Source organism: Pyrus communis, chromosome 15, assembly GCF_963583255.1.
Source record: "Pyrus communis chromosome 15, drPyrComm1.1, whole genome shotgun sequence".
Taxonomy (NCBI): domain Eukaryota; kingdom Viridiplantae; phylum Streptophyta; class Magnoliopsida; order Rosales; family Rosaceae; genus Pyrus; species Pyrus communis.
In genome coordinates this window covers 2,218,746-2,270,143 of record NC_084817.1, presented here as the reverse complement: position 1 = coordinate 2,270,143, position 51,398 = coordinate 2,218,746, and the positions used below count along the sequence as shown (strand labels likewise).

The following is a 51,398-nucleotide window of genomic DNA, read 5'->3' as shown; positions in this document are numbered from 1 at the left end:
TCAAGGATTTCACTTATTATTCCAAAATATTATTAATTAAATAATATATTCAGAATAATTTCTCACGTATCTTTAAGATATCTCAGCATTTTAAAGATATTTTCTTACTGTATCTGACCGATGCACACTTTGGCCAACTGAACACCGACACATGACATGATAATCCCTACACATGTAGTAGTCCTATGAATAGCCCATTCTCCACCAAATACTGTTAAGCTTTTGTTGCGCAGTTAAACCTTAACCTCTCTCTATTTTCAGAGAAATTGACTTAAGCATAAGATATCTATTGGTCAAAACCTCCCATCCCCTGGGCGTGTGGGTTTGATTCTTTTATCAATGGTATTTAATTGTTTTGTAAGTACTAGTTCATCAAGATGAAGACAACAAAATTTTTCCACCACAGCTATCATAATACCGCCATCATTATAAATTTATCTCCGTATCATGACCCTAGCATGTCAATGATAATGTTACTATGCATGAGTTAATTACGCACTACCACAAGGAATTAAGCTGATTCACTTAAAATATGTCACAACAATATTTATGTCGTAAATGAACTTCTCGCCACCTCATGATTCTAACGTAATCACGTTAACCGAAACGTTAGTAGTTAAACATATGACATAACTACTGATCCGAGATATTGTCACAAGAACATCGTCGTGGTTGTAATTAAATTTCTAAACTGAATCTTAATTACAGCACTAATCTGGATTCTTTTGCTCGGAGAGTTGAAGCCGGGTTTATGCCGTTTTGGAAGTTTGCTCGTGAAATGGAGCAGTCGTTCTCAGGCGTGAAGACAAAAGAGGGGATTGAGATGTCATTCGGGAATCCGAAGGGGCTCCAGATACAAAGATACCTTGTACGTGTCACCAAAACAGAGTGCTCTGTTTAATATTTTTCCATCTATTTCCCTATGTACCTGGACAATACAGGTGACCATGACTGCTCTCCTGTTTCGGCCCATTATTTTATATAGAATATTTTTTATTTATTTTCCAGTGATATTTTTATTTATTGTCGAGTCATATTTTAATTTGAAGATTTTTTTTTAAAATCTAAAGAACGAGGAGAATTAATGATATTAAAAAAAATGTACACGTAGTCAGGAAAGATAAATCAAACTACAAGAAAAAAAAATAAAAATACATGAAAGAAAGAATGACATAAACTTTACCTTTTTAAAAACTAAAATAAAATAAAACAAAGATAATGGAGATCATAATATAAAATAAAAAAAATAAGGACAATAATACAGAGACTGTAAAATGTTAATCAATTAAATAAGAGTGATTGGAATCCCTCTAAACTAATGTTCAATTGTAATCTCATAAACTAATGTTTTGTTTATTTTGAAAAGCTAAATTAATGGTTGAGAGAGGTTTGAAGTTCACCTTTCTTATTCCTAACTATCTTATTGATGGTGTGTGACGAATTTTACCAAGTTGGCCATACAATTACAATGTTCTTCTACCAAATATTCTGTAGTTGAAAAGAAAACTGATTTGTTGACGAATATGGTTTATATAAGTGAAATGATTTTCGCACAGTTTTTTATTATTATTTTGAACAAACGAGAGTATCTAAACTAGGGGGACGGGACGTCTGTTAAGACTTACAATAGGTTAGTCATAATAAGTGATTCGAATTCGCCTTTGACGAGAATTAAACATAAAACCTCTCATTTACAAATGAAGAAAAATATATTAAATCATAGTACTTAGTGACATCTATTTCTTTTTTCTTTGTGACATTGAAGGGGTTCAAACTTTGAACCTAGCCTACTCATACCAATCCTCACCTTTTGTTTTAACAAATACCAATCCTCACCTTTAGACTTTGCACATTTAACTTTTCTTTATGCAATGTTTACTTTTGTATTATAATTTATGTTTAATCTATTCAATCTCAAAATGTGTAAAAAAAAAAAAAATTATGTGCGAGATTACTTCTAAAAGATTAATTGAACCAAATAAAAGAAAAAAATCTCAAATAGCACTACGGTCTTGGGGTATGCCTTCACTTTTAAGTTTGATTTTTGTCAAAGATGAATTCTAATTAAATTGTTATGACTAACCCATTATGTACCTTAACACTCTTTGTCTATCTCTTATTGTAGGTAAACCGTATGTATTTAAGAAGAAAAAGGTACTCTAATTATCAACAATTTAAGGCCGGCCCAATCCAAAGCTTATGGAAAAGCGTTAGCTGGATTGGATCCATTTCAAAATAAGGCTTAGATTTATTTTTAAGAAAGTCTTGTCCCAGCTCCAGCCCAATATTTGATAAGTGAAAATTTGAAAAGAAAAATCTCCAACCCAATTTGCCATATAAATTCATTTTCCGCCAGCATGAGCATGCCATACAAATCCCAATCCCATTCTTCCCGACCCAAAAACAACCAGAAAAAATGGGCCCAGAAATTTTGACCCCGAACCGTTCGGTATCGAGTTCGGTTTTACATAGCGGTGGTGTTCAGTGATCTCGAACCAAACCATTTTTTTTTATTAATACAATTTAAAATTTAAAATTTGGGCCTTCAAAGAATTAATTTTGGTTGAAAGACATCACCAACTAGAGATATTTACCATTTCAAGTGCTTCTGTACTGTGCTGCAGCACACTCGTAAGAAGCGCGATTCGAGAAGACCTGAATGCATGAGTTCGTACGTCTTTGCGAGAGTAGTGCCTCGTAGGAGGGAGAAATTTTTAATTGTGATGGAAATAGAAATGGTATACTACGTGTTTTTATGTAAGTGGTGGAAAATTTTAATTTTTAAGTTATTAACATTTTAGCACATGTAACCCACAATTTATATAGGGACACGTGATGCACCACCTCCTATGACGGTTGCACTAAAAAATCTCTCCGTAGAACGGACATTTACACTCGAGAATTTCTCTTTGCATGGAATAGAAAGTCCACCCACAAACACTTCACTTCGCACTTGGCAATTGGCATGGTCGTCTCAAATCTCATGTGGACACTGGACTCGAAGGCCAAATGTCACCAAACAGAGAGAGAGAGAGAGAGAGAGAGAGAGAGAGAGAGAGAGAGAGAGAGAGAGAGAGAGAGATGTTATAAACTTGTAGTGCACGGTAGTCCCCATTAATATTCTCAATTGCCTTACTTTATATAAACTAATGATGAACTTTTAGGTAGGTGATGCTAGTTCACACTCATTTTTATCTTAAGCACATATTTGGTTATTGAATTGTATTAATTGAAGATGATCAAGTGACAGAAATTAACAAAAAAAATATGTCCAAATAAAAATAAGTATATAAATACCACCACCTTTTTTAAGTAAAGCAAAATTTGAATGGAAGTGATATCATCATCATATCCAACAAGAGAAGAAAAGAATATAAAAAATAAAAATAATTTAATGGATACCAAACTTAAAAGGAAAAGGGAAGGGGGGTTACTTAGTAATTGAGGAATTAACCAAAAATTAATACGAAACTTCCAAATTTGGAAGTTTAGTAATTGATAGAAACCAAAAATTAATAGCAAACTTCCCTACTTTATCTACCAAACTTCCAAATTTGTCCTTGAATAAATAAAAATGAAAAATTAATTTTATAACCCTAACACAAACAACAATAATCTCTCTACACCCTTTTTATTTAATATGGTGAACCCAACCCTAAGGATGGCAACTCTTCTCCGACATCGTCAACGACCACGATCCCTCTCTACTATTCTTTTATATGTCTTCTCTTCTCTCTTGAATTCTTGGCTTACATCTTTACTTTTTCTTAATTTTGGTAAGTTATACACATTGGATTTTAGTGAATAAAAAAAGCTATCAAACCCCACAGCTGCAAGGCTTCTGTGCATTTTCACTTTCACTTCAACACCCATTCGTTGAACATTAAACCAAATTGAAAAAGATAGAAATTTTTAACTGTTAGAGAAAAAACGGAGATCTAGCAAGAAAAAAAAAGAATTGTACTTGTTTAATTTCCGCTCAAAAACAATAAAACACCACCCAACATGTGCTTGTAAAAATAACCCAATCAAATGAAAAAAAGAAGGTACTTTCTTCATCATGTAATAACAAAAAAAAAAAAAGAGGGTAAGGGGATGGTGGGTGTCGACGAGTTTGGAGAAGGGTTGCTGGCATTAGGGTTAGGTTCATTGGATTCAATAAAATGGGTGTAGAGATAGAAATTTTTGTTGTTTGTGTTTGGATTTATAAAATTGTTTCTTCTTTTTTATTTAAGGGTGAATTTGGCAGTTTGGTAGACAAAATTTTCTAATTGGGTCTAAAGATAAAAAAGCTAAGTTCAAATAAAATTTCCCTATAAAGTATTGAACCCAGCAGCACAGCACCTACGTACGTCTTTGTCACTTTACGCTCGATAACCATCCATTCCATGCCTGTATATTAAGCTACAAACACAGTACGTATTGTTAACTGAAGCAGCCATTGTTGACTAAAGAATTAGGAAATCAGACATGAAATCCATTGTAATTAATAGAGTAGTTGTAAGTAGTAAATTTAGATATAGGCAGTAGTTTCATAGCAGTTTTTTTTATGACTTCTTGTACTGGTTTCATACCTGATCATCATTGCTTGTATTCCTATATAAATCCTTCGATTGGGAGATGAAAATATCAAGAAATTAACTCTATTTTGGTATGGTATCAGAGCCATTCTGATCCAAAAAAGGAGTTTCTATTCTGATTAACCTACTGGCACTATTGCCATCTACCCCATAAGACCTGCAGAATAGCAGGCCTTCTACTTTCATACGAATCCAATCTCTCTTTGGCCATATCTGCCAACATCACTACCCATATTGAGCTTGTTAACCATATACATTCCGCTGCATCTCTACCCATCTTCTGTCCATTTGCAATATCTCCACGAACCCATAAAACTTTCCAAAAAAAACAAAAAAAATTTTAAATACTACCCCATACCCTATAAACCATACCCGTTGGAATCACCCAACAAACCCGTGCCATTGCCTCTTCCTCCTTGCATTTTGTTCCTGCATCTCTCTCAGTAAGACTGACTCTCTATTGTTTCAATAAAGAGAATTCGTTGCAGTAATAATGGGTGACTCCAAGACCACTGTTTCAGCTGCTGTTACACAAAATGATATGTCTCTGCATATCACCCCAGACAAGTTGGATGGGTCCAACTATTCCTCGTGGTCCCAAAGTGTCCGCATCTGCATCACTGGCAGAGGCAAATGGTCTTATGTCAGTGGAAAAAAAAGGCACCAGCAGAAGCCGATGCATCGTATGCTATATGGGAGGAAGAGAATGCCATGGTTCAATCTTGGCTTCTCAACTCCATGACTAGAGATTTGCGGGCCATTTTTCTCCGACTCTCTACTGCAAAAGATGTTTGGGATGCTGTTACCCAAACTTACTCAATTGAAAAAGATGCATCAAAATTATATGAACTTCGCCGTCAAGCACTGGCGACTCGCCAGAATGGTGAGCCTTTATCTGCATATTATGGTAAACTTCAGCAAACATGGCAAGAAATAGATTTCTTACGTCCTGGAAAATTGAAATGTGCTGATGATGTTGCTGCTCGAGAGACAGAAATTTCAGAAGAAAGATTGTATGATTTTCTGGCTGGCCTTGATCCTCATTTAGATCATGTTCGCAGTCAAGTTTTGACTCAAACACCTTTGCCATCTGTTCGTGCTACTTATGCTCTTGTGAATGCTGAAGCAAGTAGGCAAACCATTATGTTGGTTGGCCCACAAGTGGAAGGGTCAGCCATGGTAGCTGCTCCGTCTCGATTTCTCCGTGGAGTCTCGAATTCTCGATCAGGTGGATCTAAAGTTACTGATACAAGGAAGTGTACTTATTGTGACAAGGATAAGCATACTAGAGCCACTTGTTTTAAGTTGCATGGATATCCTGATTGGTGGGTTCAAAAGAAGGAAAATCAAAAGAAAAGCATTGTTGGATCGCAAGCACACCTGTCTACACCAACGCCTTCCGTGCCTTGAGTAGATCAATCTGCTCACTCAGTTTCTCCTATTACTGCTTCCACTTCCTTAGTCGACGCAGGTAACTTTGGTTTTGCCTTGAACACCACATTTGGTGCTCCAAATAAACCTTGGATCATTGATTCGGGGGCTTCTGACCACATGACCAATAACTCTTCATGGTTTGCTTCTCACACTACTCCACCTTTAAATACCGTTAAAGTTGTTAATGGTATTTCCACTCCAGTGCTTGGAGCAGGCTCCATCTCATTAACACCATGCCTATCTCTCTCATCTGTTTTACATGTTCCTAATCTTTCTCACAATTTGCTTTCCATTGGTAAACTTACAAATCAACTAAACTGTCTTGCCATCTTTTCTCCTACTCATTGTTGGTTTCAGGATATTCGAACGAAAGCGTTGATTGGTCATGGTAGAGAGAGGGGAGGTCTATACTACTTGGACTTACCACCAGATTGTGAGAAGACAAGTTACAGTTGTCAAGTGGAAGCTAAACAATTTGAAGCTTCTGAAAAAATTTGGTTATGGCACAAAAGATTGGGACATCCTTCCTTTCAGTACCTGCAATATCTATTCCCTTCTTTATTTTCTAAAGTCAAGGTTTCTAATTTCCATTGTGAAACTTGCATCTTTTCTAAAAATCATCGTGTCTCATTTCCTTTAAGCTCCAATAAAAGTGATGTTCCTTTCTCTCTTATTCATTCTGATGTTTGAGGACCATTTCATATTCCTACTTATACTGGTGCTAAATACTTTGTCTCTTTCATTGATTACTGCACTCGAGTTTCTTGGGTATACTTACTAAAAAGTAAGAGTGAGGTTATGTCTGTTTTTCCAATCTTTCATCAAATGATTCAAACCCAATTTAATGCTAAAATTCAAGTTGTTCGATCTGACAATGGGAAAGAGTATTTGAATTATGGACTTGAAACATTTTTTCAACAAGAAGGTATCATTCATCAAACATCTTGTCCACATACTCCTTAACAGAACGGTGTAGTAGAACGTAAAAATCGTCACCTCTTGGATGTGGCTCGATCTTTATGTTTTGCTATGCATGTTCCTAAACGTTTTTGGGGTGATGCCATTCACACAGCTGTTTTTCTTATCAATCGCATGCCATCACGTGTTCTCCAATTTCAAACACCTATCCAAACCCTTCCCCAGTATCATTCTCTTCCTTCACTCCTTCATATTCCTCCAAAAGTGTTTGGTTGTGTCTGCTATGTTCATGTCCACATGCAAAATCGTGATAAGTTGGATCCTCGAGCCATCAAATGTATGTTTATTGGTTATTCTGCTACTCAGAAAGGGTATCGATGTTACTATCCTCCCAATGGGAAATTTTTTGTCTCTATGGATGTTACCTTTCAGGAACAAGAGGCTTATTTTTCAGAGGGAGATTCGGCCACTTCTCTTCAGGGGGAGATGGGGAGTAAGGAGGAAGAGCAGTTGCCACTTGACATTGGTGGTATGCATTTTTCGGATGAACACTTGTCTGATGCCGGTGATGGTCCAAATTTGCCTAATGATGAGGCAAAGAGTGGAAAAATATTGAAGGTATATGAGAGGATAAGAAAAAGGGGAGATAAAGGAAAAGAAAAAGAAAAAGTGGCTGATGAGATAGACCACCCACATATAGATCCCCTCATTGACCAACTCTCTGACCAATCAGCTGCTACTCATACGAATTATCCTGAGGTAACCACTCATTCTCCTTCTCTTCAGCCTACTATATTTGATGAGTCCAATCATGAGATTTCATTAAGTGCTGATCCAAATGAACCACATCATGAGTTTGGTTCTCGTTATCCTATTCGAGAAAATCGAGGGATACCCCCTGTTCGTTATGGTCATTCTTCTACAAAAGGGTATTCAATATCCTATATCTAATTTTGTTTCATTTCATCGCTTGTCAGACTCTTATATAGCTTTTGCAAACCAATTGTCATCAGTCTCAATTCCTAATAAGTTACAGGATGCTCTTAAAAATCCAAAATGGAAAAAAGCTATGATTGAAGAGATGGAAGCTCTTCGAAAAAACTCCACTTGGGAACTGGTTAAACTTCCTGAAGGCAAGAAACCTGTTGGGTGTAGATGGGTGTTCACAGTAAAGCATAAAGCCGATGGTTCAGTGGAGAGGTACAAGGCCAGATTGGTAGCCAAAGGTTATACTCAAACCTATGGCATTGATTATCAAGAGACATTTGCGCCGGTAGCAAAGATCAACACTATTAGGGTTCTTATGTCATTGGCAGCAAATCTGGGGTGGCCTCTACGATAGTTTGATGTGAAAAACGCATTTTTACATGGAGACTTGGATGAAGAGGTATACATGGATCTTCCTCCTGGATTCACTACCACTTGTGATATTGGCAAAGTATGTAGGCTGAGAAAGTCCTTGTATGGATTGAAGCAATCACCAAGGGCATGGTTTGACAGGTTTGCTCAATCGATGAGAAATTATGGGTTCAAGTAAACTCAGGCTGATCATACCTTATTGCTTAAGCATGATAAAGGTAAACTTACAGCCTTAATTGTTTATGTGGATGATATGGTGGTTACAGGTGATGACGTCGAGGAAATTCAAAAACTTCAAATGTATCTAGCCAAGGAATTTGAAATGAAGGACTTGGGTACTTTGAAATATTTCTTGGGTATTGAAGTTGCAAGATCAAAGCATGGCATTTTTCTTTCTCAAAAGAAATATGTTATAGACTTATTAACTGAGACTGGGATGTTAGCTTGTAAACCTGCAGACACACCAATTGAGCAAAACCATAGATTAGGAGACTATCCTGATCAAGTTTCGGCTAACAAGGAAAGATACCAAAGATTAGTTGGGAGGTTGATTTATTTGTCTCATACACGACCTAACATAGCCTATGCTGTAAGTGTGGTGAGTCAATTTATGCATAGGCCAAGTGAAGCCCACATGGATGCTGTACAATGCATTCTCAGGTATTTGAAGTCTGCTCCTGGAAAAGGCTTGATGTTTTCCAATCATGGACATCAAAAAGTTGAATGATACACTGATGCAGATTGGGCTGGGTCAGTAACTGATCGCAGATCGACTTCTGGATACTTTACATTTGTTGGAGGAAATCTAGTTACTTGGCGCAGTAAGAAGCAACATGTAGTGGCTAGATCTAGTGCTGAAGCTGAATTTAGAGGTATGGCACACGGCGTGCAAGAATTGTTATGGCTCAAGATTTTGTTGAGAGAATTGGGTTTCAATTCTACAAAGCCATCAAATCTTTATTGTGATAACAAAGCCGCCATTAGCATTGCTCATAATCCAGTTCAACATGATCGTACTAAACATGTTGAAGTGGATAGGCACTTTATTAAGGAAATGTTGGTTGATGGTACCATTAACTTGCCTTATGTGAAGAGTGATGACCAGCTAGCAGATATTTTAACAAAGGCAGTGTCAAGTAGGATTTTCCATCTTTCACTCAGCAAGTTAGGCATTCGAGATATTTATGCACCAACTTGAGGGGGAGTGTTAACTGAAGCAGCCATTGTTGACTAAAGAATTAGGAAATCAGACATGAAATCCATTGTAATTAATAGAGTAGTTGTAAGCAGTAAATTTAGATATAGGCAGTAGTTTCATAGCAGTTTTTTTATGACTTCTTGTACTGGTTTCATACCTGATCATCATTGCTTGTATTCCTATATAAATCCTCCGATTGGGAGATGAAAATATCAAGAAATTAACTTTATTTTGGCACGTATATTGCGCGGTGGACCACAAGCATCAAGGATTCAAGCATGAAGCAGAAGCATGCAAAACATGAAACGTCGTGTTTCGAGCTGTGCTGCAATGCCTTATGAGATACATGCCATGCACACACAACAAAAAATAGTACCTAATTTACCCTAGTTCATACCAAATCCATCCACATATATTAGCATTCCTATCAATCTAATTATCTATTCAAAGACAAAAAGCTTGTGTAAGTCTGTTTGATTAGAGTAACTATCATGCCGGGATAGGGATAATCACTATGTTGCCCGTAAAACCAAAGTATGTAGCCGGATCTTATATTTTTGTGAAAGATTTCCAGTAGACGATGTAGAATTGTCTTACCTAAACTTTTCTCTTATAACATTACAATGCAGTGAAAATGATAATTTACGTTTAGTATCGAAAGCACAAATATTATTATTTTACTGTCTAGATATCTTTTAAAGAATTGGGTTAATTAATTATGTACAAGATGCAGACGTTGTTCTTGCTTGGGGTTTTGGGTAACTCATGGCGTGGCATCTCAGCAACAAACACAACAAAAATATACACACAAACACACACACACACACACACACACATATGCGTGGTAGAAACTTTTCAGAAATACAGAAGGGTAGGATATATATTCGTGGTAGAAACTTTTCAGAAATACAGAAGGGTAGGTATTTACATCATCAGCTCTTATTGTCTTATGCTCTGGGGAAGAAGAAACCCTATCGTATATCGGGTAGCCAAATTGTTGAAAATAATATTTAAACGCAAATTTTGGTTGCTCACTTCCTGGTTCCTGCTATGTCCGCCACCCCTTCCCTAATTTCATCTGGCATAATGCCACCCTCTAATGCATATGTCTATTTTTTCTCGTTGCGTCATATTTTTATTTATTTTTAAAATATTGAAGAAATAATGTGTAAAAGGTACACAAAATTTGGAGAGGAAGAGTATATACTTCTCTCTTCTCCGCTACTCTAATTATGCCAGATAAGTGAACTTAACATTTTTTTTATTACGAAACTAACAGAATATGGAAAAAAGTGAAAAATTTGAATGTTATAAAGTGGCACAAAGTAAGTTCGATCATACAAAAGAATAAGCCAAAAATAAATAAGAAGGTGAACTCTATATTACTTTATTATTGATGTTTAAATTTTTGGTGGGTCATTACTTTATTATTTTTTAAATTTTTGGTGGGTTCAGTTTGTATTAAAGAGTATTCAATCATATACGATTAGTCTTCTGACCCCTCTAAACAGTCTTCATTCCTTGCGGCTATCAAATCAATGCCCATATCTGGCCATGGTTCTGCATTGATTTGAATTAACCATGTACTTCTCTTGTTCTTTAGGCCATTTCAATGTCCTTGTTTATATGTTCGCAAAGTATGACCGTCACTTAAACCACCGGGGTTATTTGTGACTTGTACAATTTTCAGGATCTTATTTCACACGGTATGTCCTGGCTCGATTTTTAGGTTGGTGAATCTCATGAGGTGGCTAAGGAGATTGAAATAATTATGTAAGTATTTCTAACTCCTGAAATAATGAACTATCATGACAAAGTTATCAAGTTACTAAGTTACTAACCGGTCCCTTAAAAAAAAAAAAAAAAAAAAACTCAGTGGGGTGATGGATATGGATGGAGCCAGATTATGATTCGGAATCCTGTAATGTAACAAAACAATTGAATAACATTTTCATTGAAATTCCTTGGAAACTCCGTAAACAGAAAACAAACAAAAAAACCTTGGAAGTTCGTCTCAACAGGAAGTAGGTAGGGAAATTTGGGAATCTACATTTCCAATATTAAGGACCACTATTTAAGGTTTTTGTTTTGTTTTGATTAAAACATTATCGATAAGAGATTTTTTAGTGTGTTGAAACTACGGTTTGGTACAATAAATATAAAAATACAATTGATTAGAAACTTGAAATATTAAATATCAACTATTTTAATAGTAATTATCTCATAAAAAATTAAAAAAAAATGAAAGGCAAAATATCATTTAAGTTGACCACCTTTCCAAATGATTAATTGATTTGCAATGGTGTTTTTTTATTTTAGTTTCTTGGTTAATTTATAAAATAATTTAGGGTTCTAAACTTTTTTTCACATTACGCATTGAGCTAACCTGGTAAAGTGGACTAAGGATTTGGATCCTCGCCGAATCCCCTTCGTGGGTATTCTAGGGATTAACGCACGTGAACCGTTGATAAAAAATTGTGTGGGTATTTTTTTCTTTTTTATATTTTCACGTAAAATGAGATTATTTTATTTTTAAAAATATAAAAAGCATTTAATTATAGCTGCACGATTTTTTATCAATGATCCACGTTTGTTGATCCCTAGGACCGATCCCCAGATAAGGGGATTCGGTGAGCATCCAAATCTGTGAACTAACAACCATCTGTAAGTTTATGCGAAATTGCTTAACTTTCCGGTACCTATCTTTAGGGGAGTAGGATTAATTCCCATCCTAATTTCTCTTATCCCACATCCCACATCCCACATCCCCAAGTTCTTTTCCTTTTTAATTTTTCATATTTAAATGGTTGGGTTTATGCCAGGTCTACATCATGTTGTGTTAAAGATACTTGAAAAATGATTATATCATAGAGTACGAAGTTTCACTTTGATGTCTCCTTTTACAAATATCTCATCGCACTGAGGAGCAAACTTATGATTATATTTATATGGGGTGCATAATGGGGTACGTACGCGAGGCCAAAGCAGCCCTCAAACTTTTCTCAAACATTCTCCTCCAAATTTAAATTGCAGAGAGAGAGAGAGAGAGAGAGAGAGAGAGAGAGAGAGAGAGAGAGCTCAAATCATACTGGAAAATGAAATGAGAGGAGGGGAGGTGGGAGTATTTAATGTGGAGAGGTAAGCAAAGCAGGAAGCATTAAATGCAGAAATGTACGTATTGAGTGCCGATATTAAATGAAAGCATTTGATGGGTTGCCAACCCATTTGCTTCTCTCGTATTTCTATCACTCCTACAACTACTGGTAGTTGAGAGGAGGGGGGTTGTTGAAGGAAGCTATTTCTTTCTCCTGCCTTTGGTTTTCTCCCTGCTTTAATCCCTCTCTCTTCTTCTTTTTTCTTTTGGGTCTTTTAATTTGATTCCTGGGCACCATTTTCTTTCCCTCTTTAGCCTTTCAATTCCCCTTCAAAGACTAAATCTTTATATGGTTTGGTTCAAAGAATCAAAGACTTGAACAGCAGATGTGTTGTGGGAATTCTGAGTTTTGAATCTTTTTTTCTGGGAAAATATTGGGTTTTGTTTACTTTATGGGTTTTCAAAAGTTGGAGATGTTCTCTGTGATCACATTTGATGATGATTATTAAATGTGAGTAGTTCCTTCCTTATCAGATACGTCCTTTATGTTTTTTGCCTTTTCCTTTTCTGACCAGTTGCCCTTGCGGATCTCACGATAAAGTTCTGAGTTTTAATGGAAGAATCTATCTTTGTTGTTTGAATGTTTTAGGTAGAAATTTAAAGTGAAGGCTCCAAAATTTGAATATTTTTCAAATTTCATAGACCCCTTTTGCTTTCAGACTGGTTAGCTGATTCTGGGCAGCAGTGATCAGACTGATTTTAGAGAGAGAGAGGAGAGAGAGATTGATATGCATCTTTCAGTATGGAAGCCAATATCCCACTGTGCAGCTCTACTAATGGAGAAGAAGACCAGAAGGAAGAGAGACAACGGTTCTGGTTTGGCTGTCGACGCCAAGCGGAAGCCGTCGGTTCTCCGGCAGCTGCAAGAAAATAGGCTCCGGGAGGCTCTTGAGGAGGCATCAGAAGATGGGTTGCTTTTCAAATCCCAAGACATTGATTATGACCAGACCCCAAATCAAGACGGCAGCTTTGGACGGTCGAGATCCCTCGCCAGGCTCCACACCCAGAAGGAGTTTCTGTGCGCGACGGCGCTCGCCGCGGACCGGACATTCTCCACGGAGGATTCAATCCCTCACCTCCGTGAAGCCTTCAACAAGTTCCTGACAATGTACCCAAAATTCCAGTTTACTGAAAAGATTGATCATTTGAGGGCAGAGGAGTACAGTCACCTCTCTGAATCGCTTGCAAAGGTATGTCTTGATTACTGTGGTTTCGGGTTGTTTTCGAATCTTCAAACTGAACTGTATTGGGAAACATGTTCGTTTACATTGTCGGAAATAATTGCGAATTTGAGTAACCATGCTCTCTATGGAGGCGCTGAGACAGGCTGTGTTGAACATGACATAAAAACTAGGATTATGGATTACTTGAACATCCCCGAAAACGAATATGGTCTTGTTTTTACTGTCAGTAGAGGGTCTGCATTTAAATTGCTAGCTGAATCATACCCTTTCGGCACGAATAAGAAGCTGTTGACAATGTTTGATCATGAGAGCCAGTCTGTGAACTGGATGGCGCAGAAGGCGAAAGAGAAAGGTGCCAAGGTTTATAGCTCATGGTTCAAGTGGCCAACATTGAAGCTTTGCTCTAGGGAGCTGAAGAAGCAGATTGCAAACAAGAAGAGGAGGAAGAAGGATTCTGCAACCGGGCTCTTTGTGTTTCCGGTTCAGTCAAGAGTGACTGGGGCGAAGTATTCGTATCAGTGGATGGCACTTGCTCAGCAGAACAATTGGCATGTTTTGCTTGATGCGGGGTCATTGGGTCCTAAAGACATGGATTCACTAGGGTTGTCGCTCTTTCGCCCGGATTTCATTATTACATCATTTTACAGGGTGTTTGGGTCCGACCCAACTGGATTTGGTTGTCTTTTGATTAAGAAATCTGTAATGGCGAGCCTGCAAAGTCAAGGTGGGCAGACTGGGACTGGAATTGTGAGGATTCTTCCGGTTTTTCCTCAGTGCCTGAGTGATTCCGTGGATGGTCTTGATGGATTGGGTGGAATTAAGAATGATGCAGTCAACTGTAATGAAGAATTAGTGCTTGAAACACATGGGGAGTCTCATATGCCTGCTTTTTCGGGTGTGTTCACTTCTAATCAGGTGAGGGACTGCTTTGAGACGGAGATGGATCAGGACTCGGACAGAGATGGTGCGGAGAGCATTTTGATTGGGGAGGTTATGAAGAGTCCAATCTTCAGTGAGGATGAGTCATCAGACAATTCATACTGGATTGATTTGGGTCAGAGTCCATTCGGTTCTGATCATTCTGACCAACACACAAGACTGAAAACAGGTTCGCCCTTGCCACCAACATGGTTTTCTGGGAGGAAAATCAACAAGATTTTCTCTCCGAAAGTAACACCAAAGCTGCCAAAGAGCCCAATATATGATGATGATAAAGGGGCAAACCTCAGAGTGCATGAAGATCCTGTTTTGTCTTTCGATGCTGCTGTGTTATCGGTGTCACACGAGCCGGACCGTGTTAAGGGAATTCCTGAAGAAGAGATGTTTGCTGAAACAGATGCCGCCTCAGGAAATGGTAGGGAGATTCAAGAAGAACCTGAAATCCGGGAAGATTCAATGGCCAACAATTCTAAGCTGCTTTCTACCGAAGATGGATTCAGGCTGAACAATCAGACTTCTGGTCTTAAACACAGTAACTTTGAGAATTCCTCAACCTCCGAAATTTTCCAAGAATCAAAAGATAGTGCCATCAGGAGAGAGACAGAGGGTGACTTCAGACTTCTGGGAAGAAGGGAAACAAAGAGATTTTCTGGTGGTAGATTTTTCGGTTTAGAAGAAGGTGATCGAGAGCCAAGCATGGGTCACAGGTTGTCTTTTACCATAGAAGACGACCACAGAGGAAAATCGAGCCTTATTTTGGAGCCTGGAGAAACATCCATGACTATCCTTGGGGACGATGAGTTCATGAGTGAAAGAGAATATGGCGATGAGCAGGAGTGGGAAAGGCGGGAGCCTGAGATAGTTTGCCGTTATCTTGATCATGTCAATATGTTAGGCCTGAACAAAACTACCCTCAGACTGCGATATCTCATCAATTGGCTAGTCACCTCACTGCTTCAACTTCGGTTACCTGGTTCAGATGAAGGTGCAGAAGTGCCTCTTGTGCAGATATATGGTCCTAAGATCAAATACGAAAGGGGTGCCGCTGTGGCTTTTAATGTCAGGCAAAGCAGCGGAAGAGGGCTAGTTCACCCCGAAGTCGTACAAAGATTGGCTGAAAAGAATGGCATATCTCTCGGTGTTGGTATCCTTAGCCATGTCCGAATTGTGGATGGCCCAAAGCAGCAACATTGCGGGGCACTTGATCAGGCAGACACATCTTTGTGCAAGCCAATGGTTAACGGGCGCCAAGGCGGTAAGAACATGTTCTTTAGAGTCGAAGTTGTGACAGCATCGCTCGGATTCTTGACCAACTTTGAAGATGTATATAAGATGTGGGCTTTTGTTGCCAAGTTACTCGATTCGTCGTTTGCTGAAGTCGTACTGGATGAATTACCGTCGGTAGAGGAGTCCGAAACGTAACACTTGTAAAGTAAATTACATGGATGATTTTCTCTGTTTTTGAAGGAAAGGAAGTGAAAGAAAGGATGCTAGCTTTTGTATGGTCTGTTCTTTTTTATCCTCAGGAGAGTTTTCTTGTGAGCAAATTAATTTGTTTATTTTGTTGTCAATCTTTAATTTTTATTGTAATTTTTGTGTTTCTGGTGTTATCACGTGTCTTGTAAAAGTTCAAATACATGACAATACAACAAATTTGAGACGTCACCACTCTGACGTAGAAGTAAGACGAATTGAATTAATTGGTCACGAATCATTAGCCTTTGTAGAGGCCGGATTTGATCTCGGGGGACTTATTTTAATAATGGAAGGATAACTTAATCATGTAACTTATAAGCTAAACAAATTCAAATTCATGGTTTAATGGTTCTTGATGCTTGTGATTTTCAAATTATACTATAACAATTTAAATAGGTATGTCTGATCACGTTATTTACAAGACACCTCTTACAAAAGCATGAGATTCTCTTAATTTTAATCTTGCTCAATAATTTACTGGTTCCATTCCTAGTAAAAATTGACCTAGTCAAACAGTACTATCAACGTATCTCTTAATACCAAAAGCACTCAAAAATTAAAAAACAAAACATTTCATCCCATCATCAAAAACTTGCTATGGTGAGGTATTAGGGTTTTTCTGTGAGGACTAAATAGCAAATTAACAATTGTTGCTTCCACATACTCTACAATCACATGGGCCTTTACTTATTATCAATCAAGCCCATTAAACTTAATAGGCCCAATTTCTCTGATTCTTCAAATGCCCGTTCGGCGTAGCAGAGAGTCAAAGATGATGACGCAAGAGTTTCAGGCTTTCCGCCGTCGTACCTGGTGGTGCCCCTGCACAGTACGAACTTGAAGTACAAGCTCCAGCCAAAGCATCCATGGATTTCAACCACTTTACCGCGACCCAGAGCTGCGCTGGAGAGCTACCATTGGCCCTTCAACGTTATATAAACATTGCATTCAGCTGGTAATCCAAAAACCAGAGCTTTTGATTTCTGAAATTTCAGTTTCAATCCACAGCAACCCGCCGTTCGTTCATCTGTTCAAATTTCACATCTTTTTGTTTACGATTATTGCTCTTTCTTATCAGGATTCATGGCTGCGGCAGTTTCTCCGGTCACCCAGTTTTTTAAGTATTTGGCGACTGGCTGCACAAAGAGACTTGTATGATTCTCTCTCTCTCTCTCTCTCTCTCTCTCTCTCTCTCTCTCTCTCTCTCTCTCTATATGTATGTATGTATGTATGTAGATATATACCTGTTTCACAGAGTAAACCATTTTTTGGATTAATTTCTTTGTATTTTTATTCAAAAGATTATTTTTTAGGAACTTTAACGAAATAGTTATAATACTGTCTACTTTAATAAAAAAATTATATTTTTACACTAAAAAGTCAATCATGATATTATTCAATTTATCCTTTATTTTGTCTTTAACTCAAAATTTTCAATTTTTTTTTAATAGTTTTCTTTTAATTTTTTTTCTTCCCAAAAACAGTAAATTTTAAGTGGGAAATGTGGTTATACAGTAAATTCAAAGAACAGTTAATTTCCCTATACCCCGTCAGACTATAGTAGATAATGTAACTAGAGTCCGACGGGGTTTTATTGTTTTTAGATGAACTTGTGTATTATCTTGATGATTTCGTATGGACAACTTGTACGCTTTTCGTTGCATCGTTGTATCTTTATAAAATATATAGCTTCTTATATGAAAACAGTCACTGGATTCCTTGCTAAATCAAAACATGCTTCCTTACTCTTTTCTTTGATGGGGTTTCATTTATCAAAAGATGGATGCTTTGTCATTGGCTTCTTGGTTTGCACATCCGGTAGAACTTCCACAGTAACGTAATTGTATTATTCAAGCTCTTCTGTCAAATTGAATGATTAGGAAATGTGGTTTGATATTTTTCCTGTACGTATGAACAGCGACTTCCACCAGCTTTCTGTAGAAATCTAAGTGAAAAGAAACCAAAAACAGCACTTATTAAAAGCTGTTTGGGATACTGGGATGTCAAAGTCGGTAGGAGCGGTGATGGAAAGCTTGCTTTTGAAGAAGGTTGGGAAGAGTTTGCGAAGCGTAATGGCTTAAACGAAGAGGACATTGTAGTTTTTGAACACAAAGGAGACATGGTCTTCAATGTGGTTGCCTACGACTCTGGCGGATGTGAAAAAGAGTATCCACCTAATTCCGGTGTAGCTGCCAACAGGATGGCAACTTCCTCTAAGGCGCGGAGCAATAAGCATCGTCGTGGTTCCAAAGGTTGGATGATTTTGCTTCTTTTATTACAGAATTGTGGTTCTCACAGCGGAAAATTCATCGTCACTCTCTTCCATTTCCCCCCCAAGATTTACATCCGTTTACAAACTTAAAATCTTAATAATGTTGCATTGCATCAAACCGTGGGTGCTTTTGACTTAAGTTTCAGGAAAAGGGCTTTTGAAAACAACAAAATGGTTAACATCGAGGAAACTGTTCAAGATAAAAATGGCAAAAACCCATGGGTGCATTAGCAAGGCCTATGTGGTAAGCACTCTACCTTTCTTTATCCTTTTGTTTCTTTCCACACTTTTTGAAGTTAATTTCATCTTATTCATGTCGAGCATGCTTTCATTAGAGCCCTAGGCGGAGTTGTAAAGTGTGCTGAAGTTTCCTTTTCTTTTCGGATTCTTTCTCAATCTGGCGAGCGCTTATGGCAGACCATTCCTGCACGGTTTGCAAGAGAAAACGGCCTTCATAGCATATCGAAATTGATTCTCAATGATCCGCGTGGAAGATTATGGCCGGTGAGCCTAGGTCGTTGGGGAAGCAGAGTGAAGGCTGTTGATCATCGTCTAGCCATAAAAACAAAGGGATGGTACAAGTTCTATGCATCCAACAGTCTCAAGGAAGGTGATGTCTGCTTATTCAAGCTCAAACGGATGTCCAGGTCGATTTCAACAGCTTTCATGGACGTCGAGATAACCCGCCGCAGATCGGAATCAGCAGTTGGTTTTGAAGTTTTTTGATTTCCAACAATGTTATCGAGTACGTAGGGTGCCTAAGTAATTATCGTCATATTTGATGTGTCTTCTGGATATTGTGAAGATTAAACTCATGCTGTGTGACTTGATAACTAAATTCTGTATTTAAGTACTCCTTAATTTGAGTTATATAAGATTATGAGTTTTTCTAACGAGGTTTAACAAAACACTTTTGGTATTGTTCACTTTTAATGAAAAACCACATTTATTACTTTCCATGGTGCTATTTACTATATCTTTAAAAAATGCTTTTCATTAAAAGGGAAGGTTTTATGGATTTTTCGTTAGTTTTTTATTTTTTATTTATTTTTATAATATTATTATGTTGATATTGTTATTTGTTCGACATATATACATACTGTTTCTTTGCCACCTAGGATAAAATCGTCTCCAACGAAAGTAGCAATTCAATTAGTAATGTGTTTTTTGAATATTGTAAATTGCAATATATCGTTATGGAACCTATGTCAATCGAACTTGATTTTCTTTACTCAACGAAAGATTGAGTACTTCTCCGTTCAAATAGAAATTGAGATATTGTTAAACCAACTGATTATACATTATTTGCTATCAATTCTTACTAATTATATCACAATTTTTTTTTAAATGCAAGTTATTTAATCTTGATTAACCTTTGTAATAATCTAAACTACATATTAATAAAATTCAGTTTGTCAATCAAAACTCTAGTAAACTACCACTCTAACCCTCTCACCAGAACTGAACAAAAATAAAAAACGTGAAGAATTTAGTAATTACGCCTAACATAGAATTTACTATTTTTATACTAACATCACAACCATTTAAAAGAAAGGGATCCGGATGATCCCTTCCATCTGAGCCACAAATTAAAACTTTTGAAATTTGATCAAACGGCTAAAAACATAAGATTTTATTAAAATAATAATAATTTTAAGTATTGAATTAAATTACAAAGACCTAGATTTTACGCTCACACAGCTGGTTGAAAGAATCTGGAGATCCATTTTCCCATGTAAACATGACCTATCCTATTCAAAAAATAAAAAAAATAAAAAAATAAATCCTGCTTTTATCCCCTCTTCCTCTCCCGACAGACATTCCCCACGTTCCTGACCCCTTCTCTTCCTTTGATGTATTTCTCTCTCTTTTTTTTTTTTTATAATTGTCATCCCTGCTCATTAACATAAATTGTAATAAAATAAAAAAACAAATTTAATTGCACATGTAAAACCTGTGTGCCAATTGCTAGTTTAAAAAAAATAAAAATTAAAATTAACTACCGGTTAATTGTTAATTGACGCTAGTAAAATGATCAAATTACCTCCCCATATGACGTGGCGCTTCCACATTCAATCAAAAATCTCGACTGCAACATAAATCATGAAACTCTGAAGCACCAGATTTTTCTGAGATCCAATGGTACGTGGCATTGTCTGTCAGAGACTTGGCGCAGTCACGCGCCACCAGGGCCGCATGTCCTCCAACGAGCACCTGGAGCAAGTGAGAGAAAGCTACTGGCTTTAATTGTCTCCAAATTTCCCCACGATCACAAATAACACCTTGAATTTTGTTCCTTCTTGCTTGATTAATTTTAATTCCGAGGGAGAATGTTAGGACCTGTTTGGTTGCTCGGAAAATTTCGCTGAGAGATTCTGGTTTCTGTCTAGAGTTTGAAACTTGCAGAGTTAATTTCAATGGCGAAGGAAGCTCGGAATGTGAGGAGCCCTCATTTTTTTGCGTTTTATTCTGCTGATTTGAGCTCCGAAAGACTGGTAATTTTCTTCCTCTTATGATTTTCCATTGTTTTCTGTTTTTGGGTAAATTTTATTTTGTTCTGGGTTGTAGGGAATTAGGGTTAGGGTGTAAAATTTGCTGAATAATTTGTAAAGTGAGAGTCTTTGGATTTGGGAATTATGGTTAGTGCATTAAAGTTGCAAGCAGGTAAATTGTTTATTGCATATTGGTATTAGTAATCCTGCAAAAATCTTACTCTGTTACTGATCAGAAGAGAGACTTCAACTGGGATTTCAGGGTAAAAAGTTATAATTTTTGTATCTTCAGAGTTGAGCCAAGTTAAATATTGGTGGGTTAATGTCAGTGTTTGTTGCATTTTTGGATGGTGATACGATTGCAATGTTGTGATACAGAAAATCCCAGATAGATTTATGAGGCACATGGAAGGCAGAACGTCCGGGTTAGTTTTGTTGTTTGGTCCTAGCGGCAGTGCGTGGAGTGTTGAATTGATTCAACAGAATGGTGGTTTGTTCTTGCATCATGGGTGGCCGGCATTTGTGAGAGACCATTATGTGGAATGTGGTGACTTCTTGGTTTTTAGCTACGACGCTGATTTGTGTTTCACCGTGCTAATTTTCGATCAAAGTGCGTGCGAAAAAGAGGCTGCATTTCGTTTTGGATACGGCCAAGACTCTAGCAACTTTGAAAAATGTAAGTATGTGGGACGAAAAAGGGGAAGGGAGGAAGCCGCATCATCTGGCTATAAGCTGGTTGATGGTGCGGTGAAGAAGATGAGAAACGGCTTGTCTCAACTCCAGTCAGAATGCATTGATGAGGGCCGAGAAGACGCAACTTGTTCGAAGGAAACGAATCCACATGAAAAGCCTGGTAAGAAAACCAACTGATCTATTGGCTCTTTCCACGCAAAGACAACGTTCCCGTTACCAGATAATTCTGCACAGTCTACCTGTTTTTCTTTCTCTCTTTTTCCCTCTTATAGTAATTTGTTTGTTTTACAGATAATTTTAACTGTTTTAGAGTGAAAGTATGCAAGGAGCCCAAGTTTTCTTTCAATTAAATTCTAGGCATAACATAAAAAAGTTCACGTGCACTAGAATGTCAACCCTGAAATAACGAGTTTTACTACGTCTGTGCAAACAAAACTGAAAACATAGAGATGCATTTTTTATATTTTTATTCTTGCTTGCAGGTTTGGATGTTGTTCCAAATACAGCAAAGGCATCGATCCAAAATATGTGTGGAATAGGAGATGGATTAAATGTTAGTGGTAGAGTTTGTATGCAGATGTCATCAGCACATGAAGCAGCTCCAGTGTTTAGCTCCTCTAACCCTTATTTCGTGAGAATCATAAAAAGTTTCAACATCAGTGGTTCATATACTCTGGTTGGTTCTTCCCTCTGGCTTTGTTGTTGTATATTTTTCTTCTTATAAGGGAATGTTTTGTTTATTATGTAAGGTATACGTGTTGCATCAATTCACTTTTTTGAGGTGCTGTCCCATTATAATTATCTGCACTTATGCATCCAAAAAAAGATCTACTGTTTCCAATTTGGTTGTCAATTCTTTTCCATAATTCCTCAAACCATGCAAAATCTTGCTTACTGGTTCCCGTGGAATTAACCACAATCACCCAGAGGTTGTCCCGATAGTTCCTCATTTCTTCGTTCAGGTTTGGCGTCTGGACTGTGTCCACGGTATTCTGTTTTTTCTCTTCACATGGAAGTCTATATGGTGTTCTCATGATAGATTTTTCAGTGTTAAAAGTTTTTCCTCCTTTTCTTTTATGAACTTATGTATGTGTTCGCGCATGTTGTTGTGGGTGTTTGCGTGTATGATTGTTTTTTCACTGACTGATTTATGTTTTGCAGAATATCCCGTATAAATTTTCAGTGGCACATTTACCAAACTGCAAAGTAAAGATTGTCCTTCAAAATTGGAAAGGAGAAAGTTGGACTGTCAATTCTGTGCCAAGTACTAGAGTGCACACAAGTCATACTCTCTGTGGAGGATGGATGGCGTTTGTTCGTTGTAATGACATACAACTGGGAGATATCTGCATTTTTGAACTTGTGCGTGAGTGTGAATTCCGTGTCCACATTCAAAAGGGAGAAACATCTAGTTGGTTAAGTCCGGGGCTAGCTGTTACTACACATAAAACTATCAAAGGCTTGTCAAAGAAAATTAAAGGGAACTCTCCCAAAGTCCATTCAAAGAGCATAAGAGAGATAGCTGATAAACTATCATCAAAGATGTATCAAGATCCTGCTTTCGTTAATGATACAAGGAAATATGGCAGCACATCAAGATCTCTTACTAAAGTTGCACTCTCTCAGTCAAAAGTTGCCAGTAAAAAGTTGGGTAAGTTACCAATTTCTTGCAAAGATGGGGCCATGAGTGCTATCCACGTTTGGATTGAAATGAGCGTGAAGTGCATCTAGATTTACTTGCTATACTTTTATCTATAAACTCAGGCTAACGTAATTAAATTTTCAACGTGTTTAAGAAACGCATGATAATAATATTGTTTAAAGTGGTTGTGGTTGATGTCAAGGGCACCTTCATTTTTCTAACTTAAATTGAATTCTGAACCATAAAATGGAGACAGTTAATCGCAGGAAAAAAGTTGTTGAAGATGAACTAGATTCACAAAAAAGGGGTTTGAGAATCAAGTTAACACTTGATGAAGAAAGAGTTGCTCGATCGTTCACTTCTTGTTTCCCGAATTTTGTGAAAATCATGAAGAAGTTCAACATCAGTGGATCGTATACATTGGTGAGCCTTGTCAATTCCTGCACAAATGTTTGTACTGTTATTTTGAAGATTGCTTTTGCATGGTTCGTACTTATAGATTGGTTATTATTTTGCAGAAAGTCCCTTACCAGTTTTCCACAGAATACCTCCCCAACTATAAAACAGAGATTCTGCTTCGAAACTCAAAGGGGGGATGTTGGACTGTGAACTCTATCCCAGACTCGAAGGGGCGCGTGGTGCATACCTTTTGTGGAGGGTGGATGGCGTTTGTACGCGGAAATGACATCAACTTTGGAGATGTTTGCATATTTGAGCTTGTTGGTAAGGATGAAATGCAAGTGCACATTTCCGGTGTTGGTAAAAAGGGGTTTGACCATCTAGGCGGACAAGCAACATCTGATGTAGTATAGCGGTCATGCAATCTACTGGAAATATACCTTCTCTCCGACACATGATCCAGCTCAACCATCCCCAAATACATGTTATATGGTGAGCTTTCCTATTTGCATTTTGTTTTTCTCTGATTGCGTTCATGTCGTGGCGACTGCTAACTAAACATTGGTGAGTGTTGTCATCTACAACCTAAATCATCCCTTCCTGTGATGAACATGAATGTCAATAGAACTTCACTGAACATTTTTTGTGAGCGCGACCGCTTTTTCCTTTTCCCTGCACATAATCATGTCGATTTGTCACCACTTTTAACGGTTTTTTTCCTCCGGTGAATTCAGTTTGGTAAATGCGTGCAGCATTAAAGAGAAAAGTTTCTGCATTTTTGTATCGAGTAGCAGACTCGCTGGTGTAATGGTGTATGCAATACATTTGACTAGGATCATTACATTCGCTCTTTAAAGTTTTCTTATGATCGGCATTCGACATGAAAGCGTAGCGAGGGATAACTTTGGTTGAAACGTGAGATCAATGGTCCTAATTGATGCTTATTTATTCTTAAGCAGAATTGAATTGGACTTGTTGAAAGGTTTAATACAATTTGTACGGTTGCAACAAATAAAATGCCAAAAGAGAAGAAACCCGCGGCAGGCCGAAGAAAACATACTGAACCAACAAAGTACCCCAAATCAAGACTATCGTAAAACTTGTAACTAAGCAGGATATTGAAAACTTTGACAAGGAACATTCTTTTAAAGTTAAATTATGTAAGCTAAAGTTAAATTATGTACGCTCAAAGTCCTTTTAGTAAGAAAAACCCCATTTCCAATAGGTGCGTAGCAAATCACATTGAAAGACAGTCAACCAAAAATGACAAAGGGTGGAAATTGAGTCTGTTGATATAAAGGATATTTTACGTAAAACTAATCTAAAGCATAATTAGAGATTTACACTCTGTGCATAACAAAAAATACTTTACTCTAAATAATGTAGTTACACTCAATACAAAGCAAAAATCATGTCAATAATTACAGTCAATGAACAGCGCAAAACAAATCTATTTTTAAATGTAATTACGCTCACGTCTGCAAATTGTGCCATGATTTACAAGGCGACCAAAGTGCAACATACGGCTCATCTTTCTGATGGATTCTTATGACTTGTCAAATCGGCTTATAGTCAATGGTCATTTCCACTCGGTATCTCATCACATCTCGAATTAAAACCCCTAGCTAGCTTAGTAGTCAATAGTCTATCTTCTGTCTCAACTTTCGAATTTAGATCCTCTTCTAAGCTAATGGAGAGGATTCTCCTAATCAATTATCATAGACAGTTAAATTTTTATCCAACAATTACAATTATTATAATTTTAAAGGAAATTTCTGTTTGTAGCCGTTATATAAAAATCTAACGGTCCACGATGATTGGTTACGAGAATCCTCTCCATTAGCTCAGAAGAGGATCCAAATCCTCAACTTTCAACCATGTGGTCCTGGTTGGCGTTTTAACTTTTCCGGTGAACTCTAGGGGCAAACATGGATGAGAAGCTAAAGGAAGCTCTAGAGACACCAGCATTTAGAGCGCTTCTTGTCGGTGACTTCTCCAAGCATCTGGTAACGTCGAAGTGCTTTGTATAAAACTTATTAGTTATGGGTGTGTTTTTTCTAATTTACTTTGTTTCTTAACCTCTGCAGCGTATACCGCCTGCGTTTATCAAGAACTTCGGAGGACGATCGCTTCGGAAATGTACTCTCAGAAACCCTAGTGGGGACTGCTGGGGTGTGAAACTTAAACAGAAAGAGGATGGCTTGTTCTTCCGAAAAGGTTGGAAGGTTTTTGTGAAGGATCATTTTCTAGAACATGGAGACTTTCTGGTCTTCGAATACGGTGGCGGATCAGAGTTTGACGTCACCATCTTTGATCGAACTTGTTGCGAAAAGAATGTCGAAGAAGCTGCCAGGAGGGCAAGTAGCAATCTTGCCGACAGTAGAACTGGTGAGTTATATACTCTTTCTTTAATATCGGCATTTCAAATCAATCACGCACTGCCATGCATTTTAAATTACAGTGACATTCCCGTTGCTTAGAAGTTATATGCTCTTATAGTTCTTTCTCATATCTTGTCTCGATTTTTTACCATGCAGTCGATGATGTCGTGCGCATAGAGAGACCTGCAAGTGTTCATTTAGCAGAAACATCAACTGGATCCGTCTTGTTTAAATCGGAGAATACGTGGTTTACGAAAACTTTGAAGAAATTTAATCGAAATATTTTGGTCAGTGCCTTACACGATCATGTTTCTAAAACATTTGTTCTAAAATGTATGTTATGTTTTTGTTCCTCCTTTGGTACCGATTATTTTCCGAAATGCAGACAATTCCGAAGCACGTAGCCATAGCTGAAGGACTAGTAAGCGACGCAGGGCTTCCGAGTAGAGAGACTGTAACGCTTCAAGATCCGACCGGGAGATCATGGCTTGCTCAACTTCATGTCAGGGCAGATCACCGCGTGCAGATGGCACGGGGATGGGCAGCTTGTGTTAGGGCAAACGAGATTTCGCCTGGGGACGACATCGTTTTGGAGTTTGTGGAGCGAGGTGTACTGCAACTTCATATTTTCAGGGGCAATGTGCTACTTACATCCCCAGATGTCTCTGATTAAAGCCAATGAACTGCAATTTTTCACGTTGCGTTACTTCTTAATGCAGTGGTGGCAAAATCTGCTTGCCTGTTTAGGGTTTAAGGTCGCAGTTGGATTTGTTATCCTTCTCCGAAAAGAAGCATTTTGTAGCCGAATCCGAATGTGATGAAATAACTTAACGATCAAGCTTGTTGAATCTTTGTTCGCCACCATCTACTCGTCCTAATTTTCGTTGTACTGCAATTTGTGTTTATAGTTCGTTATATCAAGTTCTTACTGTGTTCATGTTTGAATGGAACCGAAAAACAAACAGATTTCGTGCAACCTGCGCAAGACGGTGACATGCGTATGACAAATCGGTGTATAAAAAAGTGAACGAAAGATTTCATCAACGAGACCCGGGTCATATGGGGGAGAAAGCGGGGTGGAAAATACAGCAACCAACAATATGTGGATCAGACCCCAATTGGTAGTGCACCAGTGGAAACTGATATAATGTTACAACAAATACTCCCTCAGTTCGCGATATAACCCTACTTATCTCCAACATCAACCAAAAATTTTGGTGAGTACACCAGTGGAAACTGATATAAAGTTACAACAAATATGCTCTCAGTTCGCAAAGTCAGTAAAGGTCAATTTGAAATATTGAAACCGAATGGTAACCATTCGAAGAAACCGAGAACGGAGGATATTCTAATCCTGAAGACCTTTTCTGACTGGTTGTCCAATGTTGAGGGATTATGACCGGTTGTTTCAGGCAGAGGGTCTCTGACATTGAGCAACAAGCCACCAACTGATGAGAGCCATCACTAGAGAGGTACCAAGTTCAAACACTACCACGTCCAGGAAGTGCCAACCCCAGCCTCGCGACAGATAGCTGTACAAACAACACGCAAGTTAGACAAGGGAAGCTTAAAAAGAGTGCTATCTAGTTGTTTCATTGACAATTGATGAACGGAACCAACCCTATCGATCAGAATTTGAAATGAAAGAGGAAGATAGGATCAGAATTTGTGGGAGAGAGAATTATCGCTATTTTTAAGGGAAAGGGAAAGAGATATAACTACTGAGGGTATCAATGCGTCGTAGCAATGAGTAGATGTTAAAAGCAAAGAATTTTCAAGTAGTGGTAAAACTAAGGGAAGTTAAGAAGCTGACCTTGTGATAGATGGCATGGTTGCCACCAATCCTGCACATATGTATATCAAAGGAACCAACGTCCTAGGCTTGTTTTTCCGAAGCCATATCAAAGATCCAAATGCGGCAAGAGATATACTCAAGACCTAAACAAAGAGAGTTAACACGAGCTTATTAACAGAGAGGAAAATTTACTCCATTACTCAAATTAAAGAAGAAAAAGCCATGAAGTTGTATTAGTCAAGTTAGTAAAAAAAAGCGACATACATCATCATTTGAGGTATGCCTAACATGAAATCATTGTCCCTTTCAGACTCTCATAGGGAATATTAGCATTCTATACCCACAAGCCTATCAACGAGCATTCTAGCCGACATGGTAGGTAAGAAAACTACAATGGAAAAAAAAAGAAAGAAACAAAACGACCGAATACCAGATTGGCATTTGCTTCAAGGCCTTGGAGAACATAATCCCAAGTGAATTCTAGTCCTCTAGCGCCCAACCACAGCGGTGCCAGTCTATGGAGAACAGAATCAGCAAAAGCCCATCCTGCAGAAAGGGAACAAGAAAAGCTTCAAAATTGTTCTAGAAAATGAAAAGCAGCTTATGGTTTTTGTTTTCCACAGGCTTGATCAGGTTCTACTCACCAAGTCCCACTGCTTGAAATTTATGATTCTGAGAGATATTCCTGTGTGTCAACTGGGTCAATGCGAAGTAAAGTCCAGCAACGTCTATAAATCCGATCAGAGCTTTCAACAATTCCTGAAACCCGAAAAAGGGCATTAAGCATTTGCTGATTTCAGGCGAAATTCACAATCTTTAAATGCAAAACTAGCCAAATTACAATAAAACTTCATTTACAAACATGGGAAGCAGCATGAACTTATCGAAAATCGACACTACTATTCGGAAACATACATTTCAAGGAAACCAATATAGAAAATACCTGATACGGATCGAAGCTCTCACTGTCAGATACGTTCAGAAAAGTTGCCAAACAAACCAGCTGCAGAACACAGATTTAACAAACAAAAACCATCAGCAGCCATTTCTGTTGAAATCAAATCTAATTTACCAAAAATTTACATAAAAATGTGATTTTTCTAAGCATATCAGTTGAATTAACTACGAATTAATGCTAACGGACCTTCACTAAAGCTGTGCCGAGATAAACCAGAGCTGCTTTGATGGAAGTCCCGAGCGTATCGTACTCCGATCTGCACAAGTGAATCGTACAAACAAGTTAGGGTTTTGACTTGGGGAAGAAGACGAAGTGAACTGGAAGTGATATATGAGAGCGTAAAAGATCCGAAAGAAAAAGAGGAGAGTAGGACGGGCGTACAGCGGAGTGGCGGAGTAGTAGACGGCGTGAGGGCCGAACGTCAGAATTGCGCAGTTGAAGAAGTGAAACACCGTCATCCCTCCGTCGTCGTCGTCGTCTTCTTCTTCTTCTTCCTCGCTTTCTCAGTCGAAGATTCCCAGAGACTTGGACGCACTGGCAGTCTTGAGGATCCGCTTGTTCGGACCTGGGCTTCACTTCCCTTGACCCGGAACCTAATGTGGGCCCCATTCAGAAATAATAACAATACTGGGCCTATACAAGTGGAGTACGTGTTAGTGTTAATGGGCCGGGTTGAAACGGAATCGTAAGAACGATGAAAAAAGGTTGGTGATTTTTTCAACCAAAAGTGGACTGGATTTTTCAGTTTGCCTGAAATACAAAACGGAACATCATATTAGTATACAACTGGCAGGAAACTTTAAAAAAAAAAAAAAAAAAATTCTCCAATTGTATATGACATGTGGTGTTCCGTCCCGTGTTCCGAAATCCCTACCAAAAGAGAAGGCTAGTGTTTAAAACGTAATCCAGTGAAAAATTTGGCTGAATTGAAAACACAGGATGGATTGAGCCCATCTTTCATTGATTATGCATCTGTACCTCTCATTATCAAATGTCAATAACAAAACCTAAATTGGTTTTTTATTTTATTTTTTTATTTTTTATTTTTTTACAAATAATTATTGTCTTGTCAAATAACTATAAGCACAAGAATTTGCTCATAGTGGACACCATTTTCCCAATTAGAAATTGAGATCGAATTTGATCTTCTACCAGAAATTCCAGATTCCACGACTGTCTTTTTATGCCAAGGCCTTGACTGTTTACCACTTCTCCTTGACCACACATGGTCCACCATTTTCTACAAAATTCTAGCTGGGTTTTAATGCCATGTCTATGCTCCAAAGAGAAAAAAATTAAAAAGAAAACACTTGAAGGCCACGGTTGGATGCATGTAATTAATCTACTTATTAAACCTAAGATTCGTTGGACCAGCTAAAAGCGTTTTTTGTGAAATATTTTTGGAATCAATGTTTAATAAAAATGCAAGTGAATCTTGGAAAAACACTTGAAGTGCTTCTTGCATGAAACACTTTAAGTGCTTTTGGAATTCAGAAACACTTTCTCCAAAAGATTTTCAATCATTCTAAAAATACTTCCAAACAAGCCCCTTGATCACTACACTATATGTGTGTGTGTGTGTGCGCGCGCGCCGTGCATTTCTTATTTGAAAGCTTTCTATTTGTTTTCTTTCTTAAGCACCATACATTTGGTGTTATAATCAGGCTCTAATTGTGACATTTTTAACTTCTAATTTATGTCTAATATTATGCCCCTTTACGAATCATTCGACTGTTCACGTGGCACTTCTGGCACAAAACTCTGGCCACAACACTGTAGACAGTAAACAAGAACAACGACCTATTTCGTTTCTACTCTTTGATGTCTTGCTCACCAGTGTCGTTATTATAATATCTAAAATTTCTTGATGAACGCCAATAATTCCACCACGACTAATATAAGTGGATGTTTCAGGTTATCGCCGTGAAAAAACAAATGTGGATATGTTTGTTGGATATGGATGTTGACATTTAAGGTTGATGAGTTTTTTCCTATATGCTGTTGATGAGATGCAAGATAATTGCCAGCATGAATGGGACATCCCTAATTCCCATTTATGTGAGTGTGGAAAAGAGTAAAAAAAAAAGGAAATATATGATGGTGCTTTTGAGCTCTGGGACAAATATAGATTTACGAGCTATTTTTAGCAGACATGGCGTTTTACTTCAGTAAAAATGGGACAATATAACCCTCGAGACGACTATACTTATAATATGATCTTCGTATTCTGAAGCAAAAATGAGAGAAACAGTAAAATATACGAGAGATCTTCTGTGGTGAATACATATATAGTTCCCTGCATGTCATTTATATCTATCTCATTTTTGCTACAATAAAACAAAATTTTATGCTAAGAGGCTGTTTCTTTATGTGTGTGTATATATTTACAAATTTTAATTGAATTTGTGCTGTCCAGAGGGACAGCTATGGGGAAAATGAAAGAGAGAGACAGTGTCACGGGAATACTCAAATGATCTTTCCCAAGCAAACAAGAAGTTTTATTTAATTCGAAAAGTGAAAAGAGAGGTAAGGATTTTAAGTGATTGGGATGGATTCCTGTGATTCCCATATACAACTAAAGCTCAGTGGAAAGCCATCAAAATTTTCATAATTCAAAACAGGACTAGAACGAGAAATTTTTTTATTGTGATCAGAACACAATGGTACATCACATATTTTTATACATGTGGTGGGAAATTTAATTTTTTAAATTATTAACTTTTTATCACACATATTCAATCATTTATATAGTGACACTTAGTGTACTACTCGTGTACTGATCACATTGAAAAATCTCTCGACTTATTGAAAAATGGAATGGAAAATGATGGCAAAATAAGTTCGGAATATTAATTGAATGAAAGCGTTTAAAATTGACAGAATGGACCACTATAATTATTTGGGTGCATGGATTGAACAAAGAGGTTTTACTACCATCGACGTTGAAGGTATTATCCCGCCAATTTAAAATACAGAAGAAACTCTCAACCTTAGTCTTAACTCCGCACAAACAGTTATCACGCCGGCGGCTGCAAACCCTTCTTCTCCTTGCCGCCGGCAAAATCTCTTTTCTCTCCCCTCTACCAAATCCGGATTCAGAAACCCCCAAATGCACTCCCACCCAATAACTTCCTTTCACATCATCTAGAGGCCTGACCTCCATGGGTGGGAATGGGGTTGCTGCTTCTTAGATCCAGATTAGTTTTAGGGGAATGTGTGAAAAGAAAGAACTAGCTGCCTTTCTGTTTTTGTTTGAAAAAACTTGGAATGAAGTTGCTCTTAAATCAAAGGTGTCGGACCAAAAGTGATAAGAAGTACCCAAATCCAGTTTTCAAACGTTGAACCTTTTTATTTGTGTTTTCACTGCATTATGATCCTTACTATTGGAGCGTCAGCTGTTCCCTTTTCAGTAGGGCATCTTATTATTCCTTGATAACGAAAAATGTCTTGTATCACTCAAGGGCATCGGGTAAATAATTCTGTACCCAATCAGCCACATTGGCCAGCGATCTTGATGGATGCATGCATGCATGCTTGTGTGTAATAGTACCAAAAACATTTGTTTGTCTTTTCAGTATTATAAATAATAAGATATTTACAAATGTACCGATAGTGAGACAACAAAATTAAGTACGCTACTGCATGTAACCACAATTAAGTATATAACTCTTTACAAATGTATCGTCGTCAAACTTTAAAGTATGCATTCTAACCCAATGAATTCAAATGAAAAATGCTAGAGAGACCAAATTGTTAGATCATCTTTTGTAGACCACATAATGCGACGATTTATAGTTTGAGTCATTTTTTAATGATTTAGAGAAGATGGTTTAAAAATTTGATCCATCTAACATCACCCAATTCAAATATATTTAGACCAAAAACTAGTTAACTAGCGTTCTTATATAGATATTCAATACATGCATGCATGCATGTTGAAGTGTTGGTGGCATCGTTTTATTCTTTAAAGGATGTAATATCATGAGGCACGTCAGCCTAAACGGCGTTGATTCCGGTGATTCGCTCCTTTCTTTTTTGTCGTTTCATTGATACTCAAAGGAAGAGAAGGAGAAGGTGGTGATATTCAAATCTAAAAGCAACACATGCTTGTATGGCTGTATCCTAATCTCACGAATCGCCATGAAGAAACTAATATTCTCCTCATAAAACTATGACTCTCCTTATTAATTACTACATACTTTATACATATTAAGTTCAATTAATTAATTCTACAAGCAATAAGACAGTAATTAACTCAGTTCTGGTAATTAAAAATCTTATAAGTACTGCTAGCTATTTTACTTTACCTAATAGAAAATGGTGAGCTAGGGTCGGCTTCCCCTGTTTTTTCCCTTTCCAAATTTCTTAGAGTAGAACCATTTTGCTAAGGAACGTTCTAGCTTGCTAGCTATTACCTTGCAGTCAAAGAATGCCCTTAAATTAAGATGAAATAACCCAGATTAACACTAACCCTAACCCTAACCCTAACCCTGTTAAGTTTGGATCTGATTGCCAGAATAGACGGGACTCTAATTAGGGTTAGGTGTCATATATTCACACTGTTGGTCTGATGCACATGAAAGGATGAAAACATTACAAGTTGAATAAGGAACATTCTAGCTAGCTAGCTCTTATCTTGCAGTCAAAGAATGCCCTTAAATTATGATGAAGTAACCCAGATTAACCCTAACCCTAACCCTGTTAAGTTTGGATCTGATTGCCAGAATAGACGGGACTCTAATTAGGGTTAGGTGTCATATAATTATATTCACACACTTGGCCTAATGCACGTGATGTGTACGTGAAAAGATGAAACACTAGAAATTGAATATATAATTGTCTATTTTGAGAAGCATCTAAACTGTAAAACAAAAGCAACATGTATCTTTACAAGAACATGCATATCTTGGTAAACTATAAATTAAACTTATGTCAGTTTCTAACTTGGGATGCACTAAACCAGGAATTAACAAAATGCAAGGAATTTTTACCAAAAAAAAAAAACAAAATGCAAGGAATAATTAACTCAAGAACGCATCTCTAGTTAATTAGCAAGGGTACTATTGCTTGTAGTTTATCTGTCTCTTGTCTAAGGGTTTGTCCTGGATATTAAGGCCAATTAACTAGGCATGCAAAATGTAAAATCATGAATTCAAAGTACTTTGGTCCAGTGATATTCTTTTTTACTTATAAATGAGAGGTCTTAGGTTCGATTCTCATCAAATACGAATTTAAACCACATTTTTGCTAGCTCATTGTGAGGCGTAGCCATCCCCACCCCCTTAGTGTGAATAATATAGTTTGTTAAAAAAAAGTACATATTGTGCTCCCTTGCTTGTGTATCGGTATGTGGTTTAACATGGGTAAATCCCGTCATTAGTATTTCTCTAGTCAAATAATGCCGGTAATGAGAAAAATCTTAATAACGAGAAGAAATATATGATTGTATCAATAGTTCCCTTGTATATTTAGTCAAGGGAGGGTATATATTATTTGAGGTAGCTAGGTGGCGAATGATATCAAAAACGAAAATACTAGTGATGTGCATTGTCTTAACGTGGAACCAAATGGGGGTCCTTGTCAAAAAAGGAATAAATTAAAATGTAGGGATATATATGATCAGAAGATTAAAATACAAAATTAATATGAGAGAGTAGGGAGGTGGTGTTATGAGACAAACACATGGAATATAACTCAAGGAATAATATGGCATGGCCCCAAGCATTTGACAACATTGCAAATGAACCCATACAGAGACATATTGACCGGATATTACCCTCCGGCAACCTTATTATTCAATACTTCCAACAAGATGAGGATTGAGAATATATGATCATGATTCATCAAGGGGTATGTGCAAACATATACTATTAATTTGATTTGATTAATTAGTTTAATACTAAAATAATTAGAGAGAGATGCAAAGTTTCCTATTCCCGGAGAATCTAGAGCGCATCAGGCGCTGACCGTGGCTTCGAAAACTATTAACAAATGATTAACGTTTTCTAGCCATCTTGTTGTTTCTGTAATCGCGATTAATTAATTATTTAAACAAATCGTGTAAATAAAGAATTGGAAAGTCATGGGATTATGAGTTGAGATTATATTATTTTTATTATTAAGCATAAAAGACCAATAGAAGAGAACAAAGAAAGAGCCTATTGCCTAGACAAAGTCACGTCCATATGTCACGTGACGGGAAGCCATGTTGACGCCGAGGAATATGATCTCTGAGATGAGTTTTATGTATTTTTCTAATTTTAATTTTTTGGGATTCCACGCGCGGATGGGGCTCGACAGATGGGTTTTGGCCAAGGAATAGTTGGACACGGAGAGGGAATACTGGGGAGGATCGAAGACTGTGGATCGGACAAATACTAGCCGTTGAAATTTTCATCCTCACCTTCACCCACTTCCTTCTACACGCTCTCGCTTCCACACGCGCTGGTCGACGAACAATATTGTGGTACACAGGATACAGTTGAACTTCCTTGTTCATCTGAAGATGATAATGAATTTCTTTCGAGCATGTGTCATAACCGCGAATGATCGTTTTCTATATTGACATTTAAGGATCATCTCTATGAAAAGAATTGGTTATGTTGGAGATCGTTTACGATACATTGAACGAAAAATAGTTTCATAACGACAGTTTAAATAATATTTAAGATACTCATAATGAAGTGTCATTATTTGATACATATCAACTACTAAATGATGTCTAATTTGTTAACAATTAGATGTACAATGAAATGCACCCTACATGAAGCAATGTGACACTAAAAAAGAAATCAAACGATAATTATAAAGAACGAAAGATTAGAATCCATCATAAAGCAAGCATGAGAAAACCCTCAAAGATTGAATGAATAATAATATGACATTATAACAATCCTAACTCATATAAGTTGGCTCTATACCCTATCTCAACTTTAAACTTGCTAGGAATCCCAATGGGAAATGAAATATTGAAAATAATAAAATTTTAATATACCCTTAAAAGTTTAAGAAGTTGATATTTTAAAGCAATACAATGTTTTTGATCTGGCAACAGTTATTTTTAATACGGCCTATCACGACTCAAATTGGAGCTCCAAATTCAAATTTACAATGCTTAAATCTTAGCTATAACAATTGGGAGGAATGTGATTGATGAACTAGAGGATATGTCCTTCAAGTCACTCCATCATGTGTTCTACTGCACTAAGAACATCTCCGATCGTTGATGAAAGGTAAGAGGAAAAGCAACAATATTGCCCTCGAATCCAAAAAAACTCTCTCTAGCCGTCCAATAAAGCAATGTTGCCCTCCAACTAATGTGCACCTAGTTTGTCCTTTATTAGTAGGAAAGTGATTGAACTAAAGGATATATGTGGAGCGCGTGGCCTGAGGAATCTTTGAAAAACTTGAATAGTAAGAAATGCATGTGGGTCTGCGACCCTGGTGTCGCCGGACGCCCCAGCCACTCTGACACCTCTATGCTTCAACTCATTCATATATATATATATTCCCTCACTCTAGCTCTTCATCATCTCCTTATTTCTAATTAGCTATGATTTAATCATGTATAGATAATTAAGCAATTAGCTAAGATATTTGTTCGTGGGGTTCGGACGTGTACAGCTCGATATGATTGACAAACTGGTATCGCCCACTTGGACCAGCGACTATGTAGACCATAAATTGTTCTCTTTTTTCAAAACTGGTTTCAATTATATTATGAGCATAATTGCAGAGGCTGCAGTACTAGATCAGCTGGCAATTAATGTATAGTCGGTTTGATCGAGTTGATTAAGTAGAGGGTTGGCCTTGGGCTCTTAGCCTTAGAAAGATACAAACTATTGTGTGATACAAACAGTTTGTAGTGTTGTAATACATGAGAAAAACGAGTTTATTTTTAGGTTTTGAAGTCGATAAATACTAACACGTATTATAGCTCATGATCGTGTTTTCAATATCACACAGAAATTTCTCAAAACAAAACATAACGCAAGATACACAAAGACGTTTATTATTTTCTAGTAAAAACGAATCCAATACGACTAGGAGAAAAAAGGTTTAGTTTTCGAGTTATGAGCATCTCGAATCGGGGACTTGGAATCTAAAATCACGATGCATAATCATATGTCTCAGAACTTGATCAGAGACAACAAACTACACCCCGTAATGGAAGCTTAAGATGGCCACATCTATGTAGTACATAAATAATATGCTTTGAGTTTGTTTGCATTGGATGATTTTAGGTTATTAAGCTTCTTAATAATTGTAATTGCCACGTCTGCAAGAAACAAAACGAATAAGGGCATAGCTGGAGCTTTGAACGGGGGATATTTTAAGGGGTGGTCAGTCAATCCTTGTTCATGAAGTAAAATGGAAATATTCTAGTTTATGGAAAATATTAAAATTGAACGAGAATAATATCTGATAGTATGAGAGTTTTAACGAAACATTATCGGTACTGTTCATTTTTAACGAAAAATATATTTTTACTTTAAAAAGTCACTCATGATACTATTGATTTACAAAACATTTTTGTCATTTTGATTAAAACTTAAAGTTTTCAAACTCTTTTCATTAATTTTCTTAACATAAATAGTAAGTTGCATAGGTCGCGATCCGTCGCGATCCATCCATACATACATCTATCCATCAAAGCCCAGAGGAAGAGAGAGAGAGAGAGAGTCAATTCCGATATTCCATTGAACAGTGCCCCATTTGTTTTCTCGAATTCCAACCATTCCCTCCCTACCCTTGCAGAAACCTCCAGTATATCACGGCACCTCCTTTCATTCTCTACCGTAAAAAACAATCAAAATACCAAAAAAAACCAGGCTTCTCTATCTCTCTCTGTGTAGAAACTGGAAAGCAGGAAAGGTCTCTGATCCCTTTGCACTCTCTCTTAAATACACAACTTCCACTTTTCACTAACTTTTCCTGCATCCCTTCATCCCAAAAAAACTCTCTCACTTTCTCCATTTCCCTCTCTCTCTCTCTCTCTCTCTCTCTCTCTCTCTCTATCTCTGACTAGTGGTTTGATCCTACTTAGAAAAGCCTATCTCCGGCTACCTACTTTCTAGTTTATATCTCTGATCCTTCCTCAACCCCAATGCAAATCATAAGGCACTCATGACCCTATAATTATCATACCTCTCAACCCTTTTCTTTCATATTATTAATTTACACTTTTCTTCCCTTCTTTCCTTGTTTGCTATAAGAATCTCTCTTCTTTTTCCTTCACCATTGTCATTCATTTTTCTCCCTGTGTACCTTATAAGCTCAAACCCCTAGCATGATGAAAAATACTTCTTTACCCTTGCCTGATCTCTCTTTACAGATCAGCCCTCCATCATCTGCGGATGATCTTCCATACGATATCGGAGTAACGAGAAAAGCACTTTACAGTACAGACAGATGCTCAGCCACCGACTCCGGCAGCAGCGCAAGCGATTCGAGTCAGGAAAATGGCTTCTACCACCTTGAAAGGAGTAGCAGTTACAATCTTGCTTCGGCGGATGAGGAGCCAAAGTTAAGTTTAGGGTTTGATGAAATGAAAGATCATCATCACCATATGGCTAGTCCTCTTCCTCCAGCCCTCCAAATGCCAAGCAACTTCAACAGTAACCATTACTTCAACCACCACCACCACCACCCGCAAATATACGGCCGCGAGTTCAAGAGAAGCGCGAGAACAGTTGGTGGTGTGAAAAGAAGCATCAGAGCTCCTAGAATGCGGTGGACTACAACCCTCCATGCCCATTTCGTTCATGCAGTGCAGCTTCTTGGCGGCCATGAAAGTAATAAACAAATCTTTTTAATTTCTACACATTTCTCTTTAATTTTCAAGAAAAAATCAATTACAAGTAATACTGGGAGAGCGGGGAATCAAAATCAGGACCTCGGGTAAAAGGGTTTAACGCTCTATACCAACTGAGATGAAAACCCTTTAAAACAGTTAATTATTAATCATATTATTGCAATGTTAATTCTCGTTTCTCATGTCATTAATAAATTAAAATGTGACTGCAGGAGCAACGCCAAAATCTGTGTTAGAATTGATGAATGTCAAGGATCTAACCCTTGCTCACGTGAAGAGTCACTTGCAGGTGGGCATAGCTTCACTGCTTACTCATGTGTCCTCAATCTTGTTTTAGTTTGCTTGATTTCAAACCTACGAATAATGAAATTGGTCCTTCTTTGTAAATTTCCAAAGAGTGGTTATATCCAATGTACCTTTTAACATGTTATGTATTTTTACAATATGGGTACGATTCATTTGTAGTGGGGGTAAGAGAACAAAAGGGTGAGGACAAAAGGGCATCTAGAGAGGGGTACTCGTAGCAAATGTGGACCTTTTTCTAATTTTTTCTTCTTTTTTTCGTTTGGGTGTTTTCATGCAGATGTATAGAACAGTGAAGAGCACTGACAATAAAGGAACAGGTAATTAGATTTTCGATCCGGCCCTCTTCATCTTACAAGGACCCCATATTATTGTTTATTTATCTTTCCATTATTCTCTTTGTTTGGGAGCTTTGGGTGATCTGAGTGGGACAGACTCGATCATTTGATCCACTGTGTCCTCTCAAACTAAAACAAAACTGGTTGAGGGCCGGGATATAATTTGACTGACTTTCAGTAGTTGAGAGCTAGTTATTGCATGTGAATTATTTGCTTGGTGTCTGATAAATCCAGGGCAATGAGTAAATCCATTGTAAATGTTGCAGGTCATGAAGGGCAAACAGACATGGATTTGAATCAAAATCCAGGAACTAATCCAGCACTTCAAATAAATGGGCAATTATCTTGTGAGAAAGCTAATATTAATAGGTGAGTTCTCTAGTTTTAATTTTGTTTTTTGGCATACTAAACACGGAGTTAAGCCTTTAAGTTTAGTTCAAGTGGTCATCAAGGGCAGTAATGAGTTAGAATTAGAATAAGAGTAATTCTAGGGAGACTAATTTTGTAAACTAAATTATGTGTCATCAATAATAAATGAGTACGTTTATCAACGTTTAAGTAATAATTCAATTATTAACTTTTATGTCATTTAATTTACAAAATTTAATTTACAAATTTAATTCCCAAGCATTTACTCTTAGAATAGATTTAGAGTTTAGGTCCGTCCAATAAGCAAAATCCACCGAGTTAATTACTTGGTTAATAAATGGAAGCATTAGTAAAATTAACGGACAGAGATCTTCTCTAGATTTCACTGTTCGGAAATCAAGGATCAATGATCAAGCAATTCGGATCATCCAAATTGTATTTAACAATCCTTTTAACTCATTCTCTGACCCATGTACCCTATACAAGCTAAGAGCTCCTATATCTCTTTAACACAAACCAAAAATCTGAATTTTCTAATCCTTAAACTCTGGACGGTAAATACCAGACAGGATTCAAAACCCAAATTTATATGCATGCCCGGATTTTTACAAGCTAGTACTCTTGGGGATAGAATTTCTTTTGGCAGGAGGATTCCCTCTCTCCTGATCTCTCTTCCTATTTGAATGGTCACGATTAAACCATGTTAACATCTTATATTGATTTTTATTATAGAGATAATAAGATAAAAAATAATATATAAAAGGATGGAAGAGAAGGGAACGAGAATAAGAGGAGAGATAATGTCTGTCTTTGTAAATAGCGAAGAGCAATATTTATTGCTGAAGTCTTAAAGCACCTAGAATTTGATGAACATGGAGTTAATTGGCTAGGGTTTTTATGGGCATGTAGGTAACACGCCTGTCCTTTACAACGAGCTCCACATCTCATATCCGTTGGATTGTGAATTTGTGTTGGAAATGATCTCAATGTGCGACAAAAAGTCAAGATAAATTCACTGCAAATCTCAACGCTGTTAAAACCCGACGGTTGTGATCTTTGATACAAATCACAAAGAAATCAAAGACCTCGGATAGATTAGCTAGCTAGGGATAGCCATGTCTAATCTCTTGGCCTAATCGATGCATTCTGTTGACTCCATTATGTACAGCAGTGAGCAATAATGTTGTTGCACTGGACGACTGAGTCCTGCTTTGCTTAGAATTGAAGTTGCTAGATCTCGATCAATTGCCGGTTACAAAGTAGCTTGACTGTGCATTTTGTTGACTGCATTAGGTAGGGTAGACCTGGCAATTTCTGACACGACCCGATAACCCGACACGACACGACACGAAATTAACAGGTGTTTGGGTCGACACGATAACGAATCGGGTCTTATCGGGTAACCCGATAAGCACCTGTTAAGATAACGGGTTGGGTCGGGTATACACGTGGGTAAACACGATACACGATAAGCATAATATTATTTTTATAATTTTATAACCCTAAAAAAATACTGTAATAATTATATACATTAATTTTACAATTTTATACCCCTAAAAATTATAATAAATATATATATATTAAATTAACTATAAAATTTATAATAATTATAATAATTATATATACTATAATAATTATACCCCCAAAATATTAAGTCTATCTATACTAATTATATATATATATATATATTAAATTTTATAAAAACTATAATAATTATTAATTAATAATTTAATATGCATGATCATGCATTGCATATTTGCATGATTTTGCATCCATTGAAATTTGATGCGTCAGGACTCATATGTGATTTGTTTCCATTCTCAAATTTCAATAATCAATTTCTTGTCATTGCCATTTGCCAACTTGCCGCCCTTTTTGAAAAAAAAAAATGGAGGGAAAATGAAAATGTTAAGAAAAGTTGAAAATAAAACAAAAAAGTGAGGGAATTCAATTAGGGAAAGATGTTGGAGGGAAAAGTGAAAATGATAAGAAAAAGTTGAAAAGGAAACAAAAAAGAGAGGGAAAAATGAAAATTAATAGAAGTGGTGAATCTAAGTATAAATAAACTCTAAGTGTTAGTCAATCTATCGTTTTACGAATTCTCCAAAACTAATTTCAACGATCCAAACCGTCAAAATTGTTTGTATATGCTTGGAGATCACATCAGCAAAAAATCACAAAAAAAAAACATTCAGAGATCAAGTAACGGGACAAAGCTTTTCAACGGTTATAAACGAAAAATCACGATTTAACGGTTATTTTAACTCCGATTTTGATGATTTTTTATAACTACACTCATTGACCCTATATGAATACAATGAACGAATTCGATCTTCAATTTAAAATATTTACACAAGTGGATACCGCAAAATCTTATGTTATACTTAATAAAAGTATAAATAAACTCTAAGTGTTAGTCAATCTATCGTTTTACGAATTCTCCAAAACTAATTTCAACGATCCAAACCGTCAAAATTGTTTGTATATGCTTGGAGATCACATCAGCAAAAAATCACAAAAAAAAAACATTCAGAGATCAAGTAACGGGACAAAGCTTTTCAACGGTTATAAACGAAAAATCACGATTTAACGGTTATTTTAACTCCGATTTTGATGATTTTTTATAACTACACTCCTTGACCCTATATGAATACAATGAATGAATTCGATCTTCAATTTAAAATATTTACACAAGTGGATACCACAAAATCTTATGTTATACTTAATAAAAGTATAAATAAACTCTAAGTGTTAGTCAATCTATCGTTTTACGAATTCTCCAAAACTAATTTCAACGATCCAAACCGTCAAAATTGTTTGTATATGCTTGGAGATCACATCAGCAAAAAATCACAAAAAAAAAACATTCAGAGATCAAGTAACGGGACAAAGCTTTTCAACGGTTATAAACGAAAAATCACGATTTAACGGTTATTTTAACTCCGATTTTGATGATTTTTTATAACTACACTCCTTGACCCTATATGAATACAATGAATGAATTCGATCTTCAATTTAAAATATTTACACAAGTGGATACCACAAAATCTTATGTTATACTTAATAAAAGTATAAATAAACTCTAAGTGTTAGTCAATCTATCGTTTTACGAATTCTCCAAAACTAATTTCAACGATCCAAACCGTCAAAATTGTTTGTATATGCTTGGAGATCACATCAGCAAAAAATCACAAAAAAAAAACATTCAGAGATCAAGTAACGGGACAAAGCTTTTCAACGGTTATAAACGAAAAATTACGATTTAACGGTTATTTTAACTCCGATTTTGATGATTTTTTATAACTACACTCCTTGACCCTATATGAATACAATGAATGAATTTGATCTTCAATTTAAAATATTTACACAAGTGTATACCACAAAATCTTATGTTATACTTAATAAAAGTATAAATAAACTCTAAGCGTTAGTCAATCTATCGTTTTACGAATTCTCCAAAACTAATTTCAACGATCCAAACCGTCAAAATTGTTTGTATATGCTTGGAGATCACATCAGCAAAAAATCACAAAAAAAAAACATTCAGAGATCAAGTAACGGGACAAAGCTTTTCAACGGTTATAAACGAAAAATCACGATTTAACGGTTATTTTAACTCCGATTTTGATGATTTTTTATAACTACACTCCTTGACCCTATATGAATACAATGAATGAATTCGATCTTCAATTTAAAATATTTACACAAGTGGATACCACAAAATCTTATGTTATACTTAATAAAAGTATAAATAAACTCTAAGCGTTAGTCAATCTATCGTTTTACGAATTCTCCAAAACTAATTTCAACGATCCAAACCGTCAAAATTGTTTGTATATGCTTGGAGATCACATCAGCAAAAAATCACAAAAAAAAAACATTCAGAGATCAAGTAACGGGACAAAGCTTTTCAACGGTTATAAACGAAAAATCACGATTTAACGGTTATTTTAACTCCGATTTTGATGATTTTTTATAACTACACTCCTTGACCCTATATGAATACAATGAATGAATTCGATCTTCAATTTAAAATATTTACACAAGTGGATACCACAAAATCTTATGTTATACTTAATAAAAGTATAAATAAACTCTAAGTGTTAGTCAATCTATCGTTTTACGAATTCTCCAAAACTAATTTCAATGATCCAAACCGTCAAAATTGTTTGTATATGCTTGGAGATCACATCAGCAAAAAATCACAAAAAAAAAACATTCAGAGATCAAGTAACGGGACAAAGCTTTTCAACGGTTATAAACGAAAAATCACGATTTAACGGTTATTTTAACTCCGATTTTGATGATTTTTTATAACTACACTCCTTGACCCTATATGAATACAATGACTGAATTCGATCTTCAATTTAAAATATTTACACAAGTGGATACCACAAAATCTTATGTTATACTTAATAAAAGTATAAATAAACTCTAAGTGTTAGTCAATCTATCGTTTTACGAATTCTCCAAAACTAATTTCAACGATCCAAACCGTCAAAATTGTTTGTATATGCTTGGAGATCACATCAGCAAAAAATCACAAAAAAAAAACATTCAGAGATCAAGTAACGGGACAAAGCTTTTCAACGGTTATAAACGAAAAATTACGATTTAACGGTTATTTTAACTCCGATTTTGATGATTTTTTATAACTACACTCCTTGACCCTATATGAATACAATGAATGAATTCGATCTTCAATTTAAAATATTTACACAAGTGGATACCACAAAATCTTATGTTATACTTAATAAAAGTATAAATAAACTCTAAGTGTTAGTCAATCTATCGTTTTACGAATTCTCCAAAACTAATTTCAATGATCCAAACCGTCAAAATTGTTTGTATATGCTTGGAGATCACATCAGCAAAAAATCACAAAAAAAAAACATTCAGAGATCAAGTAACGGGACAAAGCTTTTCAACGGTTATAAACGAAAAATCACGATTTAACGGTTATTTTAACTCCGATTTTGATGATTTTTTATAACTACACACTCCTTGACCCTATATGAATACAATGAATGAATTCGATCTTCAATTTAAAATATTTACACAAGTGGATACCACAAAATCTTATGTTATACTTAATAAAAGTATAAATAAACTCTAAGCGTTAGTCAATCTATCGTTTTACGAATTCTCCAAAACTAATTTCAACGATCCAAACCGTCAAAATTGTTTGTATATGCTTGGAGATCACATCAGCAAAAAATCACAAAAAAAAAAAAACATTCAGAGATCAAGTAACGGGACAAAGCTTTTCAACGGTTATAAATGAAAAATCACGATTTAACGGTTATTTTAACTCCGATTTTGATGATTTTTTATAACTACACTCCTTGACCCTATATGAATACAATGAATGAATTCGATCTTCAATTTAAAATATTTACACAAGTGGATACCACAAAATCTTATGTTATACTTAATAAAAGTATAAATAAACTCTAAGTGTTAGTCAATCTATCGTTTTACGAATTCTCCAAAACTAATTTCAACGATCCAAACCGTCAAAATTGTTTGTATATGCTTGGAGATCACATCAGCAAAAAATCACAAAAAAAAAACATTCAGAGATCAAGTAACGGGACAAAGCTTTTCAACGGTTATAAACGAAAAATCACGATTTAACGGTTATTTTAACTCCGATTTTGATGATTTTTTATAACTACACTCCTTGACCCTATATGAATACAATGAATGAATTCGATCTTCAATTTAAAATATTTACACAAGTGGATACCACAAAATCTTATGTTATACTTAATAAAAGTATAAATAAACTCTAAGTGTTAGTCAATCTTAAAAACAAAAACTCTTTATCCTTGTACATTTAATATTTGTAATAGATTAGTAGTGTATGTATTATTTTTTTTATTAGGCTTTCATTTTCGAGTGTAGATATAGTACTTGAACGAGAAATGTTTTAATGTTTTCAAGTAATATTTATGTCGCAATGTGTGGTATGTGCAAATTTTTAAAAAAATATATTTTTTTCTTAACGGGTCATAACGGGTCATAACGGGTCGGGTCACTTTACCCGTTGGGTAAAGTGACACGACCTGTTAAGGACCCGTTAAGATAACGGGTGTGACACGACACGACCCGTTAAGATAACAGGTGTTACACGAAAACGACACGAACACGACAGACACGACCCGTTTGCCAGGTCTAAGGTAGGGCAGAATCACCAATAAAAGTTCAATAAATAAGTGCCTTTAGTTTTATAATTATTGTATATATGTTTTTTTTTTTTAATAACAAACATATATCGTAAATTACTTTGATTTAAATGAAGAATAAATCAACTTTAAATTTAGGACAACATATATATTGTTTTAACTGACATAACTCATGTTTGTGTAATTATCCTTTGACACGAATGTTATAATTTTGTGAGCAGAGGTTCATGGCCTTCTTCGACGGAGATGAATGGAAGCTCTAATTTAAGACATGGACATGGTTTGACATATTCTCATTCCCCACCTTCAAATGGCACCAAGGTATGCGAAAATCAGCAAAACTACTATATCAAAATTTTACATAAATTTGTGTGTGTGTGTGTGTGTGTGTGTGTATATATAACAGTTTATTTATATTTGATATATAGGTTGAAGAAGAGGACTCAGGCCGCCATGTGTATGACCAAAGCATGAAGGAGAGGCCGATGTTGGATTGTAGCTCCTTGGCATCGTCGGATATGTACCTTAATCTAGAGTTCACTCTTGGAAGGCCAAGTGGCGAGTGGACTGTGCTCAATAGCCTCAACCTGCAAATGACCTAATTACCCCAGCTAGCTAATTAAGCTTCAAAATTAATCAAGTGTTACTTAATTAAACACTAGAGTTAATATATCTTAATTTTTAGGCAGACGTCGAGAAAGAAAATATCTAATGTGCAATATCAATCACTCTTCATGTAACTTTCGATTCCATGTTTCTCTGAATTTTGTCTCTTTTTAATCAGAAATTTAAGAGGGAAATGCATGGTATAATATAAACTATCTAATTTATCCTTAACATGCTCTCATGGGCATAAATCGCTGCCGATTATATAGTCATGGTGCCTTCGTACAAGAACACCTTCATGCAATTCGGGGATGGTTGCTAGGAGGAGTCTCTGACATGAATTTCTTATGAGTTCGATTGTTTAACCGACCCTAGGGCAAATGGATCATTATCAGATTTTAAGCGCCGTGGAGAAGGACTACCCTTAAAGCAATTAATAAACAATACGAAACTGATACAGAGACTATATAGAGATGAAACTAACAATTATCGTAATAAACTTAAACTAAATATGGAATAAGTCAGTCACCGAACACCCTTTTAATAAAAAGGACTGAGCTATTCCTAAAGTCGAAAATACAAAGAACACAAGTGAAAGACTTTAAGGGATAAGGCATGTTTAGAACCCAAACCCAAACCAGGAAATGAATTATATCCTTAAGTCAAATTGTTGGAGAATAGAATTTCACATCGGGTATATGACAAAATAATATGCAAATAATATATGGGGATTTTTGCTTCCAGTATAACCAGTACTTTATGCGATAAAACTCAGCACCTCGTAATAAATGGTTAAGTTGGGACAATATTGATAATGTTGGTGGTAGACCATGATGAGCCTAAAAGTTTATAATGGTATCAGAGTAAACTATTCTTTCAACACATTATGGGCTCGTTTTACTGGTTGAACTTGCCTCCTTAAGTTGGGTTTCGAAAAGTTACCCTAACTCCAGCTTAAGGGAAATGAATGTATCACTCCTAATGAATGAATGATGATCGTGCTCTCGAAAAGTTGTGTTAGTTTTGATATAATAAATTGACCAATTTCAGATATGGATATTGGTTTCTTGTGCTAGGCCACTCGTGAAAATTTGCATTGGCTCTAAAGAACTGATTCTCGAAAAGCTTTGCTAGCTTCGATATAATAAATTGACAAGTTTCATATGTTAAAAATGGTTTTCTGTGCAGGGCCACTCGTGAGATCTTCCCATGCTCCAACTCAGCGATAAGATCGACGTTACTCCTTCTCCATTGCTAATATATAGGGTCACAGGCCTTCAATCTCAGTACCTTCGTCAAAATCTCTTTATGATTATACAAAAACTTGAGTGATTCTTCAATCAACCCAATTGATTTTTAAAAACCCAATTGCTCTTTAGCAAAACCTCTACCTCTTCAACTAGAATCTCAAAGTCTTCCTTTGAAGCAAAGATTGCCTACGGTCCCTAAGATCTAAAACTTTTACAGTTTTGCCACCCTGTGGTATGATTTAGTTGACGTGCAATTCCAACCACTGTGATTTCATCTATAAGACACATGTTTTGTACTAAGTTCAGTCCAATATCAGTGATCTCAGTGGACTCTTCTATAATTATCTTGCCCTTTATGGCCTGAATCTTGCTAAAGTTTTATTGCTTTCTTTACATTTCCAGTCAATTCACATTTCAAGTCATGTAGCTCGGCTTATCAGCCTAGATTTTACTTTTATAAACGCTGTAGTTTGACTTCATTATGAAATGATTACATTATGTTTCCTTATTTAGTTTCCATTTCTCTTTCATTTACATTTTAGGCAATTACACGCAAAGTTCCACTAAATTTTATGTCATTGCTAATTCAAGGCACATATAAGAACTTAATTGAACTAGCGTCCGACTCAGTGAACAATTTTGGTTAAGAAGTCAGATTTATTCACAATTTTCCCACATAACCAAACACAAATATTGGCTGCTAGTAGCCTCCAACGATGTCTCTCCTATTCTCTCTTTCACTCAAATCATCTCATGACACTAAGATTGAAAGCAACACTCGAGAAAAATGTGTTTGGACCCAAATTAGCACATGGTTTCAAAACCATCATTGAATCTATTGATACACTTAACGCAACATGTGAGGACATTGAGAATTGTTATAAATCGCAAGTCCAAGAAACTTGTTAGGTTTTATAAGTGTTTTTTTTTTTTTGGTAAACTGGAAATTTGTAGCCTCCAGCTGCCATTCTTCAGCAAATCATTCAAACAAGAAATCGACTTAAGAGAATTAGATTCCAAGATGACCCGATTGTATCCCTGTGAGATGCCAAGTTCACAACCATACAAAAGTGCTAAGGCTTTAGCTTGACCAGCACATCTAGCCACGATTGCCTGCTGCTTGCCTGCGGGCAGCCAAAAACTTGCCCTCATCATCTCGAGCAATTAGCCCCACAAATCCCAATCCATTAGACACGGCCCAGCTTGCATCCACATTAGTTTTAATGAAGGGGGAGGTTGGCGGAGACCATCTTGTTTCCTTCCTACGTACCACAAAGGTCACGGCTAGCATTACCCCTCCTAACCGTTTCGCCTCAAGAAACGCCCCCACAACATTAGAAATAGCGAAAATGATCTGTGCTGGATTGATAATGCATTGGTTAAAGAGGAAGTTGCACTTCGCCTTCCAAATATGCCAACACGTGAAGATAACATGGGAGAGATGCCAATCCTTATCCTAGGCAGCCCATCGATTGGAGTTGATGATTGCTTCAAACTATTACGCCCAAGACGAGATACCTTCCCTGTCAACTCTATAGCTTAGTGTTCCCTCAAACCAAATAGCTCCCACCCAAGGGCATTGGAGGAGAATATGCTCAATAGTTTCTTCATCGGAATGGTAGATAGGGCAAATTGGTGAATGGGATGACTTTCTCCTAAAGAGATCAGCCATCGTGGGCAAGGCCCGGTGAAGAGTCTTCCACATGAAGTACCGAAGCTTTGGAGGAATGTTCAACTTCTAAATACTTTCCAAACATGTTCCAGTAATTGCCTACCATGGGATAAATGCTGACCTTCAGGACCGTGCACCATCGAATGTACCCAATGGTACCCTGATTTCACCATTTATCGCCCGCGGTTATCAAATGGCCAAACCAGCCTGTCCATTTTAGAAGTATCACTAATCACTGTGTCCCGAATAGCATTCATCTCCTTTGTTGATAAAAAGGCCATAAGAAAATCAATATCCTAAGATTTGTTATTTGTACACATTAGCAACTCAACTCGGGTATTTCTCAACATCGCAACTTCACCCCTCGGCACAGGATGTCCCATGGGAAGGGAGGGGATCCATTTATCGACCTAGACATGCACGTCCCTTCCACCCATGATTTGCCAATGCACTTCCCCCACCAGAAGGTCTCTGGCTCTGCCCACCAACAAGCTAGACCACACCTAGGCAGCATGACTTCCTCTTTTAGCATCAAGAAACGAACAATGGGGAAAATATCTTGCCTTTAAAACTCTAGCCCATAGGGACATAGGATCTTGGATGAGGCGCCAACACTGTTTCGCAAGGAGAGCATCATTCAATTCCTGAAAGTTCCTGAAACCCAATCCTCCCTTACTTTGGGAGGCCGAGAGTTTCCCTAGCCATCCAATGTATTTTCCTTTCCTCACCTTTCGGTCCCCACCAGAATCCAGAGATCAGAGCATCCAACTCGTAATAGACACACAAGAAATGTAAATAAATTCATCGAATAGGCCGGAATAGCTTGTACCACCGCCTTTATCATGGGTTAGGCTTTATAAGTTTGGAAATAGCCATTTGTAAAAGAGGTAGAATGGTACAGAACTAAGCCTGAATTATCCCAATATTGGGCCTTGCATGTCAAATTATATAAGCCGGTATGAATCTATCAACAAAGGGGCCCATAAAAAATATTTGAACAAAAAAAGAAAGATCATATTTAAAATCTGAGCAGTCCATTCAACGACCGACGGGCAGTGAAAAAAATGGAAAATGAAGAAAAAGATGGGTGATGCGGACCGTCTTTGACTCCGAAAATGCGATTGGAGTCTGGACAAAACTACAGACAGAGATGGTGATGATGATTTCTGATTCAGAAATTCTGAATTAAGCACCACCACCAACGCAGAGTCCGGTCAATTATTGAGCTCAGGTATATTCAGTATTATTGACTTGTTCATCATTTCAATTTGAATTTGCTTTGATCGCTTTTTGATTATCACATTCATTTAAAAAACTAGGTTTACGTGACTTTAATTTAATTTCGTTGTTATGAGTTATTTCAGTTAGCGTGGGCTATGTAATCTTTGAAAAAAATTGCAGGTTGTACTTTACGTCCAATTACAAGTAATATATCCCATGCTTGTTGGACAAGAATTTGCTTTGAATCTTGTCGCCATTGTACTGTTCATAATCTGCTACATTTGCATTGTTTTTGGACATTTCACACTTATAAGTTCTTGATAACATTAAAATTTTGAAATAATACTTCAAACTCAGTAATTTAAAAAGGAAGTAAACATATTTTTTCTCGGTTGGTTCTTAAATAGTTTATTTATAAAACTTAAAATTGTTGGAGTGCTGCTTTTAATTTATATTTTTAGTCCATTCATTTCTTTTTTTTTTGTTTTTTGGTCCTTTCAGTTCTATTTTAAAGTAAGTTTATTGAATTTTAACCGTTAGCTATGTTGGATGTTACTATCAGTGAAATCATTTTCACACTTTCGAATCTCATACATATTAAACACAAATTTGATGGATAGTTTATTTAAATATTAAGAAATATGTCTGTGATAAGCTTAGTTAAATGATAAATGTTCAAAAACAAATTGATAAAAATTCTTCGCTCCTGAAAGTCGTTTAATTTGGTTTCCGATCGATCCTTCCGGCCGCGCCTCAATATTTT

General features: G+C 36.6%; 7 protein-coding genes across 7 annotated transcripts; 6 read left to right on the top strand and 1 right to left on the bottom strand.

Annotated features, from left to right (window-relative positions):
* Window positions 1–5,213: 5,213 nt before the first annotated feature.
* On the top strand, window positions 5,214–5,990 carry LOC137718078 (uncharacterized). Its single transcript, XM_068457589.1, has one exon. The coding sequence runs from the start codon at window positions 5,214–5,216 to the stop codon at window positions 5,988–5,990; it is 777 nt and encodes a 258-aa protein (XP_068313690.1).
* Window positions 5,991–12,557: 6,567 nt separating this feature from the next.
* On the top strand, window positions 12,558–16,376 carry LOC137718327 (uncharacterized). Its single transcript, XM_068457850.1, has 2 exons — window positions 12,558–13,094; window positions 13,233–16,376. Exon 2 carries the CDS (start codon window positions 13,372–13,374, stop codon window positions 16,186–16,188), a length of 2,817 nt encoding a protein of 938 aa, XP_068313951.1. The 5' UTR covers window positions 12,558–13,094; window positions 13,233–13,371; the 3' UTR covers window positions 16,189–16,376.
* A 1,645-nt stretch (window positions 16,377–18,021) lies between these two features.
* Window positions 18,022–19,240, top strand: LOC137718077 (B3 domain-containing protein REM8-like). Its single transcript, XM_068457588.1, has 4 exons — window positions 18,022–18,060; window positions 18,161–18,494; window positions 18,661–18,758; window positions 18,932–19,240. Exons 1-4 carry the CDS (start codon window positions 18,022–18,024, stop codon window positions 19,238–19,240), a joined length of 780 nt encoding a protein of 259 aa, XP_068313689.1.
* A 1,471-nt stretch (window positions 19,241–20,711) lies between these two features.
* On the top strand, window positions 20,712–24,395 carry LOC137718152 (B3 domain-containing protein Os01g0723500-like). Its single transcript, XM_068457655.1, has 6 exons — window positions 20,712–21,009; window positions 21,385–21,859; window positions 22,182–22,375; window positions 22,861–23,350; window positions 23,598–23,764; window positions 23,860–24,395. Exons 1-6 carry the CDS (start codon window positions 20,932–20,934, stop codon window positions 24,151–24,153), a joined length of 1,698 nt encoding a protein of 565 aa, XP_068313756.1. The 5' UTR covers window positions 20,712–20,931; the 3' UTR covers window positions 24,154–24,395.
* A 1,219-nt stretch (window positions 24,396–25,614) lies between these two features.
* Window positions 25,615–26,220, top strand: LOC137718076 (B3 domain-containing protein Os01g0723500-like). The gene is made up of 2 exons (XM_068457587.1): window positions 25,615–25,746; window positions 25,828–26,220. The coding sequence occupies exons 1-2, from the start codon at window positions 25,669–25,671 to the stop codon at window positions 26,218–26,220; spliced, it is 471 nt and encodes a 156-aa protein (XP_068313688.1). The 5' UTR covers window positions 25,615–25,668.
* Window positions 26,221–27,137: 917 nt separating this feature from the next.
* On the bottom strand, window positions 27,138–29,423 carry LOC137718361 (uncharacterized). Its single transcript, XM_068457896.1, has 7 exons — window positions 29,256–29,423; window positions 29,061–29,130; window positions 28,860–28,919; window positions 28,561–28,675; window positions 28,347–28,462; window positions 27,935–28,059; window positions 27,138–27,653 (listed from the first exon to the last, which is right to left on the bottom strand). The coding sequence occupies exons 1-7, from the start codon at window positions 29,330–29,332 to the stop codon at window positions 27,530–27,532; spliced, it is 687 nt and encodes a 228-aa protein (XP_068313997.1). The 5' UTR covers window positions 29,333–29,423; the 3' UTR covers window positions 27,138–27,529.
* Window positions 29,424–38,031: 8,608 nt separating this feature from the next.
* Window positions 38,032–46,626, top strand: LOC137718321 (probable transcription factor KAN4). Its single transcript, XM_068457845.1, has 6 exons — window positions 38,032–38,668; window positions 38,901–38,977; window positions 39,272–39,311; window positions 39,596–39,698; window positions 46,108–46,207; window positions 46,315–46,626. The coding sequence occupies exons 1-6, from the start codon at window positions 38,164–38,166 to the stop codon at window positions 46,486–46,488; spliced, it is 999 nt and encodes a 332-aa protein (XP_068313946.1). The 5' UTR covers window positions 38,032–38,163; the 3' UTR covers window positions 46,489–46,626.
* The last annotated feature ends 4,772 nt before the right edge of the window (window positions 46,627–51,398 follow it).

What these genes read in the sequence shown, in the direction of transcription:
- LOC137718361 (XM_068457896.1), bottom strand. Translation starts at nt 29,332, where the DNA reads ATGACGGTGTTTCACTTCTTCAACTGCGCAATTCTGACGTTCGGCCCT. An exon ending in TACTACTCCGCCACTCCGCT is followed by an intron (nt 29,131 to 29,255) that starts GTACGCCCGTCC and finishes TCACTTGTGCAG; the next exon opens with ATCGGAGTACGATACGCTCG. An exon ending in TTGAAGCAAATGCCAATCTG is followed by an intron (nt 28,060 to 28,346) that starts GTATTCGGTCGT and finishes CTCTTTGTTTAG; the next exon opens with GTCTTGAGTATATCTCTTGC.
- LOC137718078 (XM_068457589.1), top strand. Translation starts at nt 5,214, where the DNA reads ATGGTCTTATGTCAGTGGAAAAAAAAGGCACCAGCAGAAGCCGATGCA.
- LOC137718152 (XM_068457655.1), top strand. Translation starts at nt 20,932, where the DNA reads ATGGCGAAGGAAGCTCGGAATGTGAGGAGCCCTCATTTTTTTGCGTTT. An exon ending in ATTTGAGCTCCGAAAGACTG is followed by an intron (nt 21,010 to 21,384) that starts GTAATTTTCTTC and finishes GTTGTGATACAG; the next exon opens with AAAATCCCAGATAGATTTAT. An exon ending in AGTTGCCAGTAAAAAGTTGG is followed by an intron (nt 23,351 to 23,597) that starts GTAAGTTACCAA and finishes AAATGGAGACAG; the next exon opens with TTAATCGCAGGAAAAAAGTT.
- LOC137718327 (XM_068457850.1), top strand. Translation starts at nt 13,372, where the DNA reads ATGCATCTTTCAGTATGGAAGCCAATATCCCACTGTGCAGCTCTACTA.
- LOC137718321 (XM_068457845.1), top strand. Translation starts at nt 38,164, where the DNA reads ATGATGAAAAATACTTCTTTACCCTTGCCTGATCTCTCTTTACAGATC. An exon ending in ACGTGAAGAGTCACTTGCAG is followed by an intron (nt 38,978 to 39,271) that starts GTGGGCATAGCT and finishes GTTTTCATGCAG; the next exon opens with ATGTATAGAACAGTGAAGAG. An exon ending in CACTGACAATAAAGGAACAG is followed by an intron (nt 39,312 to 39,595) that starts GTAATTAGATTT and finishes TAAATGTTGCAG; the next exon opens with GTCATGAAGGGCAAACAGAC.
- LOC137718077 (XM_068457588.1), top strand. Translation starts at nt 18,022, where the DNA reads ATGGATGCTTTGTCATTGGCTTCTTGGTTTGCACATCCG. An exon ending in GCATCGTCGTGGTTCCAAAG is followed by an intron (nt 18,495 to 18,660) that starts GTTGGATGATTT and finishes CTTAAGTTTCAG; the next exon opens with GAAAAGGGCTTTTGAAAACA. An exon ending in GCATTAGCAAGGCCTATGTG is followed by an intron (nt 18,759 to 18,931) that starts GTAAGCACTCTA and finishes CGCTTATGGCAG; the next exon opens with ACCATTCCTGCACGGTTTGC.
- LOC137718076 (XM_068457587.1), top strand. Translation starts at nt 25,669, where the DNA reads ATGGATGAGAAGCTAAAGGAAGCTCTAGAGACACCAGCATTTAGAGCG. An exon ending in GTGACTTCTCCAAGCATCTG is followed by an intron (nt 25,747 to 25,827) that starts GTAACGTCGAAG and finishes TAACCTCTGCAG; the next exon opens with CGTATACCGCCTGCGTTTAT.